This window comes from Hordeum vulgare, chromosome 7H (genome assembly GCF_904849725.1).
Source record: "Hordeum vulgare subsp. vulgare chromosome 7H, MorexV3_pseudomolecules_assembly, whole genome shotgun sequence".
Lineage (NCBI taxonomy): Eukaryota > Viridiplantae > Streptophyta > Magnoliopsida > Poales > Poaceae > Hordeum > Hordeum vulgare.
The window spans coordinates 622,116,143-622,187,613 of NC_058524.1; the positions used below are offsets into that span (position 1 = coordinate 622,116,143).

Consider the following 71,471-nt stretch of genomic DNA (forward strand, 5'->3'; position numbering starts at 1 on the left):
ACCACTTGTATAAACCCAAATGCTTTGATCACCTCATCAAAGCGTTTGTTCCAACTCCGAGATGCTTGCACCAGTCCATAAATGGATCGCTGGAGCTTGCACACCTTGTCAGCATTTTTAGGATCGACAAAACCTTCGGGTTGCATCATATACAACTCTTCCTTAAGGAAACCGTTAAGGAACGCCGTTTTGACATCCATCTGCCAGATTTCATAATCGAAAAATGCAGCTATTGCTAACATGATTCTGACGGACTTAAGCATCGCTACGGGAGAGAAAGTCTCATCGTAGTCAATTCCTGGAACTTGTGAAAAACCCTTTGCCTCAAGTCGAGCTTTATAAACAGTCACATTACCGTCAGCGTCCGTCTTCTTCTTAAAGATCCGTTTGTTCTGAATAGCCTTGCGGCCCTCAGGCAGCATCTCCAAAGTCCACACTTTGTTCTCATACATGGATCCTATCTCGGATTTCATGGCTTCTAGCCATTTGTTGGAATCTGGGCCCACCATTGCTTCTTCATAATTTGCAGGTTCATTGTTGTCTAACAACATGATTGATAAGACGGGATTACCGTACCACTCTGGAGCAGCGCGTGATCTCGTCGACCTGCGTGGTTCAACAGAAACTTGAACTGGAGTTTTATGATCATCATCATTAACTTCCTCCTCAACCGGCGTCGCAATGACAGAGGTTTCCCCTTGCCCTGCGCCACCATCCAGAGGGATGAGAGGTTCGACAACCTCGTCAAGTTCTATCTTCCTCCCACTCAATTCTCTCGAGAGAAACTCCTTCTCGAGAAAAGTTCCGTTCTTAGCAACAAACACTTTGCCCTCGGATTTGAGATAGAAGGTGTACCCAACTGTCTCTTTTGGGTAACCTATGAAGACGCACTTTTCCGCTTTGGGTTCCAGCCTTTCAGGCTGAAGCTTTTTGACATAAGCATCACATCCCCAAACTTTAAGAAACGACAACTTTGGCCTTTTGCCATACCACAGTTCGTATGGTGTCGTCTCAACGGATTTCGATGGTGCCCTATTTAAAAGTGAATGCAGCTGTTTCTAATGCACAACCCCAAAACGATAACGGCAAATCAGTAAGAGACATCATAGATCGCACCATTTCTAATAAAGTACGATTACGACGTTCGGACACACCATTACGCTGTGGTGTTCCAGGCGGTGTTAACTGCGAAACAATTCCACATTGTCTTAAGTGAGTACCAAACTCGAAACTCAGATATTCACCCCCACGATCAGACCGTAGGAACTTGATCTTCTTGTTACGATGATTTTCCACTTCACTCTGAAATTGCTTGAACTTTTCAAATGTTTCAGACTTGTGCTTCATCAAGTAGACATAACCATATCTACTTAGATCGTCAGTGAAGGTGAGAAAATAACGATATCCGCCGCGTGCCTCCACGCTCATTGGACCACACACATCGGTATGTATGATTTCCAACAAGTCACTTGCACGCTCCATTGTTCCAGAGAACGGAGTCTTAGTCATCTTGCCCATGAGGCATGGTTCGCACGTGTCAAGTGAATCAAAGTCAAGGGACTCCAAAAGTCCATCACCATGGAGTTTCTTCATGCGCTTTACACCAATATGACCCAAGCGGCAGTGCCACAAAAATATGGTGCTATCATTGTTTACTCTAAATCTTTTGGTCTCAATGTTATGTATATGCGTATCTCTATCAAGATTCAATATGAACAATCCTCTCACATTCGGTGCATGACCATAAAAGATGTTACTCATAGAAATAGAACAACCATTATTCTCAGACTTAAAAGAGTAACCGTCTCGCAATAAACAAGATCCAGATATAATGTTCATGCTCAACGCAGGCACTAAATAACAATGATTTAAGTTCATCACTAATCCCGATGGTAGTTGAAGTGACACTGTGCCGACGGCGATTGCATCAACCTTGGAACCGTTTCCTACGCGCATCGTCACTTCGTCTTTCGCCAGCCTTCGTCTATTCCGCAGTTCCTGCTTCGAGTTGCAAATGTGAGCAACAGAACCGGTATCGAATACCCAGGCACTACTACGAGAGCCGGTTAAGTACACATCAATAACATGTATATCAAATATACCTGATTTTTCTTTGCCCGCCTTCTTATCTGCCAGATACTTGGGGCAATTGCGCTTCCAGTGACCCATACCCTTGCAATAGAAGCACTCTGTTTCAGGCTTAGGTCCAGCCTTGGGTTTCTTCGGCGGATTGACAACAGGCTTGCCGCTCTTCTTCGAATTGCCCTTCTTGCATTTGCCGTTTCTCTTGAAACTAGTGGTCTTGCTCACCATCAACACTTGATGCTCTTTACGGAGTTCAGACTCTGCGACTTTCAGCATCGCAAACAACTCGCCGGGAGACTTGTTCATCCCTTGCATGTTGTAGTTCAACACAAAGCCTTTATAGCTTGGCGGCAGTGATTGAAGGATTCTGTCAGTGATAGCTTCTTGCGGGAGTTCAATCCCCAGTTCAGCTAGACGGTTTGAGTACCCAGACATTTTGAGCACATCTTCACTGACAGACGAGTTTTCCTCCATCTTGCAAGCATAGAATTTATCGGAGGTCTCATACCTCTCGATCCGGGCGTTCTTCTGAAAGATAAACTTCAACTCCTGGAACATCTCAAATGCTCCATGACGCTCAAAGCGACGTTGAAGTCCCGGTTCTAAGCCATACAAGACTGCACATTGAACTATTGAGTAGTCCTCCTTACGTGCTAACCAAGCGTTCTTAACATCCTGATCAGCCGTAGCGGGTGGTTCATCTCCTAGCGCAGCATTAAGGACATAATCCTTCTTTCCAGCTTGTAAGATTAGCTTAAGATTACGAGCCCAGTCTACAAAGTTGCTTCCATCATCTTTCAACTTAGCTTTCTCTAGGAACGTATTAAAATTCAGGATGACACTTGCGTGAGCCATGATCTACAACACAAATACATTCAAAGTGGACTTAGACTATGTTCAAGATAATTAGAGTTCAACTTAATCAAATTATATGCTAAACTCCCACTCAAAAAGTACATCTCTCTAGTCATTTGAGTGGTTCATGATCCACTTACACTATCCCAAGTCCGATCATCACGTGAGTCGAGAGTAGTTTCAGTGGTAAGCATCCCTATGCTAATCATATCAGCTATATGATTCATGATCGACCTTTCGGTCTCATGTGTTCCAAGGCCATGTCTGCACATGCTAGGCTCGTCAAGCTTAACCCGAGTGTTCCGCGTGCGCAACTGTTTTGCACCCGTTGTATGTGAACGTTGAGTCTATCACACCCGATCATCACGTGGTGTCTCGAAACGATGAACTGTAGCAACGGTGCACAGTCGGGGAGAACACAATTTCGTCTTGAAATTTTAGTGAGAGATCACCTTATAATGCTACCGTCGTTCTAGGCAAAATAAGGTGCATAAAAGGATTAACATCACATGCAATTCATAAGTGACATGATATGGCCATCATCACGTGCTTCTTGATCTCCATCACCAAAGCACCGGCACGATCTTCTTGTCACCGGCGCCACACCATGATCATCCATCAACGTGTTGCCATCGGGTTTGTCGTGCTACTTATGCTATTACTACGAAAGCTACATCCTAGAAAAATAGTAAACGCATCTGCAAGCACATATGTTAGTATAAAGATAACCCTATGGCTCCTGCCGGTTGCCGTACCATCGACGTGCAAGTCGATATTTCTATTACAACATGATCATCTCATACATCCAATATATCACATCACATCATTGGCCATATCACATCACAATCATACCCTGCAAAAACAAGTTAGACGTCCTCTAATTTTGTTGTTGCATGTTTTACGTGGTGACCAAGGGTATCTAGTAGGATCGCATCTTACTTACGCAAACACCACAACGGAGATATATGAGTTGCTATTTAACCTCATCCAAGGACCTCCTCGGTCAAATCCGATTCAACTAAAGTTGGAGAAACCGTCACTTGCCAGTCATCTTTGAGCAAAGGGGGTTACTCGTAACGATGAAACCAGTCTCTCGTAAGCGTACGAGTAATGTCGGTCCAAGCCGCTTCAATCCAACAATACCGCGGAATCAAGAAAAGACTAAGGAGGGCAGCAAAACGCATATCACCGCCCACAAAACCTTTTGTGTTCTACTCGAGAAGACATCTACGCATGAACCTAGCTCATGATGCCACTGATGGGGAACGTCGCATGGGAAACAAAAAATTTCCTACGCGCACGAAGACCTATCATGGTGATGTCCATCTACGAGAGGGGATGAGTGATCTACGTACCCTTGTAGATCGTATAGCAGAAGCGTTAGAGAACGCGGTTGATGTAGTGGAACGTCCTCACGTCCCTCGATCCGCCCCGCGAACAATCCCGCGATCAGTCCCACGATCTAGTAGCGAACGGACGGCACCTCCGCGTTCAGCACACGTACAGCTCGACGATGATCTCGGCCTTCTTGATCCAACAAGAGAGACGGAGAGGTAGAAGAGTTCTCCCGCAGCGTGACGGCGCTCGGGAGGTTGGTGATGATCTTGTCTCAGCAGGGCTCCGCCCGAGCTCCGCAGAAACACGATCTAGAGGAAAAACTATGGAGGTATGTGGTCGGGCAGCCGTGAGAAAGTCGTCTCAAATCTGCCCTAAAAGCCCCATATATATAGGAGGAGGGAGGGGGACCTTGCCTTGGGGTCCAAGGGATCCCCAAGGGGTCGGCCGAGCCAGGGGGGAGGACTCTCCCCCCCCCCCCCAAACCGAGTCCTACTTGGTTTGGTGGGAGGGAGTCCTTTCCCCTTCCCACTTCTTCCTTTTTTTTTCTTTCCTTTGATTTTTTTCTCTCTTGGCGCATAGGGGATTGGTGGGCTGTCCCACCAGCCCACTAAGGGCTGGTGTGACCCCCCCAAATGCCTATGGGCTTCCCCGGAGTGGGTTGCCCCCCTCCGGTGAACTCCCGGAACCCATTCGTCATTCCTGGTACATTCCCGGTAACTCCAAAAACCTTCCGGTAATCAAATGAGGTCATCCTATATATCAATCTTCGTTTCCGGACTATTCCGGAAACCCTCGTGACGTCCGTGATCTCATCCGGGACTCCGAACAACATTCGGTAACCAACCATATAACTCAAATACGCATAAAACAACGTCGAACCTTAAGTGTGCAGACCCTGCGGGTTCGAGAACTATGTAGACATGACCCGAGAGACTCCTCGGTAAATATCCAACAGCGGGACCTGGATGCCCATATTGGATCCTACATATTCTACGAAGATCTTATCGTTTGAACCTCAGTGCCAAGGATTCGTATAATCCCGTATGTCATTCCCTTTGTCCTTCGGTATGTTACTTGCCCGAGATTCGATCATCAGTATCCGTATACCTATTTCAACCTCGTTTACCGGCAAGTCTCTTTACTCGTTCCGTAATACAAGATCCCGCAACTTACACTAAGTTACATTGCTTGCAAGGCTTGTGTGTGATGTTGTATTACCGAGTGGGCCCCGAGATACCTCTCCGTCACACGGAGTGACAAATCCCAGTCTTGATCCATACTAACTCAACTAACACCTTCGGAGATACCTGTAGAGCATCTTTATAGTCACCCAGTTACGTTGCGACGTTTGATACACACAAAGCATTCCTCCGGTGTCAGTGAGTTATATGATCTCATGGTCATAGGAATAAATACTTGACACGCAGAAAACAGTAGCAACAAAATGACACGATCAACATGCTACGTCTATTAGTTTGGGTCTAGTCCATCACGTGATTCTCCCAATGACGTGATCCAGTTATCAAGCAACAACACCTTGTTCATAATCAGAAGACACTGACTATCATCGATCAACTGGCTAGCCAACTAGAGGCATGCTAGGGACGGTGTTTTGTCTATGTATCCACACATGTAAATGAGTCTTCATTCAATACAATTATAGCATGGATAATAAACTATTATCTTGATACAGGAATTATAATAATAACTATACATTTATTATTGCCTCTAGGGCATAATTCCAACAAGAAGGTGGGGGAGCAGGAAGGGACCTTGTGCGTGGGGTGGTAGCAGCCGTGGCCGGGCTAGACGGCATTTCCGTCGAGCTCGTCCATGCATGCAAGGAAGGAACTGCTATAGGTCGCCTACCGCTGCTACTGCTGCTGCACCTGACCGAATCGAACAGAAAAATAAATCAGGGGTCCGATCCAACCTTATGTGATGTGAGAGAGGATAGGAGTCGGGGAAAGGGGGAGCTCGTCGCTGCAACTGGGCGGTCGGAGAGGCGGAGGAGGGGATCCGTGCCGGTGAGCCATCACGCCGCCGGGGATCTCATCGGACGTCGCAAGTATCTCGGAGTCGTAGCAGCCGGACTTCCAGCAGATCTTGTACGCGACGATGCGCACGGTGGGGGCCATGCCGACGCCCTCCCGTGCGCGTAGTTGTAGAACCCGACGCCATCCACTGGCGACCCGGTATCCCTCGGTATCCAGCGGCGACTTGGACTCCAAGGTCTCGTTAATGGGGTGCCCGAGGCTGGCCTCATACCCCTGTAGAAGAACTTGACGCCGATGAGCTTGTTGTTGCAGTAGGCGGAGGTGTTGAAGGCGGCAGCAGAGACGCATCCCCCGGAGAAGGACGAGGGCGGGGGGCTGAGCCCGTCGCCGGCGGGCTTGAAGGAGCCGCGGTTGAGCGGGTAGATCCCGGTGTCGAGCACCCTCACCACGACGTCCGACACGGCGCTAGACGCGGCGCGGAGGAGCCCCGCCGCGCTGTTGAGGCGGAGGAACTCCGGGGTGTGGGTGGTGTGTGGATGGGAGACGTCGGTGGGGGTCTGCGGTATGAGACGTGCGTGTTTGGGCTTGGTGCGTGCGTGGGTTTGGTTTTCTCCCGATATTTTTGGTTCGCAGGAGGAGGAGGAGGTTACGAGGGAGGTGCTTATTCGGGTGGTATAGAGGTTTTTCTTTTTGCATTGTGAACGGGATTTTATGAATTTAATCGATTGGTTTAAGGAGGGATCAAAAAAATCGGTGGAAGTGCCAGCTGCAGGAGGTGGGGAGCGAACGAGAGGTCGAACCATCGCTGGGAGGTCGAACCATCACGACGGCAGATCCTGCTTTAATAGTAGAGATATATAGGAGAGAACTGCACGTACTATACAAGTGGCAGCAGTGGCCGACGTGGTCTCTCCTTGATCCTAAACTCACGCTTAGTACAACCGGTACAAGAGTGTCTAACATCCCCCCTAAGCCGGAACACCATGTGGAAGGATGTTCAGGCTGTAACGAAAATTTGTAAACACTTGGGACGACAACCCCTTTGTAAACACATCAGCAAACTGAGAGCTTGAAGGAACGTGTAGGACGCAAACTTCGCCAAGAGCCATCCGATCGCTTACGAAGTGTAACTCAATCTCAATGTGCTTTGTGTGTTGGTGTTGCACCGGATTGCATGCAAGGTAGGAGGCACTGATATTGTCACAATACACGACTGTGGCCCGCGTGGGAGGGAGATGAAGCTCATGGAGAAGTTGGCGCAACCAACATGATTCGGTCACACAGTTGGCCACGCCCAGTACTCTGCTTCGGCGCTGGACTGAGAGATGATGGGTTGTCTCTTTGAGGACCAAGAGACAAGATTAGATCCAAGGAACACACAAAAGCCAGGTGTAGACTTACGTGTATCGGGGCAACCAGCCCAATCTGCATCAGTATATGCAATAAGATCCATGGAGGAGGACTTATATAGTTGGAGACCATAGTGGGAGGTGCCATGTAAGTACCGGAGAATGCATTTAACAAGTTGCATGTGAATGTCGTGGGGAGCATGCATGAATAAGTAGACTTGTTGAACGGCATAGGCGATGTCAGGCCTAGTGAGAGTGAGGTACTGGAGGGCGCCGGCGAGGCTGCGATATTTGGTGGGGTTGGAGAGGAGTTGGCCGTCCTGGGAGGAGGACTTGGAGCTAGTGTTGATGGGTGTGGAGACAGGCTTACAGTTTAGCATCTTGGCGCGCTCTAGGATCTCGAGGGTATATTGTTGTTAGCATAGGAAGAGGCCCGAAGTGTTGGTGGTGATATTGACGCCCAAGAAATGATGGAGAGTGCCAAGATCCGACATGGAGAATTCAGACTTGAGGGCGGTGATGACGGATGTGAGGACGGCGGAGGAGCTAGCTGTGAGAATGATGTCATCCACGTAGACTAGCAAGTAAGCAAGAAAGGTGTCGAGTTGCATGATGAACAGAGATGAATCACTCTTGGAAGCTCGGAATCCCAATGACAAGAGAAATGCTTGGAACCGAAAAAATCATGTGCGTGGAGCCTGTTTGAGCTCGTATAAGGACTTGCGAAGAAGACAGACATGGTCTGGTCGAGAGGAATCCACAAAGCCCGCCGGTTGAGAGCAATACACCGTCTCATTGAGGTCGCCCTGCAGGAATGCATTCTTGACATCGAGTTGGTGAATTGGCCATGACTGAGATGTGGCAATACTGAGCACCACGCGGATGGTAGACGGCTTCACCACCGGACTAAATGTTTCACCATAGTCGACACCCACTTTTTGAGTGAACCCACGTACAAACCATCGAGCTTTGTAGCGTCCCAAGGAGCCATCAGGGTTGAACTTGTGACGATATATCCACTTGCCCGTGACAATGTTGACACCTACAGGCTTATGCACCAAAGACCAAGTAAAGTTATCCATTAAAGCATGATATTCTTCTAACATAGCTTGGTGCCAATGGGGGTCTTTGAGAGCTGATTTGTAGGTGGGTGGGATGGGAGAAATAGGGTCTGATTGGGCAGCTGCAACAAATAAACATTTGGGCATGAGAAAACCAGTTTTGGCACGGGTGGACATTCGGTGTACGTTTTGGGGTGGCTGAACCGGTATTGCATGGGGAGGAAGAGGTGGCGCAGGCGGAGTGGATGGAGCGGAATGCGAGGAGGATTAGGTGGGGCCACCTGTTCTATTGGCAGGAGGATCTGGTGAGGAATCCGAGGAGGAGGCACAGGAGCCAGGCGTGGCTGGAGAATCGGGCGTCGGCAGCGAGGCAGGTGGTGTGCCGTTGGGACTGGGCGGCTGGACCGAGGCGGAGTGGGCGGGAGAATCGGTCGGGCTGGCGGGGGATGAGCACGCGGAAGCTGTGGATACGGAGGTGGGTGGTGTGCGGGGCGGATCGGTAGGTAGTGGGGCATGGGGTCTGGACGAGGTTGGTGGCGCGTGATCCAAGGGTGTGTTTGGTTGGACAACCAACTGTCATGGAATGGAATGGTTCCATTCCAGAGGAACGGGTCGGTTCCATTCCTGTGTTTGGTACAAGCAAAAAAGTGGAACGGGATGGTTCCGTTCCAGTGTTTGGTTGGGAGGCATGGAATGAAAAATGGAATAACAAAAATTCAAAATTTCAGCAGCATTTCGTTTGTATTTTGAAGAAAAACAACACAACAATATATGTATTGACATGTAACACAATTTGCAGCAACAATATCATTAAATACCAATCAGGTTCACATACTTGTCAAGTACACTACAGCCATACTTGACAATCAGCCACATCCAAAAGCAAACACCCAAATATCCAAAGCAAAGTGCACTACAGCCATACATGTTGTTCGCATACCAAATACACGAAAACAACGAAATGGCACTACAGCCATACATGTCAAGTTCACATACTTGACAACCATACAACCATATCGAATTTAGAAGTTCTTCTTCACATACCTACTCACCCAAACAGATTTGTTGGTTTGGGAAAGTGTCATGAAGGCTTTTGCGATCTTCGGATTGTCAACAAGATGAGCATAGTAGTGGGCTAGGTGTTCTTCATCAAATTCTCCCAACTTGCAGACCTCATCCCAAAGTTCAGCGGGTATATCATCATCATCCCCAGACTTCACAAGAGCATCAGCCACAAGTTTGAACCCATAATTGAGAGTGGTAACTAGTGGATCTTCAAGAACTTTCACTACCTTAGCCTTCTTTTTTGGGGTGAGAGCACTCAGCAACATTTGGTGATATGTTCACCTCACCATTCTCCTCATCTTCCACTTCAATAGAAAGTAGATCATTCCTAGACCTAGCATTGATCCCCGAAGTAGCGGTTGTCCCAAAGATGGTCGCCATAGCATGATAGTGTTCAATTGGGGTGTTCAAGTAAGGGGCATCAGCTTTGTGTGCCTACAAAAAATGTGCAAGTGATTAGCATAATGTAGGCCGAAAATAGCATGATAATGTAGGCCTACAAAAAATCTCATAGCATTAGAAGCTTACCATGCATTGACCTGCATAGTGTTCTTCGGCAAGCCTAATTGTGCAAGTATCTTCATCCCATAGAGCTCCACTTAAATTCTTCAAGATGACAACCCTTCCCCAAATCTTCCTCCACTTCTTGAGATGGTTTCGAACTTGTTCTGCAGTGACAGCTAGTTTGAACTGCTCATTCAAAGCAGCAGCACATTGTCTATGATGTGCCTCCCTGAACCCACTAGAAGTCCTCTTTCCTTTCGCAACAAGGTTAGCCAAAAACCCCAGCATCGTGTTGGTCATTGCAGGAGTCCATACAATGACCCCACTCTTTGTGGAGTTCCCACTTGCAGCGGTGACTTCGGTATTGTCCATTTTTGTCAAGACATCAAAAGGATGCAAAAAATGGATTATAGTTTAACAAAATCATGGTTTCAGCCATCAAATATCATAGATGATGCAATCTGTCCAGCCATCAAATAAATCCAAAGGAGTGGTTTCAACACTACAAATACATGGTTTTAACACAATAAATGATACATGATACATGGAGTGTCACACACTCATAAATTTGCATACATGATTTGCCTATCTTCCCACATTTGGGCGGCAATTTGCAGCCTACAGTCTACCGTGGCCCTATGGTCACTTGCTTGTTGCCTTGTTGTTCGAATTGGTTGGGTGGTCCATGTCACTTCCGGTATAATAAATTCATCAATCCCTTGTGACAGTGCATAATTATGAAGAACACAACATGCTATAACAATGTCGACTTGCACCGGGAAATGGAAGAAGGGTTTGGCATCATCTAAAATTTTGAAACGCCTCTTGAGAGATCCAAAAGCCCTCTCTACTGTGACCCGTAGAGATGAGTGCCTAAGGTTGAACAACTCCCTATCATTTTGGACCGGATTGTTGCCCCACTCATTCAAATGGTACCTCACACCACGAAAAGGTGGTAAGAACCCAGGCTTTGCTCCATAACCAGCATCAACTAGGTAGAACTTTCCTAAAAAAACAAAAATTGGTGACAATGATTCTTGTAAGGCAATAACAAATGGACAATTTTCTATCTTGGGAAACTTCTTACCCGGTGGCACTTGTAAGCCTCTCTCACGCGTTAATGCATCAGCTAAAACAGTAGCATCATGTGCTGACCCTTCCCAACCAGCCAACACATATGTGAAGCGTAGGTCAAAATCTACCGCTGCCATCACATTTTGAGTGGTGAAGGCCTTCCTACCACGAAAAGAATGCTCCACATCTTTGGTAACACCTGCTCGCACATGTGTACCATCGATAGCTCCAATACAATCCTATATAGTGACAAGTATTAGATGGCATATCATATAGCCTGCATAGCTAGCGAATAGTTTCTGAGTTTACCTTAAAATATGGGTCAAATCGATGATTTCCAGCAATTTTGGCAGGGGTCTCCAATGATGGTGGCCTTATGTAATCATTACGAAGCTCGCCTATGGCATGAAGAGCCTTTCTAAAGTAGATGCTGGTTGTGCCATATGATCTACAAAAATTGGCTGAAATAACCCTATTCCGAACATTGTGCCCAATTGTATGTAAAAACATCGCTAATTGTTGCTCCACGCTAAGATGTGGACTGTCTTCTAGCAACTTTCGATCCCTCAGTATGCCACACAAGCGAAAAAACGTAGCTCTTTCAAACCTTAACATGTTTTTACACAACACATCGCTTTTCCAAGAAATTTGGTCTAGATAATCAAATCTGACCCGATCTCTTTCATGCATTGGGCCATATGTAATACGTGGTCTTCTCTTCCTTATTATAGCTATTGCAGCAAGTGTGACAAAAACTGCAGCTCCCCTAATCATCCTTTTTCTTTTGTTCATCTTCTTGACCATCTACAATTGCTATCAAATATTAGAAAGATGTACTGGACAAATATATTGCAAAGATGTACTGGACAGATATATTGCAAAGAACAAAAAAAAATTGCTGCACAGCACCAATTTGAGCAAAAAAATGTGCTGGACAGCAGCATAACCAAGGAGATAGACAGAGGGATTCGTACCTTGAGGAGAGGAGCGTCTAGTTCGCTGTGTCGCCGCGCCGGAGTAGCACCTTCTTCACCTTCTACCTGCAGATCAAGACATGGCAGGAATCAGCAGAGAGGGAGAGAGGGAGCCGGCGGCGCAGCAGCAGAGAGAGGGAGGGGCCGGCGGCGCGGCGCGGAAGCAGAAAGAGGGAGGGGCAGGGGCCGGCGGCACGGCGCAGCAGAGAGAGGGAGGGGCCGACGGCGGGGCGCAGCAGCAGAGAGAGGGAGGGGCCGGCGGCGCGGCAGAGAGGGAGAGAGAGGGCCGGCGGCGCACCTGGGGAAGGAGGAGACGAGGATAGGGTTGCGCGAGAGGAGAGGCTCGTTCCGTGTGATTCTGTGGATTTCCTGGTGCTAGCACGTTCCGGATCTGAGTGGAATATTCCCTAAAGTGGAATGAGTGGGTTCTGTTCCGGTTGGTAAACCAAACGCAGGAACGAGGACTAGGAACGGGTCCGACCCGTGACATTCCAGCCCATGACAACAACCAAACACACCCCAAGAGATCCGGCCTGTGCATGGGAGCTGCATGGTGATCCGGTGTGGAAGTAAGTGTTGTGTGATCTGCTGTGTGTGGGCGGTACGGAAAAATCATCTTGTTGAAAACAACATGTCACGAAACAATAACACAACGAGTGGTGAGGTCGTAGCACCTGGACCCTTTGTGTTCCAGTGGATATCCAAGAAAAATGCAAGGGGAAGAACGTGGGGATAGCTTGTGGTCCATGGTGGCATATAGGTTGGGGAAACACAAGCAGCCGAATACGCGAAGGTGAGAGTATTCGGGTTGCACGCAATGGAGGAGATAGTAGGGTGTGTACGGTGTGATGGCGCGGGATGGGCGCCTGTTAAGAAGGTAGGTTGCGGTGTGTAAAGCTTCCACCCAAAAGGGAGGAGTTAAGTTGGCTTGGAGGAGGAGGGTACGTACAATATCGTTAGTGGTACGAATAAGGCGTTCCGCTTTGCCATTTTGAGGGGATGTGTGAGGACAAGAAAAGTGATAGGTAATACCGTTGGACGAGAAGAAGGAACGAAGAGAAGTGTTGATGTATTCGCCGCCATTGTCACATTGCATACTTTTAATAATCACATGAAATTGAGTGTGAACAAAGGTGAAGAAGCATTGGAGGACGGTAGAGGTCTCGGATTTTTGGCGCAAAGGGAATGTCCATGAGTAGTAGGTGTAGTCATCCAGGATAACAAGGTAGTATTGACAACCAGAAAGATTTACAACGGGTGATGTCCACAAATCACAATGAATTAAATCAATGGGAGAAAATGTTTTGCTATGAGAAGAAGAAAATGGTAGACGTGGCTGGCCCCCTAGTTGGCAAGCACTACATGGTGAATGGGGAGCCTTATTACAATCACTAAGAAAATCACGAGAAATGGTAGAAAGGGTAGTAAGGCCGGGGTGGCCAAGACGTCGGTGCCGTAAATCCGAGGTGGTGGTGAGGAGTGCGAATGCCCGGGCTGGTTTATTTCCAATGAAGGGGTAGAGGTCGTCGGTGCTAGCAGAGATCATGAGAACTTGACGAGTGCGAAGATCCTTCACAAGAAAACCACATGGAAAAAATTCAACAGAGCATGAGTTATCTTGGTAAATTTGCGTATGGAGATAAGGCTAGTAACAACAGTGGGAGAGACAAGAATGTCCGTGAGGCGAAAGTTGTGAGGGTGGAGGGTGGTGGAGCTGGTGGCCGTGACGGGGAGGTGTTTCCCATTGCCAACGACGATGATAGAAGGAACATGTTGTAATGAATTACTAGACGAGGTTAAGATACCTTGGCTGCCGGTCACGTGCGAAGAGGCGCCACTGTCCAAGTACCACTCGGGGGCGGGTTGTGGGGTGATGCCGGAGTTGCTGAAGGCGGCGTTGAGCATGGCGAGATGTTCCCACGAGGGGGGCGTGGGCTGGTAGGGCAAAGGCGTCGATGCAGGCGGGTACATGGGATAGGCGTGAGCGTGGGCACCGGGGCGGGGTCCCAAGATGCCAGCAGCATTGGGAGGGACCCAGCCGGAGCGTGCCGATGGTAAGGCCATGTCGTATGGTGCAAAGTAACCAGTGAAGGGGGAGAACACCGGCTGGGAAGACTGGCCGTGACCGGAGGAGTCGTTGCGCCCGCGACCACGTCCGCGGCCACACCCACGGCCACGATCACCATCGGCGGAGCGGTCACCGCGGCCACGTCTAGAGGGCTGGTGTTGGGGGTGCGGATAGCCCGGGGCGCGGTCGGAGGCGGGGCGATCGGAGGAGCCATTTTCTTGGACGCGGTCACCCGAGCCATGTGCGCCGGCGTCGGAGCTGCTGCCTTGACCGCGGTCACCGCCGGGGAAGGCAAAGGCCGAGGCACTCTCCTCGGCGGCGCGCTGCGCCTGCGATTTCTCAGCAAGGACAACCTTGGAGAGGACGGTGTCGAACGGCAGATGCTGATCGCAGAGGACGACGCGAATGGTGTCGAGGCGCTTGTCAAGGCCATGGAGAAATTGGGTGGTGAGGTCGGTCTCGATGACAGCATGGTCGATGTCAGCGAGGCCGTCGGTGAGGAGCTTCATGCGGCGCACATACTTGGAGATGGAGAGATCGCCCTGCTTCAGACTGCGATAATGCCTGTTGAGAACCATGAACCGCACAGCTCGATTTGCGAGGAAGAAATCTTTGATTTTCTTCCAGATGGAGTAGGTGGTTGTGGCGCCGACGACGTGGTCGATCATGGGATCCGCAAAGAGTGGCATAGAGCCAAAGGGTGACGTGGGCGTCGAGCTCAAGGTAGGCGGCATCGGCGTTGGGAGGAAGGTGTTCGATGAGGTAGAGAACACCATAGCGGATCAGGACCATGAGAACGGAGGATTTCCACTTGTGGTAATTGTGATCAGCGGGGTTGAGAAGAAACTTTATGTGGTTGGTGATATGATCAGAGAAGATGGGGTGGCGAGGTGTATGTGGCGCCGGCGTTGACGGCGGCGGGGGGGGGGGGGTGGTGGTGGTGGTGGTAAAGAGAGGGGCGAACTGAGATCCAGAGGCGGGGGAGGAACCTTGAAAGATGAATGGCGGCGAGGGAGCCGCGGAGGAGGCCGAGGCAGTATGGGCGGCGGCGGACGCCATGGAGGACGCGGAGGCCGGCATGGAACCGGAGCTCGGGGCAACGGAAGAGGATGAGGAAGTGGCGTCGTGCTCGGCCATGGAAACCTGGGAAGTGATACCAAGTTGAAAAGTGTATTTCCTTGATAGATCTCAGATTGCATGTACAAGAGTATATATAGAAGAGAAATGCACGTCCTATACAAGTGGCAGTAGTGATCGACGTGGTCTCTCCTTGATCCTAAACTGACGCTTAGTACAACCGGTACAAGAGTGTCTAACAAAAGCTTCCTTCAACTTGATATGAAGTTACTGTAGTTTTTGGTATGAAGGCATGAAGCTCTCCACACGATAGAATAAACTCACGATTCCAGCAAAATCGGCAAGATTCTCCTTTGGCGTTGATCTTACAAGTAAATCATAATATTCAAGAGCGCTGCTCCAGTTACCCTCATGCTCATGTCTGATGATTTGAGAAGCTACCTGTTCAAGATATAGCCAGAACAAGAAGATATCTTAGATCTGTTATGTCTAAAATAGTAATAAATATGATGCGAATTTAACGATTGTGTGCCTATGTGGTGATGGATGAAGATTATTTCCCTTCACTGTCTTCAAATTTGTATGGAGTTCACACAGGAAGGTGACAGTAAAATATTGTTTTAAGAACAACTGGAGTTCATACATAAAAAAAGAATACACCAAAGACAAATCAACAAGAAATACAAATAAAAGTTGTGAGGGTAACCTCGTTGGCCAGTGTTATTCCATAAATGCTGTCCGGCTCATTTATGTGAGTAAATGCATCGACCAGCATCAGGGCCGGCCCTGAGGGGGGGCGGGAGGGGCGGCCGCCCCGGCCCCCCGAAAACAAGGGGCCCCGCCCAGTTATCGCGAGTATAGCTCTGGTATGACCGGAAATGCCGTTGGCTGCAAACGCCATTAAAACTCTAGAATCTGTTCGCTGGTGTCTTAGGAAGAAGAATGCTGAAACGTTACTTTTCATTAGAGACTGTGCCTTGGGCCTTTCTAAAATTAAAATATCCGGTGGGTCAAACCAGGCTAGGGCAGCACCGGCCGGTTCAGCATAAGGGGGAAAATAATAGCTATCCAACCTCTTTAGATTAAAAAAAAACTTATGCAAGTTCTCAGAAAAAAAAGTAGAATTTGTTATCCCTTTTCTGGAAGAAGGAATTGAGTATGAGTTCATTATCCAAAAGAAGTTTGTACTCTCGGTGAATGTTCATCTCGTCTTCTAGTGAACGTAAAAAAAAATTGATACTCGAGAAGTTGATAGTACAATATAAATTGATATCATATTATTTTGTTAACTTTATTTGGTGACGTACATTTTATACATCGAACTTTGAAATTAAAAGTATGTTTTCATCAAGTTTGAGTTTCTTAACAAGTCTGTCGCATGATGACTTTAATATATTTGTATAGGTCCATTGTTTTGCTATTGGCTTTACAATACCAATAATTTAGGTTTTTGACGTCATCACACGGGTAATTTACCTTATAAGATGGTAGCCGTAATTTGGCTCAATCTCATGTGCAACCTTCACCGCACCGACCAATGATTGATCCGCACCGACGAATGCTTGGTCTCTTCTGCGTCTTGGCTGAAGATGAGCAGCCATATCAATAGGCTGAGTCGTTGAGAGGAGATCACACCGCGTCCACCACTCACTGCTATTGCTAGAATTCAGATAAAGTATGTCTCGTATTCTCATTTTGTATATAACAACATCATTAGGGACTTTGCATCTAAGAATATTACATTATATTCTAGATAATTTTTGTAAATTACTTGACATGGTATTGTTTATGATGTGTTTAAATGTTTATTAATAAAATTTCATATAGGTATATATTGACTTTTTTTATTATCAATTAAAGGGCCACTGTTCTAGTTTGGCCCCGGGCCCTCAAAATCTCAGGACCGGGCCTGACCAGCATGGGGTGGCAACTGGAAAGAGGAAGGAACATAATTTGACACAAGTGAATACATAACAACAAGAGCTAAAGCACACACTGAAGAAATGAAAAGTGGACTTACCGACTCTTGCTGTGAAAAATCTGGAGAGGTCCTAGCTAGCTCCAGCTTATTAAATTGTTCCTCACACCATAGTTCAACATACATAAGCGTAGCAAAGTCACATGAGCAACGCTACAAAAAGTTCATTAGAAAGCCACAACTCAGTACCATCAAAGAGAAAAGGCGCCCTTGAGGCATCGAGACATTCAATCTCCAGAGGTGCAAGGTGGAAAAAATTGCATGCAGAGGAACATTTCGTGCAGCGAGCATTTCTGTGGCCAAGAACTATTCATTGTTGAATTGTTGGAACAAGTTCTTTTTGTTAGATACCACTGCGAGGGTAAGAGTTATGGACCCCGGGTAACATTGGGACGGTCCCAGAATCCATACAGAACAGCACATCGATCTTATTACTCCAGCCATGCTCTTTTTACCATATCAAGACATGGGTTCAAACCAAACACTGTAGCTAAACATATTTTCAATGGAAGGTAGCTGAACATCAAGGTAGCTAAATTTCGATATCGGCAAATGACAAAGGAAACAAACGACATAATGACAAAGTTATCACATTTACTTGAGCAGCTCTGGCAGCTTGAAGATAATCAACCGAAAGCCAGTACACCTGAAGAATTAATGACACATTAGGAAAGGGATAGCAGCTGTAGAAATTATCCCTTGTTTCAAGCAATGGATTCAAATTTATGAGATAGAGCGATGTGAGAAGCTTCGCATATGCAAACGACACAAGGGCAGAGAAGCATGGAAGGAAAGGACTAGATTACAAATGTTACTCCTAGTTTCTAATCTTAGAAATTTCTGTTTTCGAAGAACATGCTCCTACAAGCCTAAAGATTAAAACAGCAACTGTTTTCTATGAGCATTCCCAACAAATCATTATTTAGTTCATCAATATGAGGGGAGATAATATACCAGTTCATCTGTTTTCTATGAGCATCTCCAACAAATCATTATTTAGTTCATCAATATGAGGGGAGATAATATACCAGTTCATCTGTTTTCTATGAGCATCTCCAACAAATCATTATTTAGTTCATCAATATGAGGGGAGATAATACTCCAATTCACCAATAGAATGTCATGTTTACAAGCTTGTAACAGATATATCCTAAAGTATTTTAGGTTGGTGGATATGGTTAGGAGATGCTTGGAACGCAGTGTTGGGGAACGTTGCGTTGGAAACAAAAAATTTCCTACACACACGAAAAACATATCCATGGTGATGGTCATCTACGAGAAGGGAGATCAGATCTACATACCCTTGTAGATCGCTAAGCGGGAAGCGTTAAGAAACGCGGTTGATGTTGTCGAACGTCTCCGCGATCCAAATTGCAAGTCGTCCCACAAACTCCGTCCCGATCTAGCGCCGAACGGACGACACCTCCGCGTTCAGCACATGTGTAGCTCGATGACGATCTCCGCCTTCTTGATCCAGCAAGAGAGACGAAGAGGTAGCTGAGTTCTCTGACAGCACGATGTCGTGGGAGTGATGGTGGTGGAGCTACTCTGGCAGGGCTTCGCCGTACCGTACCGAACTAGCTACAAGGTGTCACGAAGTGATGGAGGGAGAGAGGGTTGCGCTATGGCTTGAGGTGCCAAAAGCCTCTCTCATCTCCACTATATATAGGAGGGAGGGGAGGGGTGGAGCCCTAGGGCAAGGCCCTAGGGTTCGGCCGACGCAAGAGGAGAGGGAGGAGTCCTCCTCCATCACAACTTGGAAGGAGGAGACCTCCTTCCCCAATTCGGTTTGGCCCACCCTCCTTTCCCTTTCTCCCTTCGCTGAAATAGGGCTCTTTGGGCTACCCACCAGCAAACTAGAGGCTGTTGCGCCACCCTTGGGCTTGTTTGGTTCTCTCCCGGGCGGGTGGCCCTCCCAGTAGAACTTCAGAACCCATTCGTCATTCCCGGTACTATACCGCTAATGCCGAAAAACCTTCCAGAAGCCAAATGGATACTTCCTATATATCAATCTTCGTCTCCGGACCATTCCGGAGACCCTCGTGACGTCTGGGATCTCATCCGAGACTTCGAACAACCTTCGGTTACCAACATCAATAATCCAACTATACCGAAACGTCACCGAACCTTAAGTCCGTAGACACTCCGGGTTCGAGAACTATGTAGACATGACCGAGACATTCTCTGGTCAATGTCCAATAGCGGGACCTGGATGTCAATATTGGATCCTACATATTCTACGAAGATCTTATGGGTTGAACCGCTATGTCAAGCATTCAGTTAATCTCGTATAACATTCCCTTTCTCCTTCGGTATGTTACTTGCCCGAGATTCGATCGTCGATATCTCCATACCTATTTCAATCTCGTTACCGGCAAGTCTCTTTACTCGTTTCGTAATACAAGATCCCGTGGCTAACTCTTTAGTCACATTGTTTGCAAGGCTTATTTGTGATGTTGTATTACCGAGTGGGCCTCGAGATACCTCTTCGTCATATGGAGTCACATATCCCAGTCTTGATCCATGCTAGCATCTTTATAGTCACCCAGTTACATTGTGACGTTTGGTACACACAAGGCATTCCTTCGGTGTCAGTGAGTTACATGATCTCATGGTCATAGGAATGTATACTTGACATGCAGAAAACAGTAGCAATAAAATAACACGATCACATGCTATGTTTGTAGTTTGGATCTTGTCCATCACATCATTCTCCTAATGATGTGATCCCGTTATCAAGTGAAAACACTTGTCTATGGCTAGGAAACCTTAACCATCTTTGATCAACGAGCTAGTCAACTAGAGGCTCACTAGGGACAGTATTTTGTCTATGTATCCACACATGTATCTGTGTTTCCATTCAATACAATTCTAGCATGGATAATAAACAATTATCTTAAAACAGGAAATATAATAATAACTATTTTATTATTGCCTTTATGACATATTTCCAACACGCGGTGCTAGATGACATACAATCTTTTGATGTTAATCCATTGCAACTCCTGCTGTGAAATTATCCCATGAAATTCTTCATAATTACAATGAATATTAAAAAATTAACTCAGAAGACGTGTTGTTAATTGCACAACAACTTATGAAGGATTCTTAGCATTAGGTGAGATCTCATCAAAAAAATCCTAACGAATAGAGTGCATAGGACATCTAAGTCCTTCACTTTTACTCTTCCTTTATTTTGGAAGTGTTACAAACCAAATAAGCCCTACATGGTCATTCTGTCTTCAAAAAAACCTTTGTTTGCTAGTGATATAATATAGCAAAACTTAATTACATTTTGTTAGTTGGAAGAGAGTATGTTTTGGAGCTTAGGCTCAGCAGAGTATGTTTTTCAATAAATTTTAGAAGTGTCGCATTCCTTGTTTTTGCGTCTAGTCCTCGGAGTTTCGAGTTCTGTTCACTCGTTGTCATGTCGCCGCCGCACCATCTTCATTGTTGCTTCCATATACCACCACCACATATTCGCCGCCAATCCGAGTCCATACACACCACCACATATCCGCCACCATCACGCCAATCCAAGTACACCTCCAACACATATCCGCCGCCATGATGCCAATTCAAGTGCACCGCCATCACACATTCTCCACCAGTCCGTGTTCAACTGCCTTAGATATATCTGCCACCCGTCTTAGTTCCACCAGATTCATCTCCGCCACCAATTCTAGTCCGAGTCGTGTATCCACATCTCTATTTTTGTTTTCCAGACCACGCCATAATATGTGTCGTGATCAAGTCGGACTCCCCAATTTTAGTGTCACACGTAGAACAAAAATAGTTTCAAACTAAAAAAGTGAAAAAAGGATTCATAGTTTGCTTCTCCCTTGTTTACGTGTCGCGTCGTGATTTTGTTAGTGTTACGGTCTCGCCTCTCTAGTACGGTCTAGCGTAGGACCAATATAGTACTATTTATCCCTTAAAAAAGCAAAGTACTATTTGTTGCTGACATTTTTGCTACTAGATTGTAAGCCATCCCAGCTCCACAACAAATACTTCATGCGTTTGACACTCGGTCCATCCAAGCTTTAAGAGTTTGACTACAACTGTTGCCGATAACCACCAACTGCTTGCTAAGAACGGGTAAGAATTTGTGATTAGCTTAACAGATTTATGATTTTCAACATACCACAACCTATTAGTAGTTAGTAGGATCATATTGTTGTGTGTTTCCAATGCTGCTAACCATGATAGGATCACACCTCGACGAGGTAGACTAGGGGTGTGTTTGGTTTGAGAACCAAAAGACATGGCATGTCATGGTCTTGTTCTGAAGGAATGGGTTGGTTCCATTCTTGTATTCGGTTGAAGATAAAAAATGTCATGGGTTCGTTCCATTCTTGTGTTTGGTTGGTGATATGAAATGAGAAGAATATGACTCAACTCACCTTGTGGGGTTTTTCTTTTTCTTTTATCAAAATATTATATAAAATCCAGCAACATTTCCATTGTATTTTTGGTTTTAACAATTATCAGGGATGTTTTATTTTTTTCTTCTATCAATAAGAGAAGAATAACCAGGTGATTCCTAAGATTTGGTGGAATCGCTTGATGAAGCATATATAGGGAATATTCCTTTTCTGAGGATCACCCGGTTCCGGTTCCATCCTCAACTAAACACTGGAATGATTGACTGCGGACGGAATCAACCCGTCTCGTGCAAGTATATACTCAAAGCAAACACACCCTAGGAGAACATGACGAACAAGAAGCTACATGATAAATTTCAACAAATGATGGATGAACAGGTGCAAGACATGTTGAACAGATTTAGAGAGGCCATGGAGAAGCTAGATACCTTGGTGAAGACGTTCGACACCAAGATGAAGAACAAGTTCAATGAAGTGCTCGCACGTCTACCACAACCATCGATTGCACCTGTCGCACCTCTGCAAGAACAATAACAACAACAACAAAAACAACAACGCCAACATCGCCTTCCATATCACATGAGACGAGCACAACGTGTGCCTATCGAGCAAGGCCAACATTCTGGTATTGTTGCTACTACCACTGCTTCTATGGATGCTTCTAGCGGGGCCTCCTTGAGCCGCCACTGCCCCGCGTATGTGGCCCCCGCCCATCACACCTTTGTTCTCCCTCCGCCGCCGGACCCACAAAGTAACTCGGGGTCTGGCAGCGGCCATGGGGGAGTGGGTGGCCGAGATTACAGACCGTGAGACCCACACCAGGAAGTGGCTTGGGTCATGCCACATGGAGGATCTCACCCCCTCGAGTACGACCAGTGGCAAGTCCGGTTCCACGACGAGCAGGCGCGCCTCAATTTTCGGTTTCCGACGGCGCCCTTCCACCTCATCCCGCCGGCGCCCAGAGTGGTGAATGCAGCCATGGAGAGGGAGGACTGGGAGGCGAGTGAGCACCTCGAGGCGGAGGCCGTGGACGAGAGGTACGTGTAGGAACTACGCCGCAAGTGCTCGGAGCTAGTGAAGGCGTAGTAGGCCATCTTCACAGAGCGGGCGGTCGACGGGGAGGTCATCGACATCTCCGACGACGAGGGGCAGGAGGAGGAATTCGATGTTCAAGAGTGATGGCGCATCTTCTCCGACTCCAACGACGACAGCACCAGCCTGTACACAATGGAGGGTGGAATCAGCCGGTGTGATTGGCTCAACCTTGTGAAGAAGGATGGTGATGAAGATGAAGAGTAGCTATTATTTTAAGTCTAAGTTTACGTTTATGTTTATGTTTAGTTCTAGTTTAATTTTAAGCTTAGTTCAAGTTTCGGTTGTCAAGACAAAGTGCTAAATTTTCGTTGTTTACATTCGGTTGTCATGACCATATGATCTATTTCGGATGTCTAAATCGAATATAGGTTGAACTTTTATGCAAATCTGAACTTTGCTCCGTTGTATATAGGGAATCAGCTAGGTCCAGCCAGATATTAATGAAATAAATATACTCCACTAAGGGTTTACTCCGTTCGTATGCTTCAATATTTTTAAGGAATCAGTTAGAAATGCCCTTAGAGGAGTTTCGTAGTTTATTAAGATTCAGAACAACAAGATTACAGCTACACTCTTCCCTACAAAAAATATTACAGCTACAATGAATGAATAATCTCTTCCTTTCTCTAGACTGAGTAGAGAGTGCATCGTTATCCCTCGCGGGCCAGCTGCCCGAAGCTAATGGGTGTCGTGACCTCGGCCGTGCCATCGTTGAAGAGCGCCTGGGCACCCAGCTCGGCAGCCCGCTGCGTGGAGTGGATCCAGTCCCAGTACACGTAGGCGTCGTGGTTGGCGCACAGCTTGGAGGTCCGCGTGCAGTAGCCGCCCTCAGCGCCCAGCCTCCCGCTCCCGCAGCACGCGGTGTCCGCGTTCTCGTACCCTTTGATTCACACAGATACATGACCATCATCCTCTTTTCATCTCAACCATTTTTTGTACGATGTTGTACAATAGTCACTAGTGCAATTTCAAGATTTTCTTTTTAGCGACATACCGGCTGCTTGCGGGTTGGAGAAGGTTGTCTCCAAGGCGACGAAGGAGTCCCCGAGGGAGTAGGCGAGGCCTGTGAGCTTCGGGGCGAGGCCCGCGAGTGCGGACTTAAGCGTGGCGGTGAATCCCATGGCGACCTGGTTCATGGCATCGTTACACGCCCCCGTCGCGTTGAGCACCCGCACCGCTGGCACGCAGCCCAGCGGGGGGACACTGATGAACCCGAACTTCCTCGCCCCCATCCCATACAAATCCTATGCATTGTAATATGTATGACCAGTTAGTTAACCTAAAACATTTGTAGTACAAGAATAGTCATTTGCATTTTGCTTAGAAACGAAAAACCACTTAATTCATGAGAAAAATGGGTTGGTTGGTTTATCGGAATGCTTACAGTGATCGCTGCGGTGTAGTTGGAGATGAGGGTGGTGTAGAGCGCAATGACATCGCCCTGGGTGGTCGCCGTGGACTGGAAGAGGTCGTTGCTGCCAACGCCGACGAGGAAGAAGGAGCGTGCAAGTAGCCTGGACACTTTGTCTCTGCCAGCCGCAGTCTCCATCTTTGTCTTTGTCTCCGCAAAATAACGGACTTGCTCCGATAACGGGATGTTATTCCCCGCATTCTGCAATAAGTCACAAGGTTGGTTATTAAAATTACAAGCAAATCAACTCAAATAAAAAAGGAAAAATATATTACAAGGAAACATGGCTAATTGTGTAATGTTAGAATTGTGTTCAATATTACTATTTTGTGGTTGCAGATCGACTTATGTTGTTAGCTTGGTGTGCAGGGTCTGGAGATGCTTGGGACTAGTGATGGTGCTAGACGACCTACTATCTTTTGATGCCAATCCGTTGCAACTCCTTCTGTGAATCCATCTACTGAAAAAAATTCATAATTGCACTCTATATTGAAAATAATTAAGTCAGGAGACGTGTTGTTAATAGGTATAAGAACATATGAGTGGAGTAACCATTTGCTCGAGTCGAATACACATAACCGTTGATGACCATAAAATAATGGAGGTCATGTAATGTAGATTGTCGACTCGACACTAGACTAAGGTCACCCAACCGGGAAGTGAAGCATGGTGAGATCCGAGAACTCCCACTGCAACTCAAGAGCTAAGACTCATGTAGTCATGGCCGGAGGATATAGCCGGCATGAACGAACCACGAATCTCGTGATGAACAAATATTGATGTCATGTTTTCTATTTTACGTCTATATGTATGTGGCTTTGGTATATCAATGTGATTTGGCAATCGTATCCATGTGATTATCGAGTAACATACACATAAAACTTGATCAAATTGTAGATTAACTAATTGGTTTGTTGTGATCTGTGATGCTCTAGACTTAACCATCCACTTTTGATTAATTTTCTCGGAGCGTGACGCTTTCCCACGTTCCTCCCTCGAGCATTGGTGCCAAAAAAATTCTAGCGCATGTGGTTACTACGAACAAATCCACCGACAGCCCGAGTTTGAAAACTAGAGTACTAGTACAGGCCAATTCGGTTAGCAGGATTTTATATAATTAATTCCTTAGTTTTGTTTCTTTGTATGGCATACGTTTCACAAGAATTGAGGATTCTTAACATTAGGTGAGTTCTAATGAAAAAATTCGAATGATTAGAGCGAGGAGGACATCTCAATCCTTCACTATTCCTATTCCTTTATTTCGGAAATCCTATACAAACCGGATGGCTCTACAGATACGCATGGTCATTCTGTTTTCAAAAATCTTTGTTTGCTAGAGATATAAGTTACCAAAACTTAATTACATTTGGTCACTAGGAGGAGAGAGGCGTTTTGGAGCTCTGACTCAATGGAGTATGTTTCCCTCGTCAATTTTGAAAGTTCTAAATATTTGGAGAAAGGCATCCTAGATTCCTAGTGAGCCAGATTATGTATGGATGTCTACATGTGCACAAATCTTCATGATGAGATATTCACGAAAACAAATGATGAGATACTTCTAAACGTTAGCTAAAAATGGGGATTTTAATAGCGAAAAATCCGACAATGAAAACATCAAAATTATGTATCAGTGGTTGGTTCCAACACGTTATATGGATGGATTGGTGACGATATCGGTTTTAGATATGAGTGAGAGTATTCCACACTATCTAATTTGTAGGTGTAAGTGATGGCTTCGGATGGCTTGATATAGTATGTTCTTGTCAGACCTTTGTTTAATATTTAATAAACATGGTTATATGCGTCAATTGATGCGGAGGCTGGGGTCTTAACCTCCATTTCCAAAAAAAAATGTACCGACTTCATATGAACAAATGAACACAAAGGTGATATGGAGTAGCAAATGGCCAATCTATTGCAACACTTACAGTGGAGTCGAGGATGCCAGCTCCAGCCGAGGCGTAGCTAACACCTCTCGTGAGAGCGCTGGGGATGAGGTAGTTGCGTGATTTCAGCACCAAGTAAGCCAGAGGGCTCCTCTCGAATCCCAGCTGCCTCGCTGCATCCATTCATTCAGTTAACACATGATCCTCGCATACATGCACATAGTTGTGAACTTGCATGATACGTACCGACGAAGTCGGCGATGTTGTAGCCGTTGCTGAACCTCCCGGTGGCAATGGCGCCGCCGGGAAAGTCGATGCCGTAGAAGGGCAGGTTGGCCCTGGGCACGTCCTTACCAGGCAGGTGGTTGTTATTGCCGACGTCCAGCGTGGAGTCCCCCAGCACGAACATCGCCGGCACCACCGGCCGCCGCGCCGTGACAGCACCGACGAGCCCCACCACCACAACCCAAAGGAGAAAGATGGCGCCCTTCATGGCCGGCCGCCAACTCGTGCGTCTAGCTAGCTAGCTAGGTAAGGGACCCGCAAAAAAAAAAAAAAGCTAGCTAGGTAAGGGAACAAATAGCTTTGTCAATCAATTATGATTGTGCATAACCAAGGGGAGCTAGGTAGTTATATAAGCCCAAGTGTTTGATCGATCGATCGATCTTAGGTCAATAAGCATCTAGTTAATCACTTAGTCTATCTAGTCATATGGATGTGTGTGTAGGAGTTGTTTATGGTTCATGTGGATCTGTACAAGATTGCCTCCCTCGGGAATTCTACCGCTCGATCAGAAGGAAACGACTAATTAATCAGCATGCATGTGACGCCTGCATCGATCGACTCGACGACCACGTTCGGCGTTCGTTCCGTTCCGTTGGCGTTTCGATCTACTAGTAATTAACTAGAGATGACAGTGCGGCTTCAGTGGCAGTCTCCACCTTTTGTGGCATGCATGTGCACTCAAGGATGTGTAGCTGGACTGATCAGTTTGGAGATATTTCATATATAGATGTATAAAAATGTTTAACCAATTGGTTCCTATTGATATAATATGTCTATATCTGTTATTTTATCTTCTCGACTGCGTGAACTAACACAGTCCCATTTGCAATGATGCATGCATGGATCACGCGCAGGAAATAATCAAGAGCTGGTTCATTATGGTTGTGGCCTTGCGGGCACCACGTCACTATGCTTATCATACTGCTTCGTGCATAGATCGATTAACAATGCACTAGGTGGTGGCTCATGCATAGGATTCAAACTGATTAGTGAGTTAGTGTGGGAGGCAAAGTAATGCTACTACACCCTTCCATGTTTTCCTTTTTTGACTTGTGCAAGGACCTCAACGTGCAAGATTGATTGTCAATAACTTTGTATGGATATGTTCGTTAAAAAATAAATTAATTGGTGGCACTCTGAAGTATTTGGAAGGAAATCATTATGAATTGCTTGATTTGCTCGGTGCATATGCATTCATAGGAAGTGGAATGATTTCAGCTGAGGTCTGGTCATGGTAATATATTTGGTACAGATTTGCTATTTCACATCTAGATGTGAAATAGTTATCTCATATCTAAATTATACATCATAGGATTAAAGGCTATGCGATTCGTGTAAAGAGGGGTTTTTTGTTGCCCTATCGATGTGCCTCGTGCGCTAGTGCCGTTCGTCCTTCATGTTGTTTTTCTGGTTGCTCATGAGGGCCTGCCTAAAAAAACTGCCCATGCGGGTCTGCCTTTTCTTTGAAATATTTTTCAAAATTGTTCGTGAGGGTTTGCATCTGCCTTGTCCTTTTATCTGTACGTGCGGGTATGTAGACCTTTTTTTGTTTTGAATATCATGTGCGCGGGTACCCTGCTTTTTTCTGAGCGTTTGTGTTTTCTACACATTTTCTAGCCGATTTTTTGGGTAAAAACTATACAAGAAAGCTAATGCCTAGTCGATCGAACATTAACGACGAATCCACAAGACATCGCTCGATCCGTTTCTTCTGTGCAATCCTCTGATTTGTTTTATAATTGTTTTTTACTTCCTTCTGCTGAAAGTCATAGTATGTCCGGTTTAGTTTTTCTTTTACATAAAAAATGGCGCACACACCACGATTCGATCCTTATACCCCTCATGAGGTAACTCAACTAGCCAACTAGCTGACCTATGTTTTATTTTCTTGACAAAACAAAATCAAATAGGCTATTTTACTTGTCTCCTCTTCTACGTTTGCATAAAAGTTAATGCAATGTCCAATCTCTTAAGTAGACTATTTTACTAACTCATCTAGAGTTGATGACACCGTAGTAATTTTGGTGACCAGGGGGATCCACCCCGATCACTTTTGTGTGAATATGAGGGTAACTCGCATATCACAGACTTGATAACTTATACAACACAGTCTTGATAACTTTGACCTGGGGGTGGGGGTTGATGAAATATCCTCCGGTAACTTTGGTATGAATAGCATGGTAACTCACACATCAGCGACCTAATAACTTATGCAGCCCGGTCCTCGTAACTTTGACGAAGAGAAGTGATGAAATATATCCCCAATAACTTCTATGTGAATATCACGATAACTCACACATCACTGACAACTTATGTACCTTGGTCTTGATAACTTTGGCGACCGGGTGGAGGGAGGCACATTGATGAAATACCCTCGGTTAATTTTTGTGTGAATAGCTTGATAACTCACACATCACATACCTGATAATTTTTGGGAAAAAAAGATGTTGGAACAAATCTTAATGCTACCAGTTTTCATACTTATAGTTTTATAGCCTAAAAAAACCATGCTAAAGCTGAGAACTGAACTCAAGAATTTAATATTGAGATCTGAACACACTAGCCAACTCACCCACTACATGACTCGTGACAAATTCAAATAAAATACCATTTTTTGACCATGCGAGGTGAAAAAGTTGTTGAAATATACCCCCGATAACTTATGCGTAAATAAGATGATAACTTATATAGAACTAACCTAATAACTTACATATAGACACACTGATAACTTTTCACCTTGACGAGAAGTTCTAAAAATATCCCGTGATAACAAAATGCAAATAGCATGGTTATTTACGCACCAGACATCCGATAACTTACATACAACACATTGATAACTTTTTAACAATAGAAAAAATGTTACTGAGATATGCCCCGATAACTTCTTGTAAATAGCATGGTCATTTATGCATCGAGGACCTCATAACTTACGTTCAACCACCATGTTAACTTTGACTTCGAGAAAAAAAAACATTGAAACATAACTCCTCCGATAAATGTCATGTGAATTTATGACAATTTTATGCATCATAGACCTAATGTCTTACGTTTAAACACCATGGTTTTTCCATCCAAGGGGAAAAGGTTTTTGAAACATTTCACTTGTAATTTTTTTGTTAAATTACCATACTGCCCATGCTTTAACCTTCTTGTAATGTAGTTATCAGCCTTATCATGATATAGTTAATTATCATATTGCTCATACTATATTTATCACGCTGGTCATGTCAAAGTTACCAAGCCAATCTCTATTATTTTTTCTGTCATGGCGAAAATAAGAAAGGTTCAAATAACATTGCTTATCTATAATAGACAACAACAAAAGATGACTTGGTTGGTTATTAGGCTGAATAGCAATTGGATAGACCTGTGTTCAAATCCTCTTTCAAGCAATTTTATTTTATTTTCTAACCTGTAGTCGACTGGAAGTTAGCACTGTCCAAAGCTCTAACCAACTTTTTCCAGTATTTTCTCTATATGGATTTTCTTTTTTTTGTTGTTTTTTATTTCCATTTTTCATTTTAGTCTTTTTTTTCAAGTTCATAAATAAATTTTTTTATAGAACTTGACAATATTTTTAAAAGTTTTTGTCAACGCCTTCTAAATTCACAAATATTTTCTTAAACGAAATTGCTAAATCGTAGTTAGATGACTTTTAACCATGTCTCATCTTAGTTTGTCATCGTTTAATTTAGTTTATGTAAATTTTGTGGCAACACTCGATCCTCTAGCGAAACCTATGCCCCGGGTCTACTTAAACATATTTATTGAACCCCTAAAATAACCTTGCTGCAATTTATTATTTGTTTTTACTTTTTTATATTTATATCCTATATATCTATCAGAATTAATCCTTGCAAGTAACGACTTCATGGATTTGACAATCCTTTTGCCCGCGTTGGGTGTAAGTGTTTGGTTTTGTGTGTGTATGTGTTGACGACAAGAATTTTTCATGATTCTCCTACTGATTCGATAACCTTGGTTGTCACTAAGGAAAATACTTATCACTATTATATTGCTTCACCCTTCCTCTTTGGGGAATAACCCAACGCAGCTCACAAATAGCAGGCGCGCCGGCTTGTTAGGGATGCGTCGCTCGCGCGGGGCGGCGCGGTGGCGACCTGGGCGACTATGTCAGCGGCACAACTTGCTGGTGGAGCGGTGGCGGCTGTGTGGTAATGGGCTGGCTGGCGAGGTGGGGATAGTCTGGATGACAACCTGCTACTGGCGATGTGTGCCCAGATCCCCTTGTTGGTCGGCATAGGCTCTGGTAGCATGGGCCGGAGGGGGCTCATGCATGGGCTCGGTGGTGCTGCCGCAAGGATGGTAGCATCATGTTGTCGGTTGGCAGTGGGAGTGGCTCAGGGGCGGCATCGACGTACACGACCAATCTGAGCTCTGGTCGGGAGGTTGTTGGTGTGCTTTGGTGTCTTCAGGCGGACATGGCGGCGAGTCAGGGGTCCGTTGGTGGTGGCCCTGGCTTGGGCGGCGGTGATGGGACTTTGTGTGGGGAGTTGATGGGGACGGGGATGCGTGTGTGGCTACTCGGCGGCCAGAGTTGCCGGCTGCCATGAGCGGTCCCCATTTGATGGGGTGACATTCATATTTTCCAGGTGCAGTTGCTGGCAGTGGGCCGGTGACATGGACTTGCCGTCGGGGCAGTAGCTTGACATGGTCCTCTTGCCCGGGGTTGGTCGCTCCTCGCGCGAGTTCTGGTGCGGTGTCGCCTTGGAGTCGGGTTCTCGGCTCTGGGTCTCCTCTGGTCAAGCCAAGGTGGAAACTTGTGGTGCGGCTGAGGAGGCATCCTCATGTTGTGGCATCGATGAAGGTCTTTGGCGGTGGTGGTCGGGACAATGCTGTCCGCGGTTGGATCGGTGTCTCGTGTTGCGGAATTGGCGACGTGTGAGTTGATTGCTCAACGATGACCTTCGCTATTCCCTCCTCCCCCCCCCCCCCCCCCCCCTGTCCACAGGGATTGGACGGGACTACATGTGTGGGCGCACCTACGGTGATGGCGCTAACGCTGCCTCGATGGATGATGATGGGATGCACTGTGAAGCAGCCGGTTGGCGATGTCCCGTGGCATGGATGTCAGTGATCCGCATGGGTGGCTCTTTGGCGGGCATCATGGCGGCGGTGGTGTCTATGTCTCTTGGTCATGTGGATGACGAGAAATCTAGCAGCAGGCTCGGGCGTGCTCTCTAACTTGCCGTGTCGGTGCCGTGATCAGGATCCAAGGATCTAAATGTGTTGTGCTTTTCCTAAAGACCTCGTGGTGACACAGGGGAGATGTCAAGCGAAAACTCAACACTTTGTTGCCGACGAAGGTGACGCTCGTAGACGCCGCCGTAGTGTTCCTCTTCGTGTTTGAGTTCCGGATGAAAACCTTTGTCCGTTGTGGACTAAGCAGCGGCGATGATTTGAGTCGTTCTCCCTCTTGAGGACATTGTCGTAGAGCTTAGATGTAGGGAGTAGCATGGCGTTGTTCTCTGATTTTGTTGTTCTCTGATTTTTCTGTGTTATTTTTTGATAGCGTAGTTCTATGTGATCCGAGTATTCTAGGATTAGCTTTGTAAGAGGGCTACCCCACCTTCCTGCATTGTTTGGTCATATACTACTTTGTTTGATATAGTTATTTATTTGTGTATAAAGTGAGGCGAAAGCCTATTTCAAGGGATGTGTGGGTGGAAGAAAGAAACGTAGGTTGGACAAAGCATTCTACTCGAAAATGAACGCCATTCGTTTTTTAAGCAAAAAAAATTAAAAAGGGGGATAACCCAGCCTCTGCATCGTACGATGCACACCGCGATATAACACACCGTAGTAAAATAGAGATAGAGATGAAACATAATTCAATTTGTCAGATTTAGTGGCAGCGTCGCCTCGCTCCTGACGCCTAGGAGTAGGACGAGGGAAATGTGATTTTTGTTTTTATGAAAATGAGGAATTTAATTGGAAATGAAAGCCTAGTAGGTTAAAAAAAAAGGTAACGCTCTGTTGCGAGGGCCATACTTCTGATTGATATTCTTTTGCTGAACTTCTGATTGATGCAAGCCTTGAGGATTCAGTGCTGAACTGCTGATTGATGTTGTATTGCATCCCCCCAGTTTGTGAAACTGTAGTCGCTATGTTTTGCAACAATGGAAAATTGTAAAAGATGGCCAGATGGATCGCTGTTCATACAGTCCGAGATGCAGACATGGATCGCTGTTCATACGGATACGGTCCAAGATGCAGAGATGGATCGCTGTTCATACGGTCCGTGATCGAAAGTCCATCATCTTTCTCCACCCCGTGACCTATACTTACTGCTAGGTATCTCCAATCCTCTTCTTCCCACCTCACTCCCACTCCCAGGGTCAGCCGCCACCCCCTGCTCCCCTTGTCTCTCACCGCAGCAGAGTAGATCCGGGAGCCACACGCTGCCGGATGCTCGTCGGAGCGCTGGGAGGGGGCGACGCGGCGGAATGGATCATCTGCTTGCTTAGCTGACCATCGATTCGTTTGGTTCATCACATCTTTCCATCTGCATCCTCAACCCCATCTGGCAGCAAGCAACAGTTTTAGGTAAATCTGGTTTACTTTCCCCCCTCACCCGATCTACTAGATCAGCAACAGTTACTCGTTAATACGGATCAGAGGAGATACTTAATTTACTTTACTTGGAGTCAAGTCATTTTTTTTTTGGGAACTAATGATGTGTGCATGCTCTCATGTTTCAACTTTCAAGCCAGACTAACTAAGTTAGTACTCGCTCCGAGTGACCTAAACGCTCCTATATTTCTTTACAGAGGTAGTACTATATACGTACTCCCTCCATTCCTACATATAGGTCTTTCTAGAGGTTCTATTAGAAGACTATATATGGGTGTATATCATGGTTTTCATTTTTAGTGAGATTTCAATGAAATTCATTGAATTTCATTAATTTCAATAAACACTGAAATATTACGTTTCGGCCAAAATATTTCAGCAATTTCAGTAGTACACTGGAAATCAAATAATTTTCAAAATTTTCAAATATTTGTTTAAATTCAAGTGAATATTTCGGTCCTTTGGCCGAAATGCAAACTGAAATTACTGAATTTCACTGAATTTCAGTGATTTCGGTTGGTGCTGAAATTTTTCTGAACTGAAATTCAAAACTATGGTGTATATAGACATATTTTAGAGTGTAGATTCGTTCATTTTGTTTTGTATGTGGTTCACTAATAAAATCTCTAAAAAGATTATATTTAGAACGAAGGGAATATAACTGGTTCGAACGCCCAATTAATTAATGGATACCCGAGGTGGTATAACACAAATACAACTGGAGTACATGCTACATGACCAAGATGCAGAGCCCATTGCCCTGCCATTCCCACTTTTGGAGAAAATCACAGATTATTTTTCCAACGAGTTGATAATTGGAAGAGGCGGCTTTGCGGTGGTTTATAAGGTACGGTTAAAAGCTCTCGACGTGCTGCCCGTGCTATGCCTCTGATTAATTTTGATCAAAACTTATATGGAATTAAAACTCTTGCGGATCTGGCTGCTGCAGGCAGTGCTTGATAATGGCATTCTTGCAGTAAAGAGGCTGTCCAATACGCACATGTATGAGGAACAATTCCAGGGAGAGGTGGAATGTCTCATGAAGGTGAAGCACAAAAACATTGTGCGGTTTCTGGGATATTGCGCCGACGCCCAAGGGAATGTTTCGGACTACAAAGGGAAAATGGTTATGGCAGATGTACAACAACGATTGCTCTGCTTTGAATATCTACCTAATGGAAGTCTTGATGGTTATATAACAGGTAGGTTTATGTTTTCATTCCAATTTTCTTCACATGATATTTACTTGGTTGGTTCAAACTACTAGAGTATATCCGTATATGACTTAAATAATTTACACATGTACTCCTATATTATCTTGCATTCAAAAGTTAGGGAACTCAATTAACTCCAATATATACTGAATTAGATCCAATTTTTCAATCTCTCATGTGTAGATTCACCTGGAGAACTTAACTGGAGAAAGCGATACGATATGATAAAGGGGATCTGTGAAGGGTTACATTATCTTCACCAGAACAATATTCTGCACTTGGATCTAAAACCCGGAAATATATTATTGGATGAGGATATGATTCCAAAAATTACTGATTTCGGATTGTCAAGGTGCTTTGAGAAAGACCAAACAGGGATCATTACTGAAAATGTGGTCGGAACGAGGTAAGCCTGCCAAAGCATATGGAAAGCTTAATCTTTAACTTATTCAACTCTAGTGTAAATTTATATTGCGCGTTGCTCTGCATATTACTAATGGACCAGACTATATGTGTTTTCAGGGGATATTTGGCGCCGGAATGCTATAACAAGGAAACCATACTCACGCACAAGTTTGACTTATATAATCTTGGTGTCATAATAATAGAGATATTGACTGGAAAGAAGGGGTATCAAGTTACTATTGAGAATGTATGAACAATTTAGCCACCATTCCAAGTCAAATCTTACAACTTATGATCTTTGGCATTAGCACTGAGTCTTTATTTTAAAAAGGCTGGTCCAATTTCATAACGTAATCATGGTTGCAATTTCATAGGTACTTCAAATTTGGAATAATACGATGTTGGATGCACTGCAGTGGAATCAAATACGAGTATGTGCGAAGATTGGGATGGAGTGCACAGAAATCGATCCGGCAAAGAGACCGGCTAGTATGAAGCACATAATCGATTGGCTTGCTGAAATAGAATGTACTACGCATGTAAATCCAGAAGGTGGGAGTGGGACAAGAGAGCTTCTTCTCGTTCATCCGTTCGCGCTTTGCTTCCCCTTTGAGCCCAGCAAGGCAATCACGTGTCCGCTGCAGCTAACAAATAACACCGATAAGCACGTTGCATTTAGGATTATGGACAATAGCATGGAGTCTTCGTTCCTAAGGCTGCCATTGTATGGCGTTGTGCCGCCTAGCACACCTTACACTCTCATCGTGACAACACAAAAGAAAGAAGAGCTAAAGAAAGAAGAGCTACCACGAAAGTATATCATACTCCCTCCCTTCCTAAATATAAGACCTTTTAGAGGTTACACTATAAACTACATACGAATGTATATAGACATTTTTTAACACTTCTTCTTCGGTACAACCCCCCAAACACAAGGACGGCTGAGATTAAACGATATCCCTTCGTAACAAAGGGCAGGATTATCTTTTCCACGTATGCGCGTCAGCCCGACGGGCGCCAGCTGACGAAACGGCGACGTACAGGAGCCCCGTATATGCGTTGTACCCGCGTCCCACCCCGCTGCGACGTGGCGTCGCCACGTCGGTCTGACCACGGTCAATCCGTCGGTTCTCGAGACCACAACATTAATTCCGCGCTGCGTCGTCAGTTCACGTCGGTTCCCGACACCGCCGCCATTAATCCCGCGCTGCGTCGCCAGTCCGCGTCGGTTCCCGAAGCCGCCGCCATTAACCACCGCGTCGCCAGCTCGTCGCGTCGGTTCCCGAAGCCGCCGCCATTAACCACCGCGTCGCCAGCTCGTCGCGTCGGTTCCCAAAGCCGCCGCCATTAACCACCGCGTCGCCAGCTCGTCGCGTCGGTTCCCAAAGCCGCCGCCATTAACCACCGCGTCAGCGTCGTCATATGCCGCCGTTAGCCCGTTGGTTCGACGGCTCCCGAGGCGACACCATTAATGGCGGCCCCGTCGTCAGAACCCAGTCGCGTCGGTTCCCAAGGCCATCGCCGCTGGACCGTTGGTTCGACGGCTCCCGAGGCGACGCGCCTTCACTCCGGGGGAGTTACGCCGGCCAGCTGCCCCGTCGCCTCCCCTCCCGCCGCGACGCTATATATACCCCTCGTCCCGCGGCTCGTCGGCACACCCGTCGTTCCCCTGCTCTCCTTCTCTCCCCCGCTCTTCGTCGTTCCGCCGCAGGTCCCCGTCGCCCCGAAGCTCTCTTCCTCCCTCCCCCATTCTCCGACGACCCGGCGATGGACCATGCCGGCGGCAGCAGCTCCGGCGGCGGCAGCGGCGGCGCGCCGGAGAGCAACTGGCCCCAAAGCCTCGACAAGCCGCTGACGCAGGAGCTGTTCAACTTCGGCATCCTCGTCCCGCCAGGCTGCCGCCTTGCAAAACCTTGGCGGATTTGCAAGGACGGCTATCCGACACTGACCAACCCTGCGACACCGGAGCAGCTCCGGGTCCACCCCGACGGCCGTTACAACACCCACGGCCGGCACGCCTTCTGGGACGGGAAGAACTACAACGACGTCATCAGGCGTTGCCGGCAGGCGGCAGTGGCGAGGGCGTCCCGCGTCGCCGTCGGGCGGCGATCCCCCACCCACCTTCGGCAGCCCCGGTGGCGGCCCCGGCTGTCCCGGCGGAGTACGAGGTGCCACCGGAGCAGTTCGTCCTCCGCGAGAACGGCGACCCCGGCGACTCGCGGGGGCTACTCATCGCCATGAGGGCGTTGCAGGCGACGACGGCAGCGGCGGCGAGGGAAGAGGCGGAGATCGCGGCGGCGATCCAGGCGACGGCGGTAGCGGCGGCGAACCCGCCGCCTGACGACGACGTCGACTGGGACGCCCTCGCCGACAGCTCTGACGACGACGACGACGGGGACGGCGACGGCGTGGTGGACGGGCCCGCTGTCGTCTACCTCGACTCCGATTAGATTAGGCTTTTTAGAATTTAGTAATGTTTAATTAAATTTTATTTTTAGTTTTTTAATTATGTTCGAATGTAATCGGAAACTATGAAATTTTATCTAAATTATTATGAATCTAAATTCATTATTTACATTGTTATTATTATTATTATTTATTTGAAATATTTAAATTGTTTACATTAGTTAACTAAATATTTAAATTTACAAAAATGAAAAAATAACTTATAATATTTCTTAAACGATATAAACATTCATGAAATTATATTAAGACGTAAAAAAATTCTTAAACGATATAAACATTCATGAAATTATTTTAAATGAGTTTCCTTAAATAATATATAAATAACTTATAATCTTTCTTAAACATGAAGTACATGCATGCATTCATGAAATTCATCCAACTTTTGCCGGCATCTGAGAATGCACATGCAATGATGTCACGCAAAATTTTAACGAAATCGGAGACCAAACGCATGTTGTGTCACGTCCGGCATCTGTTTGTGCCGGTTTTAGAATGGAAATTTATTAAAAAAATACGGATTGTCAGAAAATTCTAAAATTTGACGTGCCGCCTTGTGAAGTTCATCGTGAAGCGTGGAAAAAAAATTAAAAAATTTCATGAAGGGTAGTTGCAAGATGGCGTTGTAGCACCCTTCCGTCCATACCGACACCCATGGGTTGCACATGAAGTACATGCATGCATTCATAAAATTCACCCAACTTTTGACGGCACCTGAGAATGGACATGTAATGATGCCACGCAAAATTTCAACAAAATCGGAGACAAAACGCACGTTGTGTCACGTCCGGCATATGTTTGTGCCGGTTTTTGAATGGAAATTCATACAAAAAGCACGGATTGTCAGAAAATTCTAAAATTTGACGTGCCGCCTTGTCAAGTTCATCGTGAAGCGTGGAAAAAAATAAAAAAGTTTCATGAAAGGGACTTGCAAATTCATATGGAAAGATTTCATGTAGGAGACTTGCAAATATTCATATGGAAAAAGAAATTAAAAAATACACCCGACGTCGTGATATTGTTTTCCCACGACGGCGGGGATTAGCGACGTTGCATACCCTAGCCACAGCGACGTGATCTCGCCGCCGCCGCCGCGCCCCCGACGCCTCGCTCTGCACCCGACGTGGTCTCGCCACCCCCCCCCCCCTGACACCTAGCCGTACGCCGACGTGATCTCGCCGCCTCCATACCTCCCGACGCCGCGCCATCACAACTCCGTCACCGTGGCCGTCGCACGTTCGTTCGCGCGTCGCCGTCCATCACCGTCACCATCCGTCCGCCGTCGGTCGTCCATCCGTCCGCCGTCGTTCTTCACCTTCCGTCGCCGTCGGCATTGACCGTACGTCAGTGCGTCGCCGCGGCCTTCACCGTTCGTCCGTCCGTTCTTCGTTCATCGACATTATAATTGGGTAAGTATGTTTATAATGTTCATGTTATTATTGAAATATCAAGTAAATTGCATCGTACGTGACAAATTGTTTAAATTATGAAGGATGGAAATCGACGGTGTGATTCCATGTTCTGTTGAGAAGTGGGTTAGTCTTGTTGATAAACTTTCAGGAAGTCAAAAATTTACGTTTTATGAAACAGATTTGCAAGGCATGTTACAAATGACGTCCGTTAAGATGCATGAATTTTTACTTCACTTTTTGATCCAAGGCTACAATCGGTATAACAAAAAATTCATGGTTCAAGAGTCAGCTGGTAGTAAAGGCCTTATTTCAACAGGGCATGATGATGTGTTATCTATTTTTGGATTGAAAAATCAAGGAGTTGATGTTGTTGGTTTTATTAGAATAGAAGGACAAAAAAGTATGAAAAGAATACCAACTAATTTTGTGGACACAAAAAAGGGTAAGATCATGATTGATGATCTTATCAATAAAATTGTGAACAATGATAACACGGATGATGACTTTGTCCGGATGACGTTTCTAGTTTTGTTGGGAACAGTAATCGCACCAGTCTTTCATAAATATATTCCGAAGGAATATTATGCCTTAGTTAAGGACAAAAGGATGATAAGTAAGTTCAACTGGAACGATTTTACTTTGAAATTCTTTCTTTCGGAGATTGGAAAGGTTCTATAGGATGGCCGTGTGAGGGAATGGCCACATGGAAACCTTGCCCTTTTGCAGGTATGTATTATTCGATTTATTACTCACGTATAGTACAACCGCAGTATGATATATATTATTTAAATTATTTGGTGTATTGCAGTATGCCTATTGGGAGAAAGTACAACCAATTATAGGTCCAAAATATGATCCGTTGTCACTTATGTGCCCCTTGATGAGGAACTGGACGGAACCTATCACGGAGAAAAGAGATAAATACGACTATGATTATGGTCGTGGTGTTGGAATGGTAATCCATATTCTCTAAATTTATCTTTTAATGTTACATTTCCATGGTTTGACTTATTGTCTAAATTAGATGTATGATTATCGATCTTTAATTATAGTTTTTGTAGATTGATGACAATATTACATATGAGTATAGGGTGAAAAAAATTGCTCAAGAACAAGCTGAAAAAAATAAAAAATCAAGTACTAAAAAATTTACTGTTAGTGGAAAGAAGAAAGAGAGCAACACATCAGAGGCTTCCGCGAGTAATGTTATGGACCGCATTTGGCATGAGCTAAAGGAAATACGCAAGGAAATGCGTCGCTTGCCAGAGTTATGCGCACGGGTAACGACGCAACACTATTTTACTATCGTGCATAATGTATTTCATTGACTTAAATAACTCTTGTTAATAAATATTTTTTTTAGAGGATGATTGAGAAAATGAACAAAACTGGTGTGTTCTATAGAACCGGTAACATGAAGGAAGAAGAAGAGAATCTATATGATGACATTAATGAATCTACAAATGATGGTGCATTTGTTCATAAGGAGTTTGTTTATCAGTCTGATAAGGACAACTATGGCACACCTTCTCAAGGTAAAATTAATAAGCAAAAGGACGATGACGAAGGTAATGTACCTTATTATTGCACTCCGGAATATTTGAATAGTTTCAAGGGTGATTGGAGTGATCCTATCGAAGTACCTGAGGTATCACATGAGAAGGCGGTCACGTCTTTAGATACAAATGGAATTTCATCACATGAATCGGGTCATTACAATGGAGTAGATGAGCAAGTGGAAAAGGGGATTGGCAAACGTAAACGCACTGCATCAAGAGCCATCACATGAATCTCCTTTTGTTGTTGTTAAACCCATCAAGCGTGCAAAACTTTCTGCCAAAGCGAGTAAGATTGTTATGAATCAATATTATTTTCGTAGAACAAAGTTTATTGTAGAGTTACGCTTACTAATTTTAATTTGTGATTTGCAGAATTTTTTAATAAAGTAGATGGTAAGAAAAATAGTGCTGATGCCGATGTAATAAAATCGAGTGTTATGTTTGTACGCGTATGTGAGCGCTCAAAGAAACATAAAGCTACACAAAATTTCAATGATGGTGTGACCGACGCTTTGACTGCAGAGAGAACTTGTTAGATTTTGAACCGCCAATGGATAAGCGGCGATGTAAGTTATTCATATTTTTAACATTATATTTGACAACAAAGTACAATTATTACATTTGTTATATTATTTTCAGGTTATGAATGCATACTCATCTTTTTTGTTGTAGGAAGCTAAAGACGAACGTTACATAATACCTACTTAGAGGGTGACGTGGCTGCTTGAATATAGAAAGGATAAGAATGTAAACGGTAATGAGTATCAAAAAGTGTCAAATTCTAATGAACCCGTAAATAGGTGTATGAACGAGTATTTCAAAGCACCTAAGGTATGTTCTTGTGGTTGTAATGTATACAAATAATGCACTACTATTAAAAATGTTGCATTGATCTAGTTAATATTTTCTTTTTTTCTTTATGCAGACTTATATGGCTCTTAACAAGGATAACACTCATTGGGTTACGGTCGTCATGCATAAGCAAAAGGAAGAGTTTCAGGTTCTAGACTCGTTGATGGGAAAAGAACTTGACAGTACAACTAGAAAACTCGTTAAGGACTTGGTAGGTTTTAATACATATTTGCATTACGGAACCATCGTGTGTTTACATTATTTATTGAAAGTTTCTTGTGTTTTATTGCTATTTTTAGAGAAGAGAAATTGAAGCAGATATTGCAGAAGCAAATGCAACCGGTTCTGTGCAGTATCCGGATGTATCCACATGGCCTATTAAAACCTACGACGTGCCTCAACAAAAAGATGGGTGGGTATGTAGTTGAATATAACGTTGATGTATTATATGTGTGTGATGCATAATTATTTATTGTTAATTACATGTATCAGGAACTCATGTGGATTATTTGTTCTTCATTGCTTTAAAAATTGGAATGGCGATACATGGGATCGATCTTTTTCACAGGTATAAAATTAATATTAGTACTCTTTACTATTAACATTTATAGTGGACTAAAATAATTTGTGTGTTGCTTTGCAGAGATCAATTGATGGTTCCAGGGAGCTAATGATAGGGCAATTGATTTTTGCTTTCAAGAACACATTTAGGGAAATTAAAGACAAAGTTATTAGGATTGCAAGGAGAAAGAAATAGATGACATCAGAGGAGATTCATGCGTGTTTGAGTTTACTACGGGAGTAGATGATTTTATCATATTTTGTGTTTAAACATTTTATACGTAATAGTAATTATATAGTTTTAGTAATATATAAATATTACGCTTTGTTGTTAAAAATTCTATCAACTATGCTATGTTCTGGTGCATACAGTCAGCGCGACGTCGGCGCGACGTTTTCTGTGTTCGCGTGGCGTCGGGACATGCAGTCGACGCGACGGGCTTAGCCCGAAAAACGACGGGGTCAACGGCCCCCGCGTGACGTCGGCGCATGCAGTCCCAGCGAGGTATTTTTTTTGCACGAAAAACAACGTCATTATGCGTTCTCGTGGCGTCGGGGGATGCAGTCGGCGACGTTCGTTTGCCCAGAAACGACGGGGTCGGCGGCCCCGCGCAGTCGGCGCGACGGGGTTAACTGCTCCCGCGTGACGTCAGCGCATGCGGTCGATGCAACGAGTTTTCACCCGGAACACACAGCGCCGTCATGGCGTCGGTACATGCATTTTTGCATTTTTAAAATAGCACAATCGATGTCGGCTGAAGTGCTCGTAGTATTGTCTTATATAAAATACATATTATCTCAAATAACAAGAAAAACATATACATATTGTCTTATGTAACACAATATTATTGTAGATATAAAAATCTAAAGATTACAATAACACCGCTTCTGTCTTCAACCCCAATTAGTGCCTGAAAAAAATTATAGGCTATAAGAAAATAATTACCAAAAGGAAACAATATAGGTAAAATAACAAACATATACGTACTCCGGATTTTGGTTGCAAGTGGCCTTGTTATGATCTGGAAGTCTGGATAGTCTACATAGACGTCCGCTTTTCTCATTAAATGCTTTTGGTCTTCCATTTTTGGTCACCTGAGGAGCATTCTTATCCTGACCTCTAATATTCTGTTTAGGTGCCCTTTGATGGACACCTTCACTGGATCACGAATAAGAATATGATTCTGCTTAGGCTGAAATTTATCATTACTCACAAAGCTTTGCTGATTGGGTTCTTCATTATTCAAGATGTCCTTATTCGCTATAACTTCTTTCATTGCTGCCAGCATCTTGTCGAATAAGAATGGGTTATGACATGCGATATGAGCAGCTTCTGCAGATACACTGCTCAACGTACTATATCTACCTCTGGCCTCCTTACCCGTCCAACCCCATGAAAACAGATCGTTGATGCGCATCACGGGCAATCCAGATCTTGCTTTCTTCGTGAACCGTCGCAGGATACAACACTTAGGTATTGCAGGTAAGTTGAGTGCATTCAAAACATGAAGAATATGCTTGCAAGGAAGGCCTTTGCGAGTCATACTTCGACAACTGCACTTTATAGTTTCTACAGAGTTACGTGGTGCGTAGTCCACATTAAACCTATGATCCCTGTTATTTTTCCAAGCAATCACGAATCTGTGACTGTCTGCTCCTCTTAATCTATCAATTACCTCAAGCTGATGTACCTTTTTTAAATCTTCCTGCAAGATGTAAAAGTTTGCCTTCGTGAATGCTTTGGCAGCAAACACCTCAATGGTCTTACACTGAGTCACTGCTACTGGTAGAGTCTGTGAGGCCACGCAATCGTCATGCGATTCATTCTCGCGCAGGCGCATGATGCAATTCTCATAGTGTACAATCATATCAACAATTGTCATACCGTAGTCCAGATGTAGGTGCAGGCATGAGTTCAGGCTCTCGCTCCTCTGATTACTACGCATACCAAAAATAACTCACCAGACAAATATGATGCAGCCCAAAGCTTCTTCTTCCTGTACATCCTATGAAGCCATGTTTTTGTTTTCTCCGTCTGCCATTTCTAAACCAACGTGGCCCATCTCTCCTCGAAAACTGCATGTGTGGTGGCGTAGTACAAGAGTGACCTAAATTCCTTCAATGACTTGTGATGGAGGTGTTTCTGCATGTTTTTTCAATATGCCATGAACATAGACGAAGCCACACGTCAGGAAGCACCTTCCTGATAGCCCTTATCATCGCTGCATCTCCATCAGTAATTATAGACTGGGGCTTCTTCTGATAGTTAGCTTTCAAAATTGTCTCTAGCAGCCAAACATACGTACCTTCAGTCTCATCTGAAACAATTGTGCATGCAAAAACCGTAGTGCAACGGTGATTGTTGAGACCAACAAAAGGGATAAATGGCATTCCATACCTATTCATCTTGTACGTACTGTCGAACACAGTGACATCACCATAGTCAAGATAATCCCGACGTGATTGCGAATCACACCAGAACAAGTTGTTCAGCTTACCTTCAGCGTCAACGGTATGCTCAAAGAAGAAATCCGGATCCTTGTCCTTTCTAGCCAACATGATTCCTATAGCAGTGTCAGCATCACCTTGGACAAGCTGTTTCATCTTCTCCCTGTAGCACATATTATACAATTTCGTCCTTCCAAACCCTGTCTTAGCGTACGAATAGTACCTGCTGACAAAGTTATCAAAAATGATATGCTTTCTTATCCCAGCTCCTGCCATAGCTAAAATCTCTGCTTTCTGGAAATCTTTGATTACATTGTGAGACCGTAGGAAAGGGACTTCGTCCGGTTTTGCAAGAACATGGCTGTGATCATCGAAGAAACTGCTGACATACCAAAGTCCACTCTTTCTATCAAGCTTCACTTTTAAATGGGGTTCACAGAAACATCAACTCTCCGGTCTCAGTCTGCGGGTCCGGCCTTCCATGGTTAAAAATGTTGCCTGTCGTTTTCCTGCCCTGGAACAGAGATACCTCCTCATGAGGTGAACTTTTTGGGAACCTTTTCGAAATCTTTTCAAGTCCCTCCTGATACTGAATCCACGATCTTTGGCGTACTGGTTATAGAACATGTACGCCTCTCCTTCTGACCTGAATGTCTTGGCCATGACTTCCCAATGCCTATCCAATGTCTCTTGCAGATATTCATCATAGCTGATGTCAAGGTCAAAATCAAGATCGCCAACATGCTCATCGTTCCCATTAGAACCATCAACACCCCCTGCAAAATAAGACATATTACCATGTTCGTCAGTCTTTTGATATGTTAGTTTTCATGAGTAATTTGAACATGTAATATAACTTACTTCGCTCATATTTCCTTCAGTAGATGCATTCTCATCATCCTCATCATTATCACCATCCTCATCATTATCACCATCCTCATCATTGTTATCATCCTCATTATTGTCATCATTCTCATCATTGTCATCATGTAAGGTTCTCGTCTCAGCGTCACCATCGGTATTTCTCTGTACAGATTCAAAAGTGTAAGTGATAATACAATTTGTATGTTAGTAATAATACAACAACATATTTAAAACATACCTGGGTTCCACTTTCAGCATAAGATTGATCATCGCTGTCATAATCGTCATTGTCATCATTAGCATGCACCTATTTAAATTCAATAGCAATTGTAAGTGTTAATGTAATAACTTATATTTTCATTATTTATAATCAACGTACACAACACTTACATTACCACTATATAGTTCATCCTGACTCATATAGTTGTGTCCGAGTGATTTATTTGCATTCAATGACGAAGATTCATCATCACTACTAGAGTCATCGTCAGCATATCCGGTGTTGTCTTGATCTATTAATAATGAAATCGGTATTCTATCAATGTACAATGAAATCGTGAAAAATTGTATGGATTCAATGAAAAAACTTACTGTCCGTCGTCGAAGGGTTGATCGACATCGTTCGACGTCGGTGCCACGTCGGTCACTGCAACCGCCAGCGTCGAAGCGGAGGGAGAGGGTCACGTCGCCGGTGAAGATGTGTGTGTCGGCGTACCGGCGGCGGCGAAGGCGACGTGTACTGGACTCGCGGCGTCGGCGGAGACGTGTGGGGGGGCCACGTCGGCGAGATCGCGGCGGCAGTGTCGCGGCGGCGGAGTCGTGGCGGCGGAGTCGTGGCGGCGGAGTCGCGGCGGCGGAGTCGGCGTGACGAAGTTAGGTTTTTTTTTCAACCAAACCGCCGACGCGTGGGTGACGTGGCGTATGTACGACGGGCGGGCGGGCGGACGGCGCGACGTATATGGTACGGAACGTGCAATGACCATACTGCCCTTATACGTTTAGGGGGGTTGTACCGAAGAAGACCTCATCTTTTAAATGTAGATTCACCCATTTTGCTTTGTGTGTAGTCTATAGTGCAATTTCTAAAAGGTCTTATATTTAGGAACGGAGGGAGTAGATGTGATCCTCGAGAGTGCTACATTAATATTGGGGGATGATGATCATATAAACATCCTACATGTGATCCTCCAGATGAACCACGATGTCGGGGATTCAATCAATCCCGTATGCAATTCCCCTTGTCTACTGGTATGACATTTGCCCAAGATTCGATCGTCGGTATCCCTATTCCTTGTTCAATCTCGTTACTGGCAAGTCTCTTTACTCGTTCCGTAACACATCATCCCGTGACTAACTCCTTAGTCACATTGAGCTCATTATGATGATGCATTGCCGAGTGGGCCCAGATATACCTCTCTGTCACGCGGAGTGATAAATCCTAGTCTCGATTCGTACCAACCCAACAGACACTCTCGGAGATACCTGTAGTGCATCTTTATAATCACCTAGTTACGTTGTGATGTTTGATACACTCAAAGCACTCATACGCTATCCGGGGGTTGCACAATCTCACGGTCTAAGGAAATGATATTTGACATTTAGAAAAGCTTTAGTAGACGAACTACACGATCTTGTGCTATGCTTAGGATTGGGTCTTGTCCACCACATCATTCTTCTAATGATGTGATCCCGTTATTAATGACATCCAATGTCCATGATGAGGAAACCACGATCATCTATTGATCAACGAGCTAGCCAACTAGAGGCTCACTAGGGACATATTGTGGTCTGTGTATTCACACATGTATTACGGTTTCCGGTTAATACAATTATAGCATGAATAATAGGAAATTATCATGAACTAGAAAATATAATAATAATCACTTTATTATTGCCTATAGGACATATTTCCAACAGGAATGCCTAGTGTGTATCAAACGTCACAACGTAACTCGGTGACTGTAAAGGTGCTCTACAAGTATCTCCGAGGGTGTCTGTTGGGTTGGCGTGAATCGAGAGTGGGATTTATCACTCTGTATGACGGAGAGGTATCTCTAGGGCCCACTCGGTAATACAACATCACAAGAAGCTTGCAAGCAATGTGACTAAGGAGTTAGTCACGAGATCTTGTATTACAGAACGAGTAAAGAGACTTACCGGTAATGAGATTGAACTAGGTATAGAGATACCGACGATCGAATCATGAGCAAGTAATATACCGATAGACAAAGGAAATAGTATACGGGATTGATTGAATCCTTGACATCGTGGTTCGATCGATAAAGTTCTTCGTAGAATATGTAGGAGCCAATATGGACATCCAGGTCTCGCAATTGGTTATTGGTTGGAGAGTGTCTCGGTCATGTCTGCATAGTTCTCGAACCCGCAGGGTCTGCACACCTAAGGTTTGGTGACGATTTGGTATTAATGAGTTATGTGTGGTAGTAACCGAAAGTTGTTTGGGGTCTCGGATGAGATCCCGGGTGTCACGAGGAGCACCAGAATGGTCCGTAGGTAAAGATTTATATATGGGAACTCATATTTTGGCTATCAAAAAAGTTTTGGATTTTTCCGGTATTGTACCGAGAAGCTTCTAGAAGGTTCCGGAAACTTCTGAAGGAGTCCAAAAGTCTACCAAGAGTTCCACCACGTCCCAAGGGTTTTCATGGCCTGGGGGCATCATGGCCTTATTGGGCCAAGCGCACAAGTCCCTCAAAGCCCATGCGATTGGAAAAGGTGGAAAGTCCACCTTTGTATGGAAGGGACGGAAACGGGACTAGGATTCCACCTCCTCCCTCCTTGGTTGCGCCCTAGGGCTTGGAAGGGTTGTTTCCCACGCCCCTCCACCTATATATAAAGAGGAGGGGGCGCCCCAAGAGCACACATGAAGCCCTTGGCGCCCCTCTCTCTCCCTAGATCGTTTTCTCCTCCGTTTGCGGTTTCGATAGCGTTAGGCGTAGCCCTGTCGGGATAGCACCACCACAACCGTCACCACGGCATCGTGTTGTCAAAGAACTCATCTATTACTCTGCCCTCGCTCGCTAGATCGAGGAGGCGGAGACGTCATCGAGCTGTACGTGTGATGAACGCGAAGGTGTCGTCCGTTCGGCGCTTGATCGAGAGTTCATGGCACGGATCGTGATTGGATCACGAAGACATACCATTATATCAACCGTGTTCTTTAAAGCTTCTGCTTAGCGATCTGTAAGGGTATGTAGATCATATCTCTCCTCTCGTAGATGCTCATCACCATGGATAAATCTTGTATGCATGTAGGAAAAAAATCCCCAACAAAACGTTCCCCAACAAACACACATGTGCTCTCTTCCGTGACCACGGCCATCGTGTGTCACCATCAATTTGTCGCTAACTTTGCATCCCCGGCCTCCGGACCTCTTCATCTTGCTCATGACGCTCATGATGAACACACGGTTGCTTTCCCTCTCCTCCCCGAGCTCCATAGCTTTTTGTTTGTTGTGCGCCGCTTGCCATTGTTGTCGTGTGTGCACCGCCGCCGATCTCAACCATGGCATCGACCCCGGTCACCCACACCACTCAGGCCTTGTTCGGTTACACCCTTTGTCAAGAGGATTGAAGGAAATTTGAAAGGATTTTGACTTGTAGGGGATTAAATTCACCTCAATCCCGGCCAAAACCCCTTCACAACCCTGTCAACCGAACAAGGCTTCAGGAGGGTGAGGCCTCCCTCCTGTGTGCCTCTTTCCGTGATGTCCCGTGCATCGCTAGAGCGCGCGTGCGTGCCGGAGTTTAAACCGGTCGGTGAAAACGAGCCACTCGATATGGCCGGAGCGCTCCCAGTCTGGTCCCGAGCCGGCTTGCCCGCTGTCCGTTTAAAGGGACCGGACCGTGTCCACCCTCAGGACATCTCCTACGGGGCTGCTCATTTGCCCCGGGCCTGTCTGTTTTGAGGTAGGCTGGGCCAAAACCAGGCCCTTACGGGGCTGCTTAAACAGACCGTTGTCCATTTTTTGGTCCGGGACTGCTCAAATCCCGACCAAATTTGGTCCAGTTTTGAGCATTGTCCGGACAACTCTGGACTGCAATATGTGTGCACAACCCGTGCCATGGCCCACCAAAAAGAGGCACACATTTTTCCCTTTCCTCTCCCAACCCCATCCGCCGCCGTTGCTCCACTGCCCTAGCCATGGCCGACGCAGGCGGAGCCACCGCCACCGCCACCACTGACCTTCTCGCCCCCGGCCCGGCCGACGACGGCCCAAGACACCGCCCCATCGCAGAAGCCGAAGCCGAAGAGGCCCAAGGACGCGCTCACGGAGGCGCGGACAAAGGAGGAGTGGGCGGAGAGAGCGGATCGGAGGAGGAGGGCGAAGGAAGACAAGGTGCCGCCGCCGCTGATGGAGGACGAGCGGACCAGGATCGCCCAAGCCGCGGCACAAGCCGCCATGATCATGTTGGGCATGCAGCCGGCGCCCACCATGAACGTGGCTCCGACACATGCATGCAGCTCGAACGCCTCAGCGGTCTGGCCGCGGAGCGTCCTCCTCGACGCGCGCACAAGGACGGATTCGCCCGCGCCGGCGTACGGGTACGGGTACATGGAAGATTCATCGTCGGCCCGAATCAGGGTCTCGATCGATCTGAACATGACGCCCGTGTCCGGCCTGTCAACTGCGCCGTCGAGCAAAGGTGGCCACCGTCCCCCCACGGTCGTCCTTCCGGTGCCATGCAACCTGTTCGGTGAAATGCAGGACCCGTACACGCAGACGACGCCGGGCCTGACAAGGGAGGACGGCGAGGGGTTCATGGCCAACATGATCAACCAGGATGGCCAGGCGAGCTACGTCCACTTGGGGGACGAGCTGTACGAGGAGGACGACGAAGTCGAGGTCCAGGACGACCCCCACATCGACGACATGCCCATGTTCATGGACGAGCTCACCCAGCAGGCCAAATCGACGAGGAAGAACACGAAGCGGGGCGCCGGTTTCACCGAGGCGGAGGACGAGTGCCTCTGCGACACATGGATGGAGGTGGGACACAACACCATCGTCGGGGCTGAGATGAAGGGCAATGCCTACTTGAGGAGGATGTACAAGAACTACCATGAACGGGCCCTCCTCCATCCGTACTCCATGGTCACCACAAGGACCGAGGCCTCTATCCAAAAGAGATTTGGCCTCATCTCAGCGGAGTGCAGCAAGTTCACCGGCTCTTACGAGCACGCCGTGGCCCGGCCTCAAAGTGGCATCGGCATCAGCGACTTGGTGAGTGGCCATACGTTCCCATGTCCTCCAATGCCCTTTTGTGTAGGCTTTTCAAGCGTTGAAGGTGTACAAGGCCGAGCATGGGGGCAAGTCATTCAACTTCGCCCATTGCTACCGGAAGCTCAAGGACAACCAGAAATGGAAGGACCTTCACAACGCCCTCAAGAAAGGTGTGGCCGTGCCGGGTGGGGTGCCGCCAATGGCTACGGGCCATGCCGCCGATGGCACGACAAGTGAAAGGCCAAGGGGCCGAACCAACTCCAAGCTCGACCTCAAGCGCGATGCCACGACTATCGCATTGCAAGAGACCCTCAAGGGCTTCATCACGCGGAAGGACAAGACTAGCGACAAGAAGGACAAGAGGGGCGAGAAGAAGCGCCGGGAGCGAGAGGAGGTGACGAAGAACTTCTTCATCGTGCAAACGAAGAAGCTGGAGATAGAGGAGGAGAACGCGAAGATAAGGGCCATGGAAGCCGCGACTAGGGCCATGGAGGCCGAGAACAAGAAGAAGGAGGTCGAGCTCGCTCTGGCCGCCCAAGAGGCACAGATCATGGCCATGGACCTGAGCCGCTTCACCCCGAGGAAGAAGGCCTACTACGAGAAGAAGCAGGAGCGGTACATGGAGGGCGAGGGGTGATCGACATGGCCTCGACCGTGGCCGACATCGCTTTTGTACATCCTTGCCCTGGCTGGCATGGCCTCACCTGGCCAGCATTGCCTGAACCTTGCCTGAACCATGGCCGGCATGGCCTGAACCGTGGCCGATATGGCTGGACCGTGACCTTCTTTTGCTATATATTTTAGGGCATTTTGGTATTTGCATATGTTCCATTTTGAATTGTGGGGGTTGTGGCCAAAACTGGCCGGACAGTGTCCCGGACGGCTGCTCAAACAGACACAACGGACACGAAATTAGTCCGGATTTGAGCAGCCCCGTAGGAGATGTCCTTAGAGCATCTCCAACAGCCACGCTATACAAGCGCCGCGTCGTAAAAAATGCTGTATTTAGCGCGCGCGCGACGCGGCGGCAGCTCCAGCGGGCGCGCAAAAACGGCGCGCGCGCCATTTCCAATTGAGCGCGCTGGCCGAAACGCAATCCCGCGCCCATTATTTGCTGCGCCGGCTCCCGTGCACGCGACTCTCCCGCGCTCGCTCCTTCTTTCTTCTGCGCTCTCTCCTGCTCTCTCCTGCGCTGGCTGTGCACTCTCTGCGCTCGCTCTGCACTCTCGCGACCGCCCCCATCCGACCGCGCCGCCGCGGCCGCTCGTGCCACCGTTCGGCGCTGCCCCGGCCTATCCCTGAGCCGCCGTCGCCGCCCGCGCCCGCCGGCGCTTCCCCGGCCTGTCTCCGCTGCGGCCGCCGCCCGCGCCCCCCCGTTCAGGCGCTTCCCCGGCCTCCCCGCGCCGCCGCGCTTCCGCCCCACCCCTCCTAGTCCGGCCGGCCCTCGCGCGCCTCCGATGTCCGAGGAACAGCGCCCCACCGCTCGCTGTCGCGCCGCGCCCGCAAGGTGTTCGACAAAACGCCTACAAGGTATGCATTGTTTCAAATTTATGAATTAGGTGCATGTTTTGAATTGTAGTTTTTTATAGTATAGTATTGAACTTTGTAGATGAGTTCGTCGTATGATTCTTCCGAAGAAGAATTTGATATGGACAGCCGCTTTGCGTATGTTGGCATACGGTATCCCGGCTGATTTAGTTGATGATCACTTGGCTATGGGTGAGAGCCAAGCCATCATGTGTGTCAAGCGCTTTGCAGTGGGAATTGTGCAAGTGTTTGGCGAGGAGTATTTGAGATCTCCCACTGCTGAAGACGCCGCAAGGCTATTGGCGATGAACAAATCTCGCGGCTTTCCTGGCATGCTTGGCTCAATAGATTGCATGCATTGGAGTTGGAAAAATTGTCCAAAGGCATGGCATGGGCAATTCCACGGCCAGAAGGTAAGAAAAATCTTGATTTTCACAATGCTCAGGCGGCTGCTAGAAAAGATGTGGAGAGAGCATTTGGGATTTTATAAGCCCAATTTGCTATTGTGAGAGGACCGGCTAGATTTTGGGATCAAAAAATGCTTTGGTACATCATGCACGCTTGTGTGATCATGCACAACATGATCATCGAGAATGAGCGTGGCCAAGATGTAGAATACTCAAAGTATGAGCTCTTGGGACATCCCGTGCGAGTGCGACGGAGGGCTGAAAGAGTTGCCTGTTTTGTTGCCTCGTATCATGCCATTCGGCGTCCCGCAACACACAATGATCTTCAGAAGGATCTGATTGAAGAGTGGTGTGCATGGCATGGACGACAAAGAGCATGATTTGATTGCATTATTTGTATTGTATTGTTCATGAACTATTGGTTGTGTTTATTGCATTATTTGTTGTACTGAACGAGAAACTATTTGTTTGAGTTGTAATAACTATTTATTGTTGATTTATTTTGTTTGTTTGATCGTTTTTCTCGCTATTTTTTGAAATGTATATGTGGTTTGTGCTTGCTGCACGCGCTGCATTTTTTGGCATTGCTGAAGCGCGGCGCGCGCGCTGCATTATAACGCAGTTGTTGGAGCCAGCGTCTATCCCTGCGCTAAATCAGCCGGCGCGCGTGCTGTAAAAACATTTTTTGGACGCGGCGCGAAGCTAGTCGTGGTTTGCTTTGCATGGTCGAGAAAAGTCCGTGCCACGCCCGGGTAGGCATGTGGTCAGCAGCACGCCACATAAGACTCCAAGATGATAGAGAGGATTGGTGAGAGTGGGACGCTGATAATAAGACAGTTGCTAGAGTTGCTCTGATGCAGACGCCTCGCTCGACAACCTGCAAGACCAGTAGAAGACTACACTTTTCTACCATTGGGCACGAACCTTCCCCAATGGGAGACCTGAGTCTTCGGCGGCAGCAGATTACACCACATAAACTGGGAGGACCTGAGTCTTCGGTAGCAGACTCAAGACATCAAAGAAAAGATGAGCAAAACCATGGCCACCCTCCCCTATCTGATCCTCATTCTGATCCCCTCTCTTCTGCCCATCACCTGCGCATCGGCTCAGCTGACGACGCTGAGCGCCGGCTCAACTCTCGCCGTGGAGGAGTACGAGCACACGTTCCTCGTCTCACCAAACGCGACCTTCTCCTGCGGCTTCTACCCAGCCGGCTCAAACGCCTTCACCTTCTCCGTCTGGTTCGCCGGCGCGGCCGACAGCGCCGTCGTCTGGTCCGCCAACCGCCATTCCCCGGTGAACGGGCACGGGTCCAAGGCGATGCTGCACGACGATGGCTACCTTGTCCTGGCCGACGCCAACGGCTCGACAGTGTGGGCGAGCAGCGGGGGCGCGGGCGACCGGCCGACGGCCGCGCTGCTGGAGACTGGAAACCTCGTCATCAGAGACTCGGGCGGCGCGGTGCTGTGGCAGAGCTTCGCCACGCCGACCGATACCTTGCTGCCTTGCCAGCAGCTGACCAAAGACACAAGGTTGGTCGCCGGCTACCACAGTCTCTACTTCGACAACGACAACAGGCTACGTCTCGTGTACAACGGGCCAGAGTTCTCCAGCATCTACTGGCCAAATGATGACTACACCATGTTTCAAGATGATGCCCCGAGATTCAACAACAATTCCAGACTTGCAGTCCTCGATGACAAGGGTTGGTTCTTCTCAACCGACGGCCTCACGGTACAATCTTGTGACCATGGCGCATTACTCATCAGAAGAAGGCTGACGCTCGAGCACGACGGCAATCTCAGAATGCGCAGCTTGGATGCGTCGAGCGGAAGATGGGTGGTCACATGGCAAGCCATACTGCAGATGCACTATGTGCACGGCCTATGTGGAAAAAACGGGTTCTTCGAGTACTCGCCGAGACCCCGCTGCTCGTGCCCTCCTGGATTTGAGATGGTTAATCCAAACATGTGGAGCAAAGGCTGCAGGCCGACGTTCAGCTACAACTGTGGGCAAGACCGGTACAGGTTCATCCAGATCCCCCAAACTGATTACTACGACTTTGATCTTGGCTTCAACGACTCCATCTCATTTGAAGACTGTAGAAACATCTGCCTGGGCATGTGCTCTTGCATCGCTTTCTCTTACCGGCTAACCGGAACCGGTGTTTGTTACCCTAAAGGTCTGCTCTTCAATGGATACAAGTCGCCTGCATTCCCAGGAAGTGTCTATCTTAAAGTGCCCTTCACTGCTGACATTCAGGCCTCCGGATCAGAACAGTCGGCTCTCACATGCCCCCATGGTGGTCCCAAGATTACACATGAGTCTTCTGATCACGTGGACAGATGGCTATATTTCTATCTGTGTCCTGGATTATTAGGAGCCCTGGAGCTCATTCTCATCGTGACCACATGGTGGTTCCTCTCAAAGAATGGCATGCAAGATTCAACACGGGGGGGTTACGCGGTGTTGAGAAGCCAGTTCAGGAGATTTACTTACCAAGAGCTACAGCAAGCAACCGGAAAGTTCCGAGAAGAAGTCGGAAGAGGCGGCTCTGGAATCGTGTACAGAGGACTGCTCAAAGATAAGAGGGTCATCGCGGTGAAAAATCTCATAGATATCACCAAGCACGAAGAGGAATTCCGGGCAGAGATGAGCGTGATTGGGAGGATCAATCACATGAACCTGGTTCGCACATGGGGATTCTGCTCGGAAGCAAAGCGCAAGCTGCTGGTATATGAATTTGTGGAGAATGAGTCACTGGACAGGTACCTGTTCAACAGCACGAACGCCGACAGATTGCTCGCGTGGAGCGAGCGTTTCCGCATCGCCTTGGGGTCGGCGAGGGCCCTGGCTTACCTCCACCATGAGTGCCTCGAGTGGGTCTTACATTGTGACGTGAAGCCTGAGAACATACTCTTGACCCGAGATTTTGAAGCCAAGATAGCTGACTTTGGGTTAGCAAAGCTGTATAAAAGGGATGGATCCAGTTTCAACTTCTCACACATGCGAGGAACAGACGGTTACATGGCCCCGGAATGGGCGATGAATCTGCCAATCAACGCTAAGGTCGATGTCTACAGCTACGGGGTGGTGCTCCTAGAACTGGTGGCCGGGAGGAGGATCTCAAGCTGTACAAGGGATGGCAAAGTTATCAAACTGAAAGCATTTGTCCAGGATGTGAAGGGAGCTTTAGCTACCGGGGATGCTACGCGTATAGTGGATGCGAAGCTTCATGGGCAGTTCAACACCGATCAGGCGGTAGTTATGATTACGACTGCCGTGTCGTGCCTCGCAGAAGAAAGAAGCAGGAGACCGAGCATGAATGAAGTTGTGAAATCTCTCTTGCATTGTCAAGAGTAAAGACAGTGAGAAACTGAGAAGATTGACCTGAATAAATTTGTTTTTGCTTATGTGTGACCTTTCTCACATGCTACCAGATTTCCTCATTTACTCCGTCCAATAAAGTACATTGTAAGTATATGAATCAATAACTGTTTGTTTATTGGCCCCGTCCAATAAAAAATTAAATTCCGGTGTGATGATCTAGTCATCTGATACTTTATATTGTAAACTACTTTGAATGTTGCTTCTTATTATCTGAACCTACAACTTCTTGTTGATGGTAGAAGAAAAAAAATCCTGGATTTACATACGAATGGAACTCGTTTCAAGCAATCAAAATTGATCATAATTCAGAAAAGAAGCAGAGCATGGAGGGAACTACCTACTAATATCTACTCCCTTAGTCTTAAAATAAGTGTCTCAACTTCGTACTGGCTCTAGTACAAAATTGTACTTCCTTCGTCCAAATGTATAGGGCATGCCCGTAGTTTAGGTCGTTAATTTAACTACTTAAATATGTATTATTTGTAATAAATAATAAACCATTAAATTCATACAGGAATGTAGTTTTTAAATATGTAATTTTTATCGCATATAATATATATTTAACTAGTTAAATTGACAACCTAAAACTACACGCATGTTCTATACACTCGAACGGAGAGGTAGTATTAAATTTGGTACATTTAATTTAAAACGGAGGGAGTACTAATCACCGGGCGAGTCGAGACGGCTGACTATGGGCTCTGGCGGTCTCTTTCCCGTCCGCCCAGCTCCTCCCTTCTCCTCAGACTTGGAGTTCGAAGTCTCAGCAGCAGCCACGATTCATCTCCACCCCCACCAAGAGCAGCGGCAGCCACGTCTTGCTATCAGACTGCCCGTCGCCTAGGCCTAGCAGGTCCGGCCGCCACAGACACCCACAGGCCATGCTCGCCGCTGCTCTGCTCCGCCTTAGCCGCTCTGCCGCTGCCTCCACACTTCCGGCGCCAGACGTGCGCATACCAGGCCTTTCTTTTGGAACGAAGGCTCGCGGAGAGCCGGGCTTTGAATTAACAAAGCCATCAACCCACTAGAAAATACAAACACACCACATACCACATCAACCACACGATACTAGGAAACACCCTAGGAAGCTTACAACTCAACGCAGCGCACAAGCACAAAAGAAAAGAAACATCAAGCCCGATGCTTGCACTAGTCGAAGACCACATCTAAATTGGTACCAAAGAATGACCGGCAAGAGTAAGACGAGGACCTCCTAATACAAAGAATGGGCATGAACTAGGTGGACTCCCACGATGAAGAAATCCAAGCAGCTTCCTCCTCTCGCGCCGCAGAGGCACCCTTCCCTCTCGCCTTGGATCGAAAGGCGTCGAACCACTGGACCTGCGAGACACTCACCCTAGAGCATAGGGGGTGCCGACCTCGAGACCTGGAGCAGCCACACAGCACAACCCCTTGGAGAAAGAGAACACAACATCCACCATACCGCCGCAACCTAAGACACCAGCAAACTGCAGAAAAGCCATCGGGTGCAGCTGCTGAAGAAAGGCCAGCAAGAACATCAAGGAAGACTGCAGAACGTCGAGTAGCAAGGCTCGTCGGCCGTTGAAGAAGAGAACTCGGAGCCCACAGCCGGGGGCATGTTGTTATTGTTGTGAAGGGGAACCCTATACCCTACCGCCAGATCAAAGGCGCCCCACCGCCAGCCTTGAGCTAAGCACACCGCGACCAATGGGCACCATCCTTGAGAGGAACGGAGACAATGCCAGCCATGCAATCCCGACGGAACCGCTGCCTCCAAACACCCTGAGCCACCGAAAGCTCACAACTTTGACACCGATCGCCCGAACACGGACCCTCCCCAAGCTTCAGCGGCACCTCCAAGGAGGAGCACGACACGAAGCGCGTCGTTGCCGCCCAATGCTAGCCGAATTTTGGGCTTTTACTCGGGAGGGGGAACAAGGGCGGAGAGTGGAGGACCTGGGCTACACCTCCAATGAGGAAGAACGGCGCGAGGGATGTCGCTGCCGCCGGGCCGGTCAAGCCAACCAACGATTTCCCATGGTCTCCAGCCTCGGCACCGAGCACGCACCAGCTTCAGATCCGACGTCTGCGAGACACTAGCAGCTGGAATCGACGATGCGGAGGGGGTCAAAGAGGAAGGAAACATACCTCAGATCCGACGTGGAGGGGGAATCCACGCCGCGGCCAGCCCCTGCCGACGACTCATCACCCGCGTGGTCGAGCCAACCGATCAGAATCGCCCACAACCGGCTCCAGCCGAGAGGACGTTGTTGCCTCGCCAAGGGGGGGCGCCACCCCAGATCCGAAACCGTTCGCGAGGAACGGAGTGGCCGAGGCCTCGCCGCCACCTTCCTCGGAGTACACGGGATAAAGCCCGACGAGATCATGAGGTGGCGGCGAGGAAGAGCACGGAAAGGGGGTGGCTACGCGAGGGGAACCCTGGTCGCCTCCCGAGTCGCACAGGAGGACGACGTGGGGGCGGTTTGAGTTTTTTTCCTTCTCCATACCAGGTATGTCGCTCTTTCTTTTCTTTTTTACATCAAAGTACTCTTTATTGCAAGGTGATCACTAAGGGTATTAACAATATCTACGGACAAATCTTCCATTCAACCCACACACACACATTATTTTTATCTAGTTTGTCTAACCGATGGGCAGCACAATTGGTCTTTTTAGGAGCATGTATAAAAAAATGCGGGAAATCACACACAAGGTCATGTATGTCATCCAAAACTGCCACGGAATAAAGTGTTCGCACAACTTTAAAAACTGTTGCTATCTTTTGAATAAAATGTTCTTCGCATCCAGAAAATGTTCGCACACTTCAAAAAAAGGTTCATGACATTTTCAAAAAGGTTTATACAATGTAAAACAAATATTCACATAATTAAGAAACTCATGTCAGTTACAAAAGAATGTGGAATTTGAATAAAAAAATGTTCCCATGTTTTAAAAAATGCACATTATTTTTTGGAATCTTTATTCAATGCAAAACAATCTTCACGTAGCTAGAAAAATAAAATAGCATTAGAAATGTGCATGTGACATTTTCAAGAAATATTTACTAGTTTGCAAACATATTTCCATGACAATAAAAGTATTTCATGCTGTTAAGAAAATGGTCAATGCATATTAGAAAATAATTAACATATATTTGAAAAATGTTCAAAACAAGTATGTGAAGAAAATGTATGTCATGTATTTGTAAAAAATTAAGCTTGTATTACAAAAATATTCAACATGTATTCAAAAACAAATATTTGAAATAAAATTACATCACATATTTGTATATTGTTCAACGTATACCAAATAAATATTTCACATGTATATACAAAAAGTGTACAATGTGTATTGAAAATGTAAACATATGTTGAAATAAATAGAACGGGGAAAACAAAAGAAAACCAATGAGGAGTGCGGAAATACCAAACATAGAAGAAAACAGGTGAAGAAATGAAGAAAACAGGTGAAGAAACGAAGAAAAATAGAAAAAACAATAAGAAAAAATAGAGAGGAAAAAAGGGAAAGAAACTCAAGCCCGAAACTCTACCGTAATAGGCCGATCCACTCACTCACGCCCGGTGGCGAGACTTAGTTACGAGTCGGCGTGCTTAAGAAATAGCTCTGGCGATATTGTGAAGTCGGCCCGGCGCCTGGCCCAGTCGTGCCTCAGCCCCCTCCCGAAATAACTAATTGAGAAATACTCTTTTCAAAGATCACTTTCAGCTTTTCAGGTTGCGACAAGTGTTGCAGTGTATGTGTATCACTTGTTGCAACCTGAGAGTTTCCCCTTTTTGTAAGATCCGTGTTTTTAAAATGTTTTATCTCTTAAATCGCACAACCAAATCTGGAACTGTTTTCGTCGTTGGGTTCCTTTAATCGAGATTTTAAAAATTAAATCTTGTGTTGATAGGTTTTCACGAACATTTCTTTCACGAAAAAATCCAGATAAAAAAAACAAATGGAAAAACCATGCCTCTAGGATAGAAAACACTTTTTTTTCGTTTCTGAGAGGCACGGCCGTGCCTCTCATAAAGGCAAAATTGTGCTACTAAATCATGCCTCTCGTAAAGAAAAGGTATTTTTTTCGTTTCCGAAACACACGGTCAAAACAAAATCATGCGTCTAGCGGAAGCAAAACCGTTACTCTAGCGATTGAAAAAAGAACAGAAAACGGGTTTTTTTAGAGCTCGCGAAAGCGAAACCATGCCTCTCATGATAGAAAGTAAATCGGAAAACATTTTTTTGGTTTACGAGATGCACTACCGTGCCTCTTATGATGGCAAAACCGTGTCTCTCGTGGAAACAAAATCGTGTCTCTCACGAAACAAAATAGAAAACACGTTTTAGGGAAAAAATAAGAAAAAAATCATCCAAAAGCTAAGAAATACCGGTGAAAAACTGAAACACCAAAAAACAAAAAAAAACAAAAAGCCAAAAATGCATGCGAAAAAATAAAAAAATAAATTCCAAAGTAAACACTGAGAATGCGACACATGACAGCGACAGAGAACACCTCAAATGACAACGTGTGAAAGTGATCATTGGGAGGCTTCCAAAGGAGCACTCGCCAACTAGTGACTCTCGTCGCCGCGGTGATTATATCTAGGGCCGGCTTTGGCCCAGTGCGAGAGGTGCGACGGCCCAGGGCCCGGCCTAAAGAGGGGCCCATAGTATATACGTGGTTTGTATATATTAAAGATTTACAACCGAGGTAGCTTTCAGCCCAAGAGGATTCACACGGGAACACACCTCCGCATGCAGGATTCGGGAAGATTTACTTGTCGGAAATATGCCCTAAAGACAATAATAAAATAGTTATTATTATATTTTCTTGTTCAGGGTAATCGTTTACTATCCATGCTATAATTGTATTGAATGGAAACTCAGATACATGTGTTGATACATAGACAACACGCTGTCCCTAGTAAGCCTCTAGTTGACTAGCTCGTTGATTAAAGATGATTAAGGTTTTCTAGCCATAGACAACTGTTATCACTTGATAATGGGATCACATCATTAGAAAAATAATGTGATGGACAAGACCCAAACTATGAACGTAGCATGTGATTGTGTCATTTTATTGCTACTGTTTTTCCGCATGTCAAGTATATGTTCCTATGACCATGAGATCATGTAACTCACTGACACCAGAAGAATACCTTATGTGTATCAAACGCCGCAATGTAACTGGTTGACTATAAATGTGCTCTACACGTGTCTCCGAAGGTGTCCATTGAGTTAACATGGATCAACACTCGGATTTGTCACTCCGTATGACAGAGAGGTATCTTGGGCAAAAATTGTGACTAAAGAGCTAGCCACGATATTTTGTATTACGGAACGGGTAAAGAGACTTCCCGGTAACGAGATTCATATAGGTATAGAGACACAGACGATCGAATCTCGGGCAAGTAACATACCGAAGGACAAAGGGAATGTTATACGGGATTAACTGAATCCTTGACATAGAGGTTCAACCGATTAAGATCTTCGTAGAATATGTAGGATCCAATATGGACATCCAAGTCGCGCTATTGGATATTGACCGAAGAGTGTTCCTGTCATGTCTACATAGTTCTCGAACCCGCAGGGTCTGCACACTTAAGGTTCAGTGACGTTTCGGTATAGTTGACTTATGGATGTTGGTAACCGAAAGTTGTTCGGAGTCCCGGATGATATCTCGGACGTCACGAGGAGCTCTGGAATGGTCCAAAGGTAAAGATTGATATATAGGAAAGTTACATTTGGCTTCCGGAAAGATTTCGGGCATTACCGGTAAAGTACCAGGAGTGACGAATGGGTTCTGGGGTTTTACAGGGAGGGGCCACCCACCCGGGAGGGGACCTAGTAGGCCTAAAGGTGGCGCACCAGCCCCTAGTGGGCTGGCGCGGCCATCCCAATAAGACCTATTTCGGCCAAGTGTAAAAAGAAAAGGAAAAAGGAAAAAAGAAAAGGAGGAGACCAACTAGGAAGGGAGTGCCCCACCAAACCGAATTGAAGGAGGACTCTCCTCCCTAGCTCGGGCGAACCTCTCCTCCTTGGAGGAGGAGACAAGGCAGCCCTCCCACCTCTTCCTCCTACATATAGTGCAGGGTAGAGAGGCTTTTTGCACCTCGAGTCACGGCGCAGCCCTCTCTCCCTCCACCACTTTGTGACACCCCGTTGTTATTTCGATACGGCACGACAAAGCCCTGTCAGAGTAGCTCCACCATCATCACCATCACACCATCGTCCTGACGGAGAATTCAGCTACCTCTTCATCTCTCTTGCTGGATCAAGAAAGCAGAGATCGTCATCGAGCTATACGTGTGGTAAACGCGGAGGTGTCGTCCATTCGGCGCTAGATCGTGATTGGATCGCGTGACGGCTTGCGATTTGGATCACGAAGACGTTCCACTACAACAACCGCGTTTATCAACGCTTTTCGCGTAGCGATCAACAAGGGTATGTGGATCCGGTCTCTCCTCTCGTAGATGGTCATCACCATGGATAGATCTTATATATGCGTATAATTTTTTTAGTTTTCCATGCAATGTTTCCCAACATATTACTCCACTTATCGACCGCTATCATCATGCATATAGAGTATTAAGTAAAATATAGTAATGCATGGAGAACGATAACATGATGCAAAAAAGTAAACTCAATCAATATGAATAAACCCCATCGTGTTATTCTTAGTAGCAGTAACACAAAGACACATCTTTTCCCCTTTTGTCAATGGGATAGCCAGGTTAAACCTACTACAACGCACCTCTCTCACCGAAGAAATATCAATCTAGTTGGCCAAACTATTTCAGTAGATCGGGGAGAATTACGAAGTTATCATAATCATGCACATAAAAATCATAATAATATTTAGAGAAGACTCAAATATTTATCATAAATAATCTGAACATAAACACACAATTTATCGGATCCCAACAAACGCACCGCATAAAAGGATTACATCATATGGATCAAAGCGAAGATGCGATGATCATTGTATTAAATATCAAGAGAGAGAGATTGTCATCTAGGTACTAGTTATGGACCTGTATGTGTGTGGTGAACTACTCACACATCATCATGAGTGCAGCAAGCTTGATGAAGAGGCCCTCCATGATTAACCCTCCTCCGACAGGGTGCCGGAACAAAGCTTCAGATGGCATCCCGTTAGAACAGAGACTTGAGGCAGTGCAAAAAGTGTTTCGGGTCTGCCTGTTGGATTTTTAGGATATATGAGAATTTTTAAGCCAAAGAACATAGTTGGGAGGGCCTCAAGGGGTCCACAAGTCATCAGGGCGCCCCCTCCCTAAGCCGCGTCGTGTTGCTTTGTGTGGCCCTTGGGTGGCCTCTAGCCTTCTTCGGATGCTCGTTGGTCTTCTTTAGGTCCAGAAAAAATCTCCAAAAAGTTTCAGGTTAGTTAGACTTCGTTTGATATTGAATACGTGAAAAGCGAAAAACATAGAGAAAACAACAACTCGCACTCGGCACTCCGCCAATATGTTAGTGCTCGAAAATAATATAAATTCATAAATAAATAGCCAAAAAGTATTCTATAATAATAATATATCAGCATAGAACAATCAACATTATAAATACGTTGAAGACGTATCATTATGCATGTGAGAAAAAATAGAATTTCGATGTACTAAATACATGTGAAACATATACAACTGTTACACTTCCTAGTTCTTAGCACGCTCGGATTAGATAGCTGGCTTTTTCATGTGGCTCAAATTCATATGTTGGATCTGCAATGCGTTTAGTTTTTATTAACATATTTTATTGATAATACGTCAAATCTTACTTATAACCTGATCAATATCTATCTTATATATGTTGTAGAGGTAAACAATGGGAGACACCGAACTACCATCGAGGTTTACACATGCATGATCCTCTGGCTAATAACAAATTATTGTGCAATTGCATGAACCATTATAATATTTATGTTTATAATAATTTGATCTTATACATGTAGGTCCTGTTATAAAAGGTTTAGACTCACTGTTTCACCCATTTTGCCTGTGGGGAAATGAGGTGTTCATGAATACCAGTCAAATAAAAAAACTCAAAAAGATTATTAAGATAAATAAACTAGCAACAAAAAAATAACGAAATGTTTGTCTACACAATGAAAAAGACATCAGTCAGCTATAGGATGATACTATCTTGTTTTACCTTATTTTTTCCCCTTTGTGCCATTTCAATTAAAAAAAAGAAATTTATGCATATCTTTGTTTCCAATCCTTTTCAAAACAGTTCATTGATGATTACATCTTAAACCATATGTATGGTTAAGAGGCGAGGAAGGTATCCATACAACACAGATGGTATAATCTTAAAGTCTTTCTCAAGAGGATGAAGGATGGGCGAGCAACTTTCCATAAGCACTAGCCTAAAGTTGCAAGGACCTTCAACATTGTTGAAGGATCAATATTTGCCTTTTCGTTTGAACAGTTTTCTAGACGACATTCATCTATCTATTTACCGACTTCGATGCTACTTTTCAAAGTTTTTTGATTTTGCATGTGAACTTGGTCCTCTTGTGTAATTGAATAGCTAGGTAGTATATGCCTATATGATGTTGTACTATGATGTATTTTTAATTATGAAATCTTGGTTGTCATCATACGAATATGAAATATATTGTGTACTTGATATGAAATGTCAATTTGATTACTAAATGGATTATAAATAATAGGGATCTGGTCTGTTTATTGGGTTTCTTATTGTAGACGGTTTCTAACACAATACAGTGGGCGATGACCTCAACAAACTCACACGGTTTCTAAAAGGTTAGCGTGTTGGATGAGTGAAAAATTACACACGACTTCCGACCGACAACTGTGTGTTAGGCCACCTATCACAAACGTTTTCACATAAAAAATGTGTGTGATGAACTTCTCTATGCTTAATAGTTTTTTCCAGACACCATGCGTGATGTATTAAATAACACATTCAACATAATTGTAACTATCGTATGTGATGGCCACCCCTATCATATACGATGGTATGCTGAAAATTATGTGTGTACAATACGAACGAAAACGTATCTTTAAAATTCACTGTGTGGAATACAAAGAACATCTCACACGAATTTTTACAATATGTTTGTTTGTGATGATCCTTCCAGTCGCACACAATCTATTTTTCCTACCGCGTTCGACCGGACGAGATATCGTCAAGGATTTATCTGTGTTGTGTGAGATACGCTCCCTATCGCACACACATGCAAGGTGATGGTTTTAAATTACGTCGCAAAAAAGGCGGCAAAAATCATTTGTATAGGAGCCGGCTACGCTAGTAAGGTATAATCCAACACAATTCCTATTGAGGAGTGCTAGGCGCCGGTGCGCCGGCCGAAAACGTTCGATCGGTCATGCACGAGTTGCGGTTGTAGCAAAATTCGGTCATAGATGCAGCAAAAACGTGATTGTAGCAAAATATCAACGTGGTTATAGCAAAATAACGACAGGTGCGTGGTAGCAAAAACAAAATGTGGGTTGTAGCAAAAAGCAGACGTCGTTGTAGCAAGAAATCGATACCAGTGATACGTTGTGACAAAAATCCGACATGGTTGTAGCAAAATGAGATGTTGATTGTAGGATAACAAATGGTGCTTGTAGTAGGGAAGTGTTGGTCGGAGCATCGTCGTTGTCCTTGAACTGTCGACGTCGGTGGTACATTATAGCAAAACAAAATGCTGATTATAGCAAAAGCTAGCATGGTTGTAGCAAAAAAATCGACGCCGGCTATGTCTTGTAGTAGAACGAGACGCCGGTTCCAGCAAATTGTTACACCGGTTGTAGCAAAAGCTAGCATGGTTGCAGCAAAAAAGAACACGCTTGTAGAAAAATGGTTGCTGGTTCCAGAAAAAAAACCCAATGCAACAAAACACATGACAGCCGCTGTCCGTCCTCGCCCCAACATCATCCTAGCCTATGCAGCAATTCAAAAAAACTGGTTGTAGCACGGCGTGACACCAATTATAACAAAATTTCCGACACTGGTTTGTGCAATGAAGCAAAAATGCCAACATAGCTGACCCATACAATGTTTAAGGCCCACACAACTCGAGTCGCTTCCGCATACAAAAGCAAGTGAGCGAGGGGCGACCGGCCGAGCGCTCATCCGGTCGTCGGGAATTGTTTCCCATTCTTATTTGGCACTCTCCCGTCAGGATGATGTCGTTGTTGTGCACATGAACCGAGAAAGGCAAGGTGCAAGGTGATTGTAGGTTTCACAAATCCTGATTTTTGAGACCTTCTAAAAGGCTATCATTCATTTTTTTATAGGTTTCGGAAACCTTCTAAAAGGTTTTGATAAAATTTGTTCTTTTTCTCTCTACCGATTTTTTACAGAAATTTCGAAAATATTCATATTTTGAAAATTTTAAATTCGAAAAATTTGTTCACATTTTTTTAAAAACTGAGCATTTTTCAACAACTGTTCATGTTTAAAAAATGTTTGAATTTTCATAAAATATTCATGATTTAAAGAATCATTCACACTTTCTAAGAAAATATTCATGCTTTCAAAAAACTTCGGAATTCTCATAATTTTTTTTGTTCAAAAAATATATATTCAGGTTTTCACAGTGTTCAAAATCCTAAAAAAAGTTTATTTAACCCAACAGAAAAAACCGCGTGCTACAATATTCCGGACCGCCACAATATCTTTTTGTTCGCGACAGTGCTTAGTTGCGTCGGTACGTACAACAATAATGCAAAACGGAACACGTGTTGGCCCGGTCACTCACGCCCGCGTGAAACGATAACGGGAAACGATGAACGAACGCACCACACGCATGCCGGCCATGATGTTAATTCTTATACCCGTTGGATCATATTTCATTTTTAACATACATTTCCTTCCCATTAGTTTTTTATACGGCTTTAAAAACCTTTATTATACGTAGTAGTACGTCTTTTAGCACGGCTCTCCACAGCAACAATAATCTTATAAAAAGAAAAGAAGAAGGAGGAAAGACGGCCATGCTGGGCTGGACCGGCTCGTGGGCCGGACCGACGCTCCCATCCACGGGTCGCTGTCGCCGAGCGCGGCGGCGACCTCCCTCGCTCCACTCCTCCTCTCCTTCTATCTTCTGACACAGGAATCCACTCACCCGCACGCGAAATTCCCAAAACGCCGCCCCGCGCGGCCCCCCCGCAGCGCGCATCCCAGGGGCGTTCCCGTCATTCCACGCCACCCCGAGTTTTAGCTCCCCAGCCCCCCGACGCCAACCCCAGTCCTCCCCAACCCGCCCCGTGCCCTAGCCCATCTCGATCTCGCCGCCTCCGCCTCCGCCCCCACCCCACCCCACGCCGCCGACGCCGACGCCGACGGGCAAGGGCAGGAGGAGCGCCGCGCCGCGCCCCAGCGACCTCCCCTCCCCTCTCCCCGACCGCGCGCAGGGCCCGCCCGCCGACGGCGACGCCAGCCCCGCGGCGGAGCCCCGCCACCAGCGCGCCCGCCCGCCCGCCCCCCACCGGAGCTGCCGCGACCCGCGCGTAGGTACGACCCGCTCCGGCTCGCTGTCCGGGTCACTGATTGGTGGGCCAGCCAGCTGCTCCTTGCCCCGCCCCCCCGTTGGAATCCGCTGTTTCCCTTCCCGCATTTCTCCAGGTTCGCCATGCAGACCGTGCGCGGGGAATGCGGCTCGCCGGATCTCGGGATTTGGCGCGTTGAGCCGGTGGATTTTTTTTCTTCCCCGGGGCACTGCAGAGGAGTAATGCAGCGCGTGCCTTGCCGTTTCCGGCAAATATGCCGTGGTTAGCTTTGAGATCAGCGGGCGACCGCCTTTTTTCTGCCCCCGGTAGTGGTAGCCTGACAGTGTGCTGGCTTTAGTTTTCAAAAAATATAATAGAATAGCCTGCTTATTTCGGGTAACCCCTACGGTGCTCTTTCCGGTACATTGTAGCTGCACTGCATGGTCAGTTGGTTGTTCAGGTGGGGGTAGCAGGTGGAAAATGCCAATGTGGATGAATATGGTCGGTAGTTTTAGGCTTTTAGCGGCGTCACCGAGCTGTGAATATGTACTGAATGGAGGAATGTGATCTCGTGGTTCAAATGTTAGGCAATGAACAATGAGGATGTGACTCTAGTACGCCTATTAGTTTATCCAGTTGCGTGTTTAAGTACGATCAGCTTTTTCGTTTGCAATTTGCTGTGGCAGCATGTTGCTGTGACACCGGCGTGCCCCAACAATCTTCTCTGCTTTCTACCTTTAACTTGTACATGGGGAATGTGGTCTGGTTTGTCACTAATGGATCCTACCTACTAGAAATTGAGGGTAGCATAGGCAGGGTTAGATGCTCAAAATTCAGCTGTAGGGAGTCCTGCTTTCACGAAAGCTCATTTACATGCTTGGATGTCTTGGAGACCTGCTTTCATGATTTGCTCTCGCTTTACCTTGTATTCATTTAAAAAATAAATAGACAAGACCATCTGTTCTCTGCTAATTCTCTGTCAGCATATGCAATGCACAGTCGGTATGCCATTTTTCTACATATTCCCCAAGACATGAGATACTCTTCTGGAAAGGATTGAAAAGATGGCATCAAAAGGTGGTCCCCGCTCGAAGCTAGATCATGAGACAAGACCTAGACGCAAGAAGGTTAGCTTGCAGCTTTGACATCTCATTTACCAGCTGTGTTCTGTCATTGCTCTCCATCTTCCCCATCTGTGTACTTAGCATTTCGTTTTTACATGATGGCAAATTTCGATTGCATACCCTGTAGTCAGTGTGGGAAAGAATTAAAGAAGTGCTTCTCTTCTCTTTAAGTTTTCTGTTACTAGCATTATTTAACCTGCATGCTAGGTATACCATCCATTGCCAATTATCACTTTGGTTCAAGTACATTGGCTGAAACCTTTTCCCTATCTGTTCAGGCTCTTGAAGCTCCAAGGGAGCCTCGGAAGCCAAAAGTTCACTGGGACCATGTTCTGGGGGAAATGGTTTGGCTATCAAAGGTTAGTTGCTACTAAGACAATTCAAAATTTGCTATCCTTCTTTTAAACAGCGTAATATTGCAGGATGCTGCCATGGAGCTGTAGTGATTATATTATCTTTTCTTCCTTAATTTAAATATCCTGCAGGAGTTTGAATCTGAGAGAAAGTGGAAGTTGTCCATGGCTAAAAAGATTGCTCAAAGGGCCAATATGGGTGTAGTTGACCAAGCAACAAAGGATGAGAAAAAACAGAAGGTTTGCATTATCTGTGACATAACCAATCTATATTTTTTATACCTTATTTGATCGGTACCAAATCTAGGAATGCCTTCATTTCATCTATCCAGACATCGATTCCATGGAGTTGTATCTTAGTTTGATGATCCTTCTGTTGCAGGAGGGGGAACATCGCATGAGAAAAGTTGCCCTAAATATTTCTAAGGATGTGAAGAAGTTCTGGACCAAAATAGAGAAGTTGGCAAGTTTTTTTTTTCTGTGCCTCACTGTACAACTTACTTTACTATGACATGTTCTCAAGAAATTGAACCAATATCACTTAATGACGTGAATGTAGGTTCTCTACAAGAATCAACTAGAGGTTGAGGAAAGGAAGAAAAAGGCCCTTGATAAGCAGCTTGATTTCCTTTTAGGTCAGACTGAAAGGTACCATCATCTATTGTTGGTTGATTTTGTCGTGTCTATTTCAAACCTTGGCTGCATGCTAACCTTCTGTCATTTGCTTTGAATTTTTCAGATATTCTACAATGTTGGCTGAAAATCTCGTGGACGTTCCCCATTTGCAAACACAAGACAATGGACTGTTACAGACAAATGTACTATCCCAGGAGGAAGTAGCAGGACCTTCCCAGACTAATCAACCATCCCAGGAGGAAGTAGCAGGACCTTCGCAGACTAATCAACCATCACAGGAGGATGTAGCAGAACCTTCGCAGACTAATCAACCATTGCAGGAGGATGTAGCAGAGCCTTCGCGCACTAATCAACCATTGCAGGAGGATGTACCAGAACCTTCGCACACTAATCAACCAGTGCAGGAGGAAGTAGCTGAGGAGAACATAAATGCACTAACTCTTGATGATCTAGGTGTTTAGCTTTACGAATTACTGCATGCTTCAGAAAACTTATCCAGTTAATTGTCCTTTTCTTTAGGCTTTAACACCTTTTAGTTGCAGATACAATGGACACCGATGATGACTACGATAGCGGCTCCTTGAACGAAGAACAGGCAAGCTAATATTTTCTTAGTGTGCCCATGTTTTTATTTTGTCCACATGAATTTAATTGCCACGAATCCTAAGGATCTTAGTACCAAGTATTATTGCTGTGAATAAGTTGAACATTTTGTTTTATTGGCAGTTCGCTATTTTTGTTCGGTTTTTCATATCAGTATGTTACGATACTACATTTCTGCTTGAAACTCCTAGATTTCTGTTGGTTAGCTGTTGTTCAAAATAACAAAATATAATACAACATGCCATATACTCCCTCTGTAAACTAATATAAGAGTGTTTAGATAACTAAAATAGTGATCTAAACACTCTTATATTAATTTACGGAGGGAGTACCTAAGTAGTGTTTGGGGGATCGGGAGGGGGGGGGGAGGGTGCATAATATTACAAGCACTATCTTCTTTTCTTTCTGTGACGGAAACTTGGGTGAGCTAATAGCCCAGCCGGTTGGACAAGCTCATGTGTGGAGTTGTCCCACTGGCAGGCTTTCCTTACTTGAGCCCAACCATGTACACAACATGTGTGCTCACCCGTATTACAGATCTATAGTTCAGCATAACCATAAGTTAGCAAAGTTTGACCTTGGCACGTGGCATGCCATGCATTGCACAGCCGGACGCCACACCGTTGGAAACCCTCATGTCTCGTGTCTGGCTTCTGAGAGGTGTTTCACTGCTATTCTTGTGGTGTGCATCATGCCGTCACCACACTGGGCGCACTTGCCTTGCTTGAGAGGATATGCTTTGGAGGGGGTAGCTGTAATTATAGTTGTCATGAAACTGGGCAATTTGACCTGTTAGTTCAGTGAGAGTGTATTGTGTCTACTTATTCACTGAATATTTTGTATGTTTATTTACTTGAGCGTGCATCTGTACATCCATGAACAGAGTTGGCTCCGCCCCTCCTGCAAATCTTCACTGTTTTCACAACATATGAATCACCCTGGTATGTGTTGGTACTGCAGGAAGATGACGAGCGCACAATTGATGAGGATGAAGCTCAAATCACGGAGGCTGAGCGCAATGAAGAATTAGCTGCATTGCAGGCAGAAGCTGACATACCAATTGATGATCTTCTTAAGTTGTATGTCAAAAACCAAGGTGATCCCCGAAAGCAGTTCTCTTTTACCTGCCTTAACATATATAGAGGCAACAATGTGCTCTATTTGGTGCTAAATTGATAAATTGATCAGCTCAAGCATTCTTAGTTAGCAGGGAAAGCAGTCCAGCTAACAAAGACACTTGCAGCAATTCAAATTTGAAGAATTCAACTAAAGGTTAGATTTTCAGAAACCTGTATGACATTAGGAAACTGAAATACTTCATACTCATTGATGTCTTTTGAAATTGATCTGGCCTTTTTGTTGTTTATCAGATTCTTTAAACCAAGTTAACGGCTGTAATCATGATTCTGGTTATACTTCAAGTGATGAAGGCAATTTTCCTGAGGAAGTTGATGATAGCCACCATTATGCTGAGTTTGTGAAGAGGAATCATGTACAGTTGTTTTCCTTGTGCCTCTTTTTTCATATGCCCATGTGTGTGAGAGAGCCAAGGTTACCAAGTTTTAGAATGTTCTCTAACCTTCTACTATTTTATCTTTGCAGGGGAAAAGTAATGGCGGTATCTCCTCTGTTGGTGAGCAGGTATACATTTCAATAATCTGTTTTACTGTTGTAGAATTTCTCTCGTTACAAAATCATCTAACTTAAAAAAAAACTTTATTTCCTTCCTGGCCTGGTGCCTGACTGTAGTGTTCACCCTTAACTGTAATACAGTTTAGAATATATCATTTAGTTTTGTGAAAAGTCTACTTTTTGCCTGCTGCGCGAGTCTGATTTTCACCCCAAACCCTGACATGTCTCGACT

General features: G+C 45.8%; 4 protein-coding genes and 1 pseudogene across 14 annotated transcripts in view; 4 read left to right on the top strand and 1 right to left on the bottom strand.

Moving 5' to 3' along the window:
* Positions 1 to 23,384: 23,384 nt before the first annotated feature.
* LOC123412596 (anther-specific proline-rich protein APG-like) lies at positions 23,385 to 26,794 on the bottom strand. The gene is made up of 5 exons (XM_045105550.1): positions 26,449 to 26,794; positions 26,245 to 26,375; positions 24,290 to 24,517; positions 23,900 to 24,149; positions 23,385 to 23,785 (listed from the first exon to the last, which is right to left on the bottom strand). Exons 1-5 carry the CDS (start codon positions 26,693 to 26,695, stop codon positions 23,556 to 23,558), a joined length of 1,086 nt encoding a protein of 361 aa, XP_044961485.1. The 5' UTR covers positions 26,696 to 26,794; the 3' UTR covers positions 23,385 to 23,555.
* A 5,969-nt stretch (positions 26,795 to 32,763) lies between these two features.
* On the top strand, positions 32,764 to 35,606 carry LOC123412595 (cysteine-rich receptor-like protein kinase 24). Of its 5 annotated transcripts, none has more exons than XM_045105546.1 (6): positions 32,764 to 33,054; positions 33,734 to 33,928; positions 34,031 to 34,283; positions 34,479 to 34,701; positions 34,818 to 34,947; positions 35,075 to 35,606. In XM_045105546.1, the coding sequence occupies exons 2-6, from the start codon at positions 33,767 to 33,769 to the stop codon at positions 35,600 to 35,602; spliced, it is 1,296 nt and encodes a 431-aa protein (XP_044961481.1). In that variant the 5' UTR covers positions 32,764 to 33,054; positions 33,734 to 33,766; the 3' UTR covers positions 35,603 to 35,606. The 5 variants fall into 5 exon arrangements, with proteins under 5 accessions (XP_044961481.1, XP_044961480.1, XP_044961479.1 ...); XM_045105545.1 differs by having other exon boundaries at positions 32,766 to 33,054; positions 33,716 to 33,928; XM_045105544.1 differs by having other exon boundaries at positions 32,767 to 33,054; positions 33,727 to 33,928.
* Positions 35,607 to 36,937: 1,331 nt separating this feature from the next.
* Positions 36,938 to 41,743, top strand: LOC123409583 (annotated as a pseudogene).
* Positions 41,744 to 52,966: 11,223 nt separating this feature from the next.
* On the top strand, positions 52,967 to 55,633 carry LOC123410414 (putative receptor protein kinase ZmPK1). Its single transcript, XM_045103354.1, has one exon. The coding sequence runs from the start codon at positions 53,066 to 53,068 to the stop codon at positions 55,400 to 55,402; it is 2,337 nt and encodes a 778-aa protein (XP_044959289.1). The 5' UTR covers positions 52,967 to 53,065; the 3' UTR covers positions 55,403 to 55,633.
* Positions 55,634 to 66,872: 11,239 nt separating this feature from the next.
* Positions 66,873 to 71,471, top strand: part of LOC123407774 (protein PHOTOPERIOD-INDEPENDENT EARLY FLOWERING 1) — a 14,664-nt gene continuing 10,065 nt past the window's right edge. For 2 of the 7 annotated variants that reach the window (XM_045100983.1, XM_045100984.1), the window contains exons 1-12: positions 66,873 to 66,916; positions 67,891 to 68,018; positions 68,294 to 68,374; positions 68,501 to 68,608; positions 68,751 to 68,831; positions 68,928 to 69,016; positions 69,108 to 69,457; positions 69,541 to 69,599; positions 70,568 to 70,703; positions 70,796 to 70,879; positions 70,978 to 71,099; positions 71,210 to 71,248. In XM_045100983.1, the coding sequence (XP_044956918.1) occupies positions 67,956 to 68,018; positions 68,294 to 68,374; positions 68,501 to 68,608; positions 68,751 to 68,831; positions 68,928 to 69,016; positions 69,108 to 69,457; positions 69,541 to 69,599; positions 70,568 to 70,703; positions 70,796 to 70,879; positions 70,978 to 71,099; positions 71,210 to 71,248 (1,212 nt within the window). In that variant the 5' untranslated portion in view covers positions 66,873 to 66,916; positions 67,891 to 67,955. The remainder of the gene's footprint in view (positions 66,917 to 67,890; positions 68,019 to 68,293; positions 68,375 to 68,500; positions 68,609 to 68,750; positions 68,832 to 68,927; positions 69,017 to 69,107; positions 69,458 to 69,540; positions 69,600 to 70,567; positions 70,704 to 70,795; positions 70,880 to 70,977; positions 71,100 to 71,209; positions 71,249 to 71,471) is intronic. The other 5 variants (XM_045100985.1, XM_045100988.1, XM_045100987.1 and 2 more) reach the window with 3 other exon arrangements.

Coding starts and splice junctions, on each gene's coding strand:
- LOC123410414 (XM_045103354.1), top strand. CDS start 53,066: ATGAGCAAAACCATGGCCACCCTCCCCTATCTGATCCTCATTCTGATC.
- LOC123412596 (XM_045105550.1), bottom strand. CDS start 26,695: ATGAAGGGCGCCATCTTTCTCCTTTGGGTTGTGGTGGTGGGGCTCGTC. Junction 26,376..26,448: donor CAACATCGCCGACTTCGTCG/GTACGTATCATG, acceptor GAATGGATGCAG/CGAGGCAGCTGGGATTCGAG. Junction 24,150..24,289: donor ACTACACCGCAGCGATCACT/GTAAGCATTCCG, acceptor TACAATGCATAG/GATTTGTATGGGATGGGGGC.
- LOC123412595 (XM_045105546.1), top strand. CDS start 33,767: ATGGATACCCGAGGTGGTATAACACAAATACAACTGGAGTACATGCTA. Junction 33,929..34,030: donor GCTTTGCGGTGGTTTATAAG/GTACGGTTAAAA, acceptor TGGCTGCTGCAG/GCAGTGCTTGATAATGGCAT. Junction 34,284..34,478: donor TCTTGATGGTTATATAACAG/GTAGGTTTATGT, acceptor TCTCATGTGTAG/ATTCACCTGGAGAACTTAAC.